The 72,089-nt window shown below is 35.8% G+C and overlaps 4 protein-coding genes and 2 long non-coding RNA genes across 8 annotated transcripts in view; all 6 read right to left on the bottom strand.

Annotated features, from left to right (window-relative positions):
• Positions 1-891, bottom strand: part of LOC113283990 (eukaryotic translation initiation factor 3 subunit H-like) — a 4,707-nt gene extending 3,816 nt beyond the window's left edge. Inside the window, exons 1-3 of the mRNA XM_026533376.1 lie at positions 817-891; positions 638-720; positions 1-24 (exon numbers count right to left, since the gene is read on the bottom strand). The exon at positions 1-24 is cut by the window's left edge and continues 93 nt beyond it. Coding sequence (XP_026389161.1) covers positions 1-24; positions 638-720; positions 817-826 — 117 coding nt within the window. The 5' untranslated portion in view covers positions 827-891. The remainder of the gene's footprint in view (positions 25-637; positions 721-816) is intronic.
• A 288-nt stretch (positions 892-1,179) lies between these two features.
• On the bottom strand, positions 1,180-2,303 carry LOC113280341 (F-box protein CPR1-like). Its single transcript, XM_026528981.1, has 2 exons — positions 1,827-2,303; positions 1,180-1,245 (listed from the first exon to the last, which is right to left on the bottom strand). The coding sequence occupies exons 1-2, from the start codon at positions 2,301-2,303 to the stop codon at positions 1,180-1,182; spliced, it is 543 nt and encodes a 180-aa protein (XP_026384766.1).
• A 1,484-nt stretch (positions 2,304-3,787) lies between these two features.
• LOC113283989 lies at positions 3,788-7,715 on the bottom strand. Its single transcript, XR_003327853.1, has 3 exons — positions 5,270-7,715; positions 5,094-5,172; positions 3,788-4,127 (listed from the first exon to the last, which is right to left on the bottom strand). It is a non-coding gene; the product is annotated as an uncharacterized LOC113283989 (long non-coding RNA).
• A 26,492-nt stretch (positions 7,716-34,207) lies between these two features.
• On the bottom strand, positions 34,208-35,721 carry LOC113283988 (F-box protein CPR1-like). Its single transcript, XM_026533375.1, has 2 exons — positions 35,495-35,721; positions 34,208-35,392 (listed from the first exon to the last, which is right to left on the bottom strand). Exons 1-2 carry the CDS (start codon positions 35,587-35,589, stop codon positions 34,465-34,467), a joined length of 1,023 nt encoding a protein of 340 aa, XP_026389160.1. The 5' UTR covers positions 35,590-35,721; the 3' UTR covers positions 34,208-34,464.
• An 8,213-nt stretch (positions 35,722-43,934) lies between these two features.
• On the bottom strand, positions 43,935-48,895 carry LOC113283987 (F-box protein CPR1-like). Of its 3 annotated transcripts, XM_026533372.1 has the most exons (3): positions 47,722-48,895; positions 45,978-46,178; positions 43,935-44,554 (listed from the first exon to the last, which is right to left on the bottom strand). In XM_026533372.1, the coding sequence occupies exons 1-2, from the start codon at positions 48,677-48,679 to the stop codon at positions 46,174-46,176; spliced, it is 963 nt and encodes a 320-aa protein (XP_026389157.1). In that variant the 5' UTR covers positions 48,680-48,895; the 3' UTR covers positions 43,935-44,554; positions 45,978-46,173. The 3 variants fall into 3 exon arrangements, with proteins under 3 accessions (XP_026389157.1, XP_026389156.1, XP_026389158.1); XM_026533371.1 differs by lacking the exons at positions 43,935-44,554; positions 45,978-46,178 and adding an exon at positions 46,185-46,523; XM_026533373.1 differs by lacking the exons at positions 43,935-44,554; positions 45,978-46,178 and having other exon boundaries at positions 47,335-48,481; positions 48,588-48,895.
• Positions 48,896-65,299: 16,404 nt separating this feature from the next.
• Positions 65,300-70,549, bottom strand: LOC113283986. Its single transcript, XR_003327852.1, has 4 exons — positions 70,328-70,549; positions 68,522-69,874; positions 66,986-67,165; positions 65,300-65,660 (listed from the first exon to the last, which is right to left on the bottom strand). It is a non-coding gene; the product is annotated as an uncharacterized LOC113283986 (long non-coding RNA).
• Positions 70,550-72,089: the final 1,540 nt, after the last annotated feature.

Genomic DNA, 72,089 nt, shown 5'->3' with positions numbered 1-72,089 from the left:
ATGCTTGATTATCTTCAGTACAGCCTGTATGAGACAAATTTTAACATCAAAAAGCCATCCTTGTTGTAACATTCATGTTTCTGTTTCATAATCATCCTCCTAAGTACACAAAAAGAAGCATGACTGCAGAATGATTACGTGCTAATGTGGAGAAAAAAAGACAAACAAAACATAAAGGCTATAGAAAGATAAAGTTAAAACCCAATCCCAAAGAGAAACTCAAAGGTTGAGTCCTTGAGCCATAAAAGCCCATCCGCAACATGAAATTCTGCAGTGGCTGTTCATCAGATGTTTGCAAGCATAACTGAACTAAAAGTAAGCATCACTCGAAATTAGCCACCTATATAGTGTTAGTGAATTTGGTAATGTATTAATCTCCCTCCTCCTCCTTTGATTGCCCATCAACTATTTTGGGTTCCTAAGGTGTATTCTTCTCTAAACTAGTCCAACAAAGTTTAAAGCGGTCAGATTATTTCAAAGAAGAAACCTGAGCACCAAAGATTGTTCAGGCGAATGATTTTTATCAAAACCCTAATTAGAGTGAGTTGGAGACCTGAAAATATCAACAAAGGAGAAACAAATCTAATACATCAAAACAAGAAATTAAGAAAATCTAGTATCCTTATCAAGTGATTACCAGTCCTTCCATCTGAACAACCCTGAGAGGTTGAGCAACTTCTTCTGTAGCCGCAACTTGAAGGAATGACCTAATCATTGGTGCTGCAGCAACCACAAAACAACCAAATATAAGAAAAAAACTCAGAAGATTTATCAATCAGTACGAACGGATAGAGAAGCAAGAAAGAGATTACTCACGATTCGCCATGATTTTACTTGCAAAGAAGAGTGAAGAAGCTTTTTAGGGTTTTATTAAGAGATGCGACGAGAGAGAAAAAACAAAGGTCGAGATTGAAGAAGCGGGGAGATTCTACTTGGCGGTTATCAATTGTTTGTTTTGTATGTTTCCACCCCGTGCAGGTGTAACCGTGTGGCTGCACACGTGTGTTGGTTTGATGTTTACGGCCATGTAATTTTTAGGTGTTGCTTAGAGAACTTGGATACAGGTTAGTGTGTCTTTTAAACATTTTTTCTTATCATTCAAGGTATATTTTTCCCTTCAAATCAAATGTGCACACAGACATAACATGAATCATCGAAATTTCATTAAATTTTTTGGAATCATTTGTCTGCTACTAGGCCAGGCTGAGAAATCTCCTGGGTTGGCACATTATAGTTCCATCTTGGCTGCAGGCACAAACACAGTCACGCTTGCATAATGAAAGCTGGCGAATTATAATAGTACATCAGAAAGAACAAAATCATGAAAGCTTTAAAAAAAACAACTCTGGATACGAATTGCAAAAGTGTAACCTGAAATTCCATACAGAACGATCTTGCTCTAGATTGGAGACAACAACATATTACTAATCTTAAGGAATTCATGACATCCATTACGGGTCTGAAAACTAGAAAAAAAAAACATAAAGAGAAGCATACAACTAATTTTAGAACTACATTGTACTAAAAACTGCAGGAATATAGCAACAACAAGAACCAATAACATACTCAACTTCACCAGTTTCTCTTCCTTCTAAAGCTTATTCTTCATCAGGTTTTCTCTTAATTCCTCCATCCGCGCTTCTCCCCCAACATATGTACCAGATTCGAGAGAAACTATGCTTTCAATATAATTTTACGGTAAGGCAGGTGATGCTGCTAGGCGTACTTAGTTCTCTGGAACTTCCATGTTCTGGGTCATACAAAACTAGGTAACCAAAACTCATGAATAGAATTTTACCATCCTTAAAAGACCACAAAAGACTTACAAATGCAATAAAGCTATTGGTAATGTGCTCGTGAGTAATGATATGGCGTCTAGTCCAAGATTCTTCAACTCCATAATCCAGCATCTCCCATACTTCACAATGAGTCCTATTACCATTAACATATGAGGTGAACAGTACGCAGAGTAACCCTTCCAGCACTCCAAGAATCATATATAAATCCTTACTCTTCTCCAAAAGCTCTTCTGATAGTTGCATTTCTTTGAAACTCTCGTCACTGATATCCAAAGAGAGTAAGAAATACTTAACTTGAGGTGTCACTAACCAATGAAATTTCCCATTAACAAACACTCCATGTTTCTGCATATGAAACTTAAGAGGTACAGTTTGCCCAGGTTTCCATGAATTTGATGCTAATGAATAGACTTGCACCAGAGTATCCTTGCTTTCAGGAGGTTCTACAGTGCCTATTACCAACTTGTAGTCATCAGTACTGTGATCATAACCCAGCGCACTCATTCTAACCCCGTTAATTTTAATTGGTGATTTGGGTATTTTTTATATTCTCTTGTAGCTGAGTTCCAAAGATAAAAAGAATTCTTATCAACCAACCGTATGCAAACCAAACCATTACAAGATCCCATCAATCGAACAGAATAATGTAAAGATTTGAATGGGTAATCCATTTCAATGGCAGCATCTTCAATTTCACACACTGATGATGTTAATGAATCATAACCAATGGAGTTAAGTACCTCACTAGAAGAAGGACCTTCAAGCATGAGAATGGGGTTGTCTTTCTGGGTTGTAAAATAAAGGTGCAATTTAACAAAATTAGAGGTAGAGATTAGGGCATACCAGTTCTTGCAAACAGACTTACATATCAGCAACGACTTATCAGCAACGAATTTCTTCGGAGAGTAACAGTTAGGGTTTATGTTTGTTTTGTGGTAAAAGGAAACCAAGAAAATGATTTATGGAGAACGGAGAATATAATGGAAATAGTGATTCGTTGCTGCAAATTCCCCAAACCAAAATTAATCTTCCATTTCTAGTTTCCGGAGATCGGTTTTCAAAATCTCACACTTAACCCCAGATGGAAAGAGAGACAGAGAGTTCAGTGAGACTTTTGAAGGACAGATGAAATGAACCATTTCTCCCGGCTTTGGCTACATTATAGCATGGATTAAATACCATGGTCACCATGGCATATCTCTTGACTATAATATAGCCATAGGCCAAGACTGTGTTTGTTTTTTTTGCTGATTCGATGTTTAAATTTGACTTTGACTCGAGTCAGATGTCAGATTGTTTTTTCGCGGTTTGACTCAAACCTAATTCTTAACTCGGATCCATTTGAATCAGAGAATAAAATGTGTCTGACTCATGGGACCAAGTCATTGATTTATATTTTTTTTTAATCAGATGAGTCAGATCTGACTCAAAAAACAAACATATTGAGTCGGATTCATAAGAATCAGGTGGTGTCAGATAGATTCAGGCGACCTAGATGAGTCAGGAAAAAACAAGCAAGGTGCAAGTCTTGGCTAGTGAGGGGTAAAGATCGTGGAGCACTCACTTGTCAAGAGATGACTGACGGGAATATTTCTGGTTTATGGATAGCAGACCCAAAAATCTAATTGTAGGAAACTGTTTCCGTCGTGACATAGTGGTTGGTTTTTTTCTTGGCGAACTTTCCTGTTAGAATGTAGACAAAAGCCAACCGCTACAGAGAAATTGGCCACCATAGTGGTTGCTTTTCTCTACATTCTAGACACAGCCAAAAATCAGCCTCCATAGTGCTTGCTATATCAATACACCGTATGTTCTGTGATTCTGTAGTTTAGACTTGCATTGGATACAGACCCAAGGCCAGTTTTGGAATTAGGCTAAGAAGGACGTGCTGGTCGACCAATTACAATGCAGGTCATGATGATACATGTGCTAACAACTGAAAGCTGTAAGAATCAACTAAGAAAATTCTGAAGATATCAGAATATCAGTAGACAAGTTTATAGCAAGCATTACCCCATAGTCATTTACAAAAGTTCAACAGAATCGAGCAGAAATATACAACTACCTGACACAAGAAAACTAAAGTCTCCTTTTTCCATTTTTTTTTTCCTACTGATATTTATCAAGTTCGCCAGTGGACGACCCCCTTTTTCATATTTTTCTTTACGCATCAATTGAACACATTTTAAATCATACTCAAAGAGTACGATCTTTACTTGCAGATGCCAACATGTGAAAGTTCCGGCGATTCCAGCTCACAGTTCACAGCTCCAGAGTACCCAAGTAATAATTTGTGCGCCCAACTGTGCCTCTGTGCAATATATAAACCTGCAGCACATGTTTACTTGTTAAAGCCCCAAAATACAAACAGACTGCTGGCTAAACGGATCATATAAACAACACAGAATGGAAACTAGAAGAGAATGTTTGATGAGGTGAGAAACCTGAAGTTGTGTGCTCTTTAACCGTTCAGGTGTTCATTTTCACACAAATATGTTGCACGGATACGTAAATGACAGCATGGACTAACCATTGGGGTGTTCAGTTTTCATTCAATTCTAATGATGAATAACAAAGGTCTAATAATAGCATGAAAGATGCAACCTTCTTTTGATAGTATTCTGATGTAGTTCTACGTTATAAACCAATTAAAGCATGGAATCATCTGATCCCATGCTACGAATTTAGATATCATAAATCCTTTACCAATCCAGTGTTCGTAAGTATATGTAACATTTGATTACGATGTTATCACTAGCTAGATAGCACTCACTGAGGCAGCAGAGGATACAGGAAATCTGTTGGATAAAAATCTTCCAAATTGAAGAAAAAACTTTTGGGCGAGGCAAAAGGTACTCTGACCCTCCACGCAAGCAAGCACAAGAAAGAAAAGAAAAACTCAGTAGAAATTCTGCCAAAAGAATGACGAGGAAGTGGAGCTATCTCAGAAGCGGGAGCTTACCCTGATCGACTCCACCCTTTTGTCCATGACTAAGAAGGTGGGCGAATTTTCCCCTAATGGAAGTGACTAATGACGATGACTACCAACCTACACTTCTAACGAATAAAATTATACTCCCTCCGTTTCTGGAAAAGAGATACTTTCACTTTTTCAGTTTGGCCTATTTTTAGGCTAAAATGAAAAAGTGAAAGTATCTCTTTTCCAAAAACAGAGGGAGTAAAAGATAGATATCTTCAGTTGAAATTTGGCTAATGGTGGAACACTGGATATCAATAAAAGAAAATAAAAAATCCCCCAACGAAGAACAAACTAAAAGTGTAGGAGAGCATTACCCTTCTCCCGAAGTTACGGGGCTATTTTGCCGAGTTCCTTCTACATGGTTCTCTCAGAAGCATCAGAAGTAAGCAACTCCTTTATTAGCATTGTATACGAGTTATAAGCAAAGTATCAGAATGAAACTCAAGTTTATACACTTAAAAGTAAAGCAACATTGAAACTGAGAACCAACCTAAATTGCCTTCTTGCCAGCATACATGATCAATGAGAGAATATATGCATTAAGCTTTCATGCTTCACTGGCAGCGAGATCGAATGACACCAAGAGAGAGCACTCTTGTAAACAACCATGTCCTTTGTATGAGAGCGGACAAAATTGCTCTCTCCCTTTGTTAAGCGAAGCTTTCAGTCAAGAAAGCTAACTCATCAGCCTGCAAAAAGAAAATAAAATGGAAGCAAAAATAGATTCTGAACCATAAGAGTCATATGACTGATCCATAGCTTAGTAGATTCACATCAAAATCGACGGAAATCCGAAAGAAAACATTATCCTCTTTTAAGTAAGCAATTTCATCCGGTTAAACATTGTCCATAGCTTCCAATTCCCAGTTAACGTCTAAGCCAGTTTGTGCAATCCAATTACTAGAAATAAAATCTTTTTAACCTTTAATGATCTGTCATTAAAGTTCCATGTTGGCTGCAGGCACAAACAAAGTCGCGATCGCATAACTAAAGCAGATAAATTGTAACAATACAGCAGAAAGAACCAAATCATGAAAGCATGAAAAAAATAATATTCGGATATGAATTGCAAAACCTGAAATTGATCTTGCTCTAGATTGGAATCAACAACATATTACTAATTTTAAGGAATCCATGATATACATTAAGGGTCTGAACATTAGAAGAAAACATAAGAGAACCATATTTCTAATTTTATATCTCATTGATAATTTACTAAAAGCTGCAGAAATATGGCAACAACAACAACAAATAACATTTCAATTTCACCGTTTTTTCAACAAAAAAAACTCCGGATACGAATTGCAAAAGAATAACCTGAAATTCCATGTAGAATGATCTTGCTCTAGATTGGAGACAACAACATATTACTAATCTTAAGGAATTCATGACATATTACGGGTCTGAAAATTAGAAGAAAAACATAAAACTCATTGTACTAAAAACTGAAGGAATATAGCAACAACAAGAACCAATAACATATTCAATTTCACCAGTTTTTCTTCCTTCTAAAGCTTATTCTTCTTCTTCAGGTTTCTCTTAATTCCTCTATCCGCCCTTCTCCCCAAACATATGTACCAGACTCGAGAGAAACTAAGCTTTCAATATAATTTACGGTGAGGCAGGTGATATTGCTAGGCTTGCTTAGTTTTCTAGCACTTCCATGTTCTGGGTCATACAAAACTAGGTTACCAGAACTCATGAATAGAATTTCACCGTTCTCAAAAGACCACAAAGGACTTAAAAATATAAGACAGTTCTCCATAATGCTATTCAGGGGAATGATAAAACGTCTAGTCCAAGATTCTTGAACTCCATAATCCCGCATCTGCCATACTTCAAACACATGTACATCATCAACATCTGAGGTGACCAATAAGCAAAGGAACAGGCACCCTTCCAACACTCCAAGTGACATACTAGGTTGCTTATTCTTCTCAAGTACTTCTTTTGGTAGTAGTTGCAATTCTTTGAAATTCTCGTCACTGATATCCAAAGAGAGTAAGAAAAACTTACGTTCAGCTATCACCAGCCAATGAAAGTATCCATTAACAAGCACTCCATGTTTATGTTTTTTGACAATAGCTAGGAAACCTGTAAGGTACAGTTTTCGCAGGTTTCCATGAATTTGATGCTAACAAATAGACTTGCACCAGAGTACCCTTGCTTCCGGGAGGTTCTACAGTGCCTATTACCAACTTGTAGTCATCAGTATTGTGATCATAACCCAACGCACTCATTTGAATCCCCTATCAAATTTAATTGGTGATTTGGGTATTTCTTTATATTCTCTTGTAGCTGGGTTCCAAAGATAAAAATAATTCTTCTCATCACCATTATCATTATCAACAACCAACCCTGTGCAAACCAAACCATTACAAGATCCCATCAATCGAACAAGATAACGTAAAGATTTGAATGGGTGATCCATTTCTTCAAATTCACATACTGATGATGTTAATGAATCATAACCAATGGAGTAAAGTACCTCGGGGTAAAGACCCCCACTAGAAGAACCTTCAAGCATGAGAATAGGGTTGTTCTTCTGGATAGTAAAATGAAGGTGCAATTGAACAAAATCAAAGGTAGAAATTAGGGCATACCAATTCTTGCAAACATACTTCCACATAAGTAATGATTTCACTGGTAACCTCAGAAGAATTTCATGGTAGATCTCTTCCGGCATGCTTGACATTTTCAGCTTCTAATTTCTCCACAGAGTGAAAGCTAGGGTTTATGTTTGTTTTTTGGTAAAATAAACCAAGAAAATGATTTTACGGAGAACAAAATGGAAGTGGTGACTCGGTGTTGCAGATTCCCCAAATCAAAATTAATCTTCCATTTCTAATGGTTTCAGAGATTAGGGTTTTCAGAATTTCTTATCCCCCGAAGGAAAGAGAAAGACGGGGGGAGTTCAGTGAGGCTTCTGGGGCCTATGGAATATGGATTACTTCATATACCAAATGGAAAATAATAAGGGATGTCTAAATTTGTTGGAACTACCAATTTACCTTATGAAAAATATTAATAGTACTAATTTACCCCTCATCAACTCTTAATATTATAATTTAAAACTAAAATCAGATTCATTTTCATCTCTTCTATAAACGGGTTCTTCTTCTCTTCTTTCCTCTTTTTTTTTTTGAACCAAAACTCGTCGATTATCGACGATCCAAAAACGATTAATCGTTTTTTTTCTTCTATAAAATGCCAAAACAAACAAGAGTGAAACGTCTTAATAACGGGAAATTTCCTAGTGATAATAATCCCAGAATTGTTGAAGCAATTCGAACAAAACGAAGAAAATGGTTGAGGAAAATGAAGCATCTTTGATCGAACAAGAGGAGGAAATGGGTCGAATCAGGTACTTTTCTATCAACTCAATCCTCTAAACTAGGTTTTAGTAACATGCAATCGCTTAGAAATCGAAATTTTTGAAATCATAATATTTTGGGTTTCATATAATCGGATTATGTTAATGTTGTTGTGAACCGATTATGTTTAGAAACGGTTGATGTTCTTGGTCACATATACTGATTGTGTTGCATGTGTTTTCTGGTTCGAGAAATTTGAACCAGAATCGGTTAATGTACACATATCCCGATTCAGTTATGTTGGGGATAACCGTTATTTCTGTAACTTTTTTTCGTTAGAATCGGATTACATATGTGCCCATAAAAACCGACCGTGTAGCCTTTGGTTTATAACTGCTTAGCCATAATCATACTTTATATGTACATCGAGTAAGCCGATTATTGTAAGAAGAATTGTCCATCATTTATGTATGTTTTTTTTAGTTAGAATCGGATTACATGAGCACTTAAATAATCCAATTGTTAATCTGTTATGTTAGGAATCAGATTTGTTATGTATATCGAGTAAAACGATTCTTGTAAGAAGAACTTCCCATCCTTTCTGTATGTTTTTTTTGTTAGAGTCGGATTACATGAACACTTAAATAATCCGATTTTATATTTGTTATGTTTGGAATCATATTTCATATGTGTATTGAGTAAACCGATTGTATACCTTGACTTCAGAAAAAATGCATTCAATTCCATTGTTGTTTGTCGCTTAACTTCGTATTCTACAGGCCAAATAAGGAAACCAACAAAAGCAAGCCGAAAATAAATATAAGAGGAAAAATGACTTTGATTCTCCTAAGAGTTTGGGACCTCGTCGAAAAGACGGTCAAAATTTGAAGGTTCATACCGAAGGGCCATTGGGAGTAAATCCAAAGGGATCGACATCAATGACCCACCACCTCAAGCGGAGCAACCAACACAAGAAGAATCTGATTCTTATACACCTACTGTAAAAGAAGGTAGTGATAGAGAAGTTGTTGAAGAAGAAAGTGATGGGGAAGTTAATGAAGAAGAAAATGGTGGCAAGGAGATCAGTGAAGAATAAATTGGTGTCAATGAAGGTGGTGAAGAAGAAAGTGATAATGAAAGTGATTACGAAGAAGGTGAGAATGAAAGTGATGAAGAAGAAAGTGACAATCAAGTTGATGAAGAAGAAAGTGACAATGAAATTGATGAACAGGTGGGAGAAGTTCAAGAACAATTCCAAGGAGAAGAAGTTCAACAACAAGTTAAAGGAAGAGACGATCAAGAACAAGGTAAGACACATGGTAAGAAGATAGATGTTCCAAATAAGAAGAAAGGTGACCACATGCCCCACCCGCTGAAGATGTTTCCTCGCGTCCCTAAGGATTTCGTCTACGGGTTACCCGGTGATGGAGGACAGATGTTATGGGGGTACAAAGACAGTTGGGTCGCGGTCGTCTGCCATACCATATTAACTACCTAAACCTTATGCTATGTAACATAAACCTTATTATCCGTGTAGTTCTTTGATTATTATCCATCGGGTTTGTTTTGTTTTATAGGATCACAAGGATGTAGTTCATTGTATGAATCCAGGAACGTCAATGAGTATGATGAAGAATTATCCACTGGAAGCAATAGAATCAATCACTGGAGAAGTTCAGAAAGTAATTGACCTAGTCAATTCTACACGGTTGGTGCCTGCGGTCAAAAATTTGGTTCTTTGTTACGATAAACCTCTTTGTTCCGCCTTTGCCGAGAGATATTACGGTGAAACGGATACTTTGCATTTCTGTTTGGCGATATAAAGATAACTCCAGATGATGCGAAGTTTATTACCGGGCTAAGGATAGAAGGTAATGTCCTGAAGCACGAAGACTACACGCAAGATCTTGACTGGGACAAGATTTACGCGTTCACCAAGGATGTGTTCCAATGGGATAAGGAGAATACCAAGTCAGAGATGCTAGTAGGCAAGGTAAAGCAGAGGATATTTCATCTTTCGAAGTCGAGGGATAACTTCATGGGAACAAAGAAGCTTCGTGCTGAGGGAAAAGTGGCGACCAGGGAACGTATCTTCGCCACGACCAATGCGTATGTCCTTTACATCCTTGGATCTGTTATATTCCTCGACGTTTAAAGTTCCCATTTGAACGCCAACTTTATTCAGTTGTTGCAATCATTTTACAAGATTCACTAATACTCTTGGGACACTGCCATCCTTGCGCACTCGTTGAACGAGTTGAGAAAGGTTTTTAGGGCTCAAAGGAACCAAATCGGAGGGAATATGGGTTTTTTGCAGGCATGGATATATTTGCACTTCCCAATGTTTGTTGATATGGGTCTTGAGAACAAGGAATGGGACCGCATGTATTATGGAGACATGTACACCTACACAAGTAAGCCGAAGTTCAAAAAAGAGGATTATCTGAAGTTAAGATGCCAGTTAGACAACTTAACGATGAAAGATGTTGTCTTTGGCCCCTACAAGAAGGATTTAGACAAAGGAAAAGGAAAGATGGTTAGGTGCGCCGAGCAACAAAATTATTTTGGGCCTTTGTTTCACCCAAGAGGATATGTAATGTACAACCCGACGAGAGTCGCAAGACAATGCGGTTATGTGCAAAAAATTTTAAAGGAGCACAAGATGTTTAAAATCAATAAGAAAAAAGCGCGTCATTTGATAATGATATTGACGTTTTTCACAAGCCTTTACCATCATGTGAATATTGGGAAGACAAAAGGTTCAACGGACTTAGTATGGATGGTCAATCGAGAAAAAATGATGATGCAATTCCGGGTTACATGCCGTGGTACCTCAATGTTTCTCATACTCGAGTGATACGAGTAGATGAGAGGCTCCAGATAGAGGACAAAGATAAATCTCTCGAATACCTGGTGCATTAATGGTTTCGTTAACGTTTTTTTTATTTAGCACTAAAAAATACGGTTTTGTTAATGGTTTTAGCATTTTTTGTTTAAAATGAAAATGGAGAAGCCTAGTCGAGTCGGGCACTTGATAACCCAAGCAAAGCTAGAAATCAGGGAAGGGGAAAATGTTAATGAAAAGATGATTGATGCATTGAACAGTATCTAAGATGTAGAAGCGGGTGCAAAGTTTGGGGAACTAGCGAAGGAGGAGCCAAAGAAAAAGAGGAAGAGAGTCGACACAAAAATAATTCTGAATATGCATTGACCAGCGCCAAACATGCTAAACAGGGACGAGGTGGACGTGGACATGGTGGGGATGTTTATGAATGAATGGTTTCAAACTTATGTCTTTAACTATGGATAATTATGGAGTCAAAACATATGTCTTAAACTTAAAAGATGCTGGATTCTGGCAGTTTTTCAGTCAGAATCGGTTTACATTTATCTATATGCAATCAGATTCTGACAGTTCTTCAGAGGTACACTTTCAGAATCGGTCTATGTTGTATATCATGTAACCCAATTCCTGTGAGGAAAAGTGACAATTTTTTTGTAACTTTTTTTCTTCCAAGAATCGGATTACATGTGCATTATTAACATCCCGTTAGAGCACTGCCCGGTCGAACTCGCAAGCGTTACTATCTCAAGCTTGTTTGTCAAGTTTAGTTGCCAAAACTACATTTCTTGATTTCTAGTCTACTTATAGATAAGTATAGGACTAGGATAGTTAAGTGTAGCTGAGCTCTAGACTCCACGATGTTCATCATATGAAGATGAATAACTACTCAAGGAACTGGTGGAACTTCATCGACAAAAGTTACGTGGAGACTTGAACTTATCTATCACTCAAAAGTCTATCTATATATACTTCGATTATATACATTTGCTATTTGGTCTCGAGTTTCTCTCGCTTATCTATTTCTCGAAATATGTGTTGGTAAACTTTCGCTTTAGCCAAGTTCATTTTTACTCGTGAAGAAAGTCATGTTGTATTTCAATAACTTGAATATCGCTTTGATGAAAAATAGTTTGTGAATAAAAATTATATAACATCCTCTATGAAAGTTTCAATGATTGAAATGAGAGTTTAGAACATGTAACCATCTTTGGACATAAGCACGGTGTGTTCGCACATTAGTGTATAAGTCCAAAAACCGGGAACCTAAAGTATATATACTTGTATGTGTACAAATGGTTGATGGAGACTGGGCATACTGGCGGAAGTTCGTGTCCGTGAATTTCTGCTGAGTTTGGAAACTTAAAACAAACTCAATCCGGTTACCTAAGTATGCGTACCCGTACGTATACTGGCGGAAAGTTCTCGTCCGTGAATTTCTGCTGAGTTTGGAAACTTAAAAAAACTCAAATCGGGTTACTTAAGTATGCATACCCGTACGCATACTTAAGTAGGTTACTTTCTAAAATCGGTCCGTTCATGAACCTAAACATTTATATAATAAGGAATGCAATATTTGCAAATCGTGGTTGTAAAGTTCATGAATCGATTCAAGTGCATCAAACCGATTTTGTTCAAATGTGTCTTGTATACTTCTATAAGATCTAAACAATTGAACAACTCTCTAACTAGTTCTTTTGAAGTCATTTGAACTAGTTGTGGTGAAGATGAATAAGGTTGATATGAAAGTACTCATACGTCTACCCATTGGTTAACTACTGTTGAACCAACTAAGTGTACACGTTTAGGTATGGTTACTCAAATCTAAATGAAGTTACATTTCATTTGTGTATGACAAGCTAAGTTCGATCTAACGGTTTAAAGATATTAGATTCAATCTAATCAGGTTTCATTTAACGGTGAATATTGAATGTTTTGTTACCAAGGTAACTTAGATTGCAAATCCTAATTTGAAATCTATATAAAGGAGAACTCTAGCAACTGGGAAACATAATCCCTACACCTCCCGTGTGATACTAGTTGCGACTAGAGTCGATTCTCCTTTAGCCTTAGGATTTTCACGTAACCCTGTAGGTTAACAACTTGAAGACTTCATTGGGATTGTGAAACCAGACCCAACTATTTTTCTCTGTAGTTGCATAATCTGATCTTGTTGTTTCCATCGTATAAGTACAATCGTAAGATTGGCTTGAGATTTATATCTCGGGTAGGCAAGATAGAAAAGAAGTCACAAACATCTTCGTCTCATTGTTTGTAATTCGACAATATCTTTTTTCGCTAGTCGATTAAGATTATTATGAGGTGATTGATAATTCTAGGTTGTTCTTCGAGAATACAAGTCAGGGTTATCGATTGGTTCCTGTTCATCTTGATTTATTAAAAGACGGAACAAAACTCGTAGATATTTCCGTGGGAGACAGATTTATCTATTACTGTAGACTTTTCTGTGTGAGATATATTTTTTATTAAAGTCTTCGACTTTAGGTCATAACAACTCTTAGTTGTGGGTGAGATCAGCTAAGGGAATCAAGTGCGTAGTATCCTGCTGGGATCAGAGACGTAAGGAGCGCAACTGTACCTTGAATCAGTGTTAGATTGATTGGGGTTCAATTACAGTCCATTCCGAAGTTAGTTTGTAGTTGTCTAGAGTCTGTAGCGGCTTACTATAGTGTGGTATTCAAAACTGGACTAGGTCTCATGGTTTTTCTGCATTTGCGGTTTCCTCGTTAACAAAACTTATGGTGTTTGTGTTATTTCTTTTCCGCATTATATTTTTTTAACAATTGAAATATCGCAGGTTGTGCGTTGAATCGATCAATTGGTAAATCCAACCTTTGGCTGTTGATTGAAATTGATTGATCCTTGACATTGTTCTTTGGTAGCGTTCAAGTTTTCATCTCTTATATTCAATCGAGCTCGCAGATTTCTATTTGCTGATTGCAGATTGAATTAAGAGATAGAGATATTAACTCTTTGATATATCTTTCTTAAGATTGAGTCTAATTGTTTAGTTGATTCTCTTGAAAGTATATTGGAGTTAGTCCATACATATTTCTAAGCGAAATATTGGGTGAGGTTGTTAGACCCCCGCTTTTTCAATTGGTATCATAGCAGGCAAACACGTTCAAGACCTCATAAGTATGTGTTTGTAGTAATCTGACTCTATGGACAGAAATTCAATCTCTTTAAACACGCCACCAGTCTTCGATGGCTCAAACTACTTGTGGTGGAAAGTCGCTATGCGTGATTTTCTTCAAGCTAGAGATTTTCAAACATGGCTACGTGTTGTTAATGGCTATGATCCTCCAGTTGATACAAAAGGCGATGTATCTATACCTAAGGATATTGGTAGATATAGTCCATAAGAAATCCTTGCTGCAAAGAAAAATTCTGACGGCTAAAATGCTATCATACATGCCATTACCCCATATCTTCAGCATCATGTGACTATGTGCACAAAGTCTAAAGAAGCCTGAGATTTCTTAGAAACCGTATTTGAATGGAACACATGTGAAAAAGAAGCTAGGCTTCAAAACCTAAATTCTGATTGGGAAAACCTTCGTATGGCAGATGAATATTCATTTGATGAGTTTAATCACAAAGTGTTTGAAATTGTTAATGCATCTTTTGCATTGGGTAAGACTATTCCTGAAAAGGACATTATGATGAAAATTCTCAGATCGCTGCCATATAGATATGACTCTAACAAGTATGCCATCGTTGATGAAAATAATCTCGCAACTCTTACCAAAAATACTCTTGTTGGGGAACTAAAGATCTTTGATCATGACCATGCATCCAAATCCGAGAAGGATGTTTCCTTCAAAGCACAAAAGAACACTAAACTACTTGACAAGTAAAAGTGTTTGTATCTCTGAAGATGATCTTTCTGAGACTGATTCATCAGATGAAGATCTTGAAGAGTCAGTGATGAACACGCAAGTGTGACACATTTTCACCCATAAATACACTAGATGGGACTCATTTTATTAGGGGTGTAAATTGGGCCGGGCCGGGAAGCCTGACCTAATTATTAAATGGGACGGGACAGGTCGGGCCTGGAAATATCTTGCCCATCAGAACAAATAGGCCGGGCGGGCAGGACTATACCTGTTAAAAGACTGCCCATGGCCTGCCCAAGCCTGTTTAGTAATTTGGGCCCGGGCGGGCAGGTTCAGGGCGGGCCTTCAATGTATAATATTAAAGTTTCAAAAACTTAATCAATCAAATACTTCCATAAACAAATCAATAAACTCATTGTTCTTCAAAGATCAAAATTTTTCACTCAAAATCAAAGCATTAAAACTTAAAAGAAAACGTCCCCTAATAACTCAATTTAAAAACAAAGACTCATGCGTCATTTTCTACTTGCGCAGCTTAGCAGTCCATGACTCCACACAACTTTATTCTGAAAATACTAAAAGAAACTTTCAAGCCATTCACCTGCACAAAAATAGAAAAAGATCAATACAAAAATTTATGGAAAGAGCGTATTGTTTTCTGTTCACTCTAGATTACAGAAGTATCAAATTGTAATTCACTAACACTTGCATTGTGTGCTATGTTAATATATAGACAGTAAGTCAGTATTCTATTATCTCTATAGAAACCAGCATCGAATTATCATGTAAATGAAAAGTGATCAGAACATAAAAGGATGTGAAGACAGATATTTACCTTATAAAAGAAGCGACTGACGAGATTAAGTGGCCAAACGTTCAAGTTCATCTGCCGGAGTAATATCATCTTCAAAGGATCAATCGGCTTAAAAATATCTTTCATCTCAGCCTTCCACCAATCTTTTAGAACAACTGAACACTCCAACATATCCGGAGTTAAACTACTTCGGTAATCACCTAGTATACGTTTCCCGGGAGAGAAGGCAGACTCGGAGGCAACTGTAGATGCTTGGACTGCTAGAACATCACGAGCGACACAACAAAGTACTGGGTACCTCTTTTCATTGCTTTTCCACCAATCTAACACGTCAAAGTTCTCGATATCAGCCAAAGCAGGTTCAGGCTCAGCATAATACCTCTTTAGTTCTTCTGATGATGCAGCAAGAGGGTCTCTTTTTTGCCGATTGCGAGATGCCCAGAAAGTGCTTCCAGATGAAGTGGAGGATACCTCGGTTGAAGAGCCTGAATGCATTGGACCAGCAGAAGTCTCTGAAGTACCTGTTGAAGTCGGCGGACCACTGGAAACTGTAGTTACCTGTTTATCATGCAAAATATTTGAGTACTCCGCAAACAGACTCTTCAGCTTAGCATCCATTAACCTACTTTGTTCGCCGTGGCATCTAATTGAGAATGCAGAAGTGCCAAAGCATTCTTCAATATCAGAAAGAGTACTTTCCACCCCTCTTAGATTAAGACGAGGATCCAAAATAGACCCTAACCCAAATAATATAGGAGTTTCACCCCAATACTTAACAAACTTTTCCTCCATGGCAGCAATAATATTCTTGAAAAATGGGTTATCTCTGTGATTCTTGAAGACCATACCAATTTCATATAAATATTGAAGAACTGAGTTACTAGTCACATAATGAACTCCTGAAAAATAATTAGTGGCATCATAGAAAGGCTTCAAAAATGCACATAACACTTCAGCGTGTTCCCAATCAGTAGCATCAATAACATGAGGACATGACCTATCATCAAGGAAGGCCGACAGCACTTGACGGTAGGGAATTGCATCTTTCAACATAAGATAAGTGGAGTTCCACCTATGTTTTACATCAAGCTGCAATTTTTTAGGCCTAACACCCATATCATCACACAATAACCGGAACTGTGTACACCTTGTACCAGACACAAAAATATACTTCAAGCTACCCTTAACATGTTCAAGCATCTCAGTAAACCCCTGAACTTTTAATCCATCATGGACTACTAAGTTCAGTATATGACAACAACACCTAACATGGAATAAATCTCCCTTAGAAGGAAGGTTAGGCAATAATTTTTTCAATCTAGAAACTGAGACAGTTAAGCAAAATTAAAAATCAATCGGCAACAATAATGTCCAAATCAATTGAAACAAAAAACAGAAATGAATACCCAAGTTATTATTATCACTTATTAGCACATGCATCAAGTAGAAAAGTAAATCTATCATCACTTAAAATCATTTAAAACAATATTACAAGATCAATCACTAGTAACAATGGAAAAATCAATTGAAATAAAAACATAAAACAAGTGAAAATGAAATTATTGAAACACATACCTTAAGCTTAGCCGCGTAGCAGTACTTCGAAATCAAGCTCTCGTTTGCGGTTCTTCAAAACCCTTATATATAAAATGAATACAAGAGAAAGATAACTTTGATTGTGACCTAATTCAACTAATATATAACAAAATTTCATATATTTACTCCAAGATTGGATCATCTTTCAATAGGAAACCCTAAATTTTCTCACTAAAAATAGCAAAATGAATATATGAATATGCAGAAAAATACTCGGGATAGAATCGAATTCGATAGACTTTGTCACTCTGGTATTCCAAGTATATATATAGATTCTAGATATATAATGAATCAATAAAAGCAGAAAGGAATAATTAGGCCGGGTAAATGGGTAGGCAAACGGGACGGGTTGACAGGACGGGTACCGGGCCGGGCAAGACTTTTTTACTCATGGCCTGTGCCCGTCCTATTATTTAAAATGGCTAGGCCGGGCTAGCCTGTGACGGGCAACGGGTACCCATGGGCTGTTATGGGTAAGGGCGGACGGTACTGGGCTTAGGGCTGCCGGGCAGAATTTACACCCCTACATTTTATCACTAATAAACTTGTTTGTAGGTGTTTTTGGGAAATAAACGTTTTTAGAAGAATCAACACGAAAAACTGTTAAAGGCACCTCCGGAAGACAGTTGCTATTCGTACTTTCATTGTTGGCTAAGGGGTACTCAATTACTAAGGGGCGCCCTAATTGCTATTCACACCCCAGGGCAGCCCATCTACTAAAGGCACCCACGTTTTGGTTAGAGGCAGCCTTTTCTTCCCCGTTTGAATTTGTTTTTGGCGGGAAAATTATTTGATGAACAGCGAACTCGGAGTTATTCACTGGATTAAAACCGGAGAGTGATGATTGGACCTTTCTTGATTATTTTGATTGTTATGGGCCTATCACGGGTAAACAGGGCCGGTAAGAGTTTCACTGTCAAAGAAAAAAGGAAATTCACGTGGATTTGGATTGATACATGGAAGTCAATATTAGGGATTCTGTTGGAAATATTTTTGGTACTTACGTGAGTTCTACTTCTGCTGAAACAAATATTAAACGTGAAGGGAGTGTGCAGGTTTCCATCCTACGCGTGAGAAGATAAACAGGAAAGAAAATATTCACCAAGTTCTTCACAAGGCTGAGAGATCTCTGGAAAAGATTTGGAAGATATTCTATAAGATTTGTTCACAAGATTTAATTAGGATTCACCTGTTTCCACTAAACAGGGGTGGTAATTGCGTTGAAATCAAAAAGGGAAGGATATTTTATCGTTTGGAACAAAACAGGACAAGGAAGATATTCACGGGTTTCTGTTATCTATCTTTGGAAGATTTTGCGCATTAATGGGAGAAGATATTCTGTCAGATTTGGTTTTATTCTCACGGGAAGTTTGGAAAGTTTAACAACCAACAAAAGACGCGTGAAGGAGGCAAGAAAGGGAAGAAAATATCTCGAAGATATACTCTTTTACTGCCGAGTAATGGAAGAATTTTTGGAGTGATTTAGCGATATTTCTTGGTTCTGCTGGCTATATAAAGAGTGTTGTTGTTTCATAGAAGGGTATCGAGAGTTGGGAGAGTTTGTAACGCCTGTGTAGCGGTTTATGTTATTTTTCTCCTTTTCTTCATTGTAAACACCATTTGAGCTATATAAAAAAATATTTTGAGAGTGTCTACATCATGAGTAGCTAAACCCCAACACTAGGACGACGGAGGAAGCCGAATTTCATACATGGGTAAAATTATTTTATTCTCTATATGACATTTGAACTAATTAAAATAGAATTATGATTTTGATTAATTAGTTGTCATTTCATTTGATGGGTCATGCTTTCTTAGATGTTTTGATGTCCCATACTTAGGATTTACAACTAATATTTTGAGAATCTATCTTGGCAAAAATAAGAGTCCATGTTTTTATTTATTGAGCTAGAATTGTTGAAGAATAAATAACTGAACTTGATGATATGAATTCGGTGAAATCCTAGTCCCAGTAACTCTCGCTTTTATTTATTATTTTCATTAAATCTTTAAATTTAATCTTGACAAGTCTTAGAGTTCGAATCTTTATTACTACAACAACAATTAAAAATCACACCAGTCAGTCTCCTTGATCACAAGACAGTTTAGAGATCTTCTTTTGAAGAGAAGTAAACGGTTCTCCAGAGATAAGCCCAAGTCATCAGTTAAACCCCATAGTTTAGGGTTTTCAAAATAGTTTGTGAATAACAACTATATAACATCCTCTATGAAAGTTTCAATGATTGAAATGAGAGTTTAGAACATGTAACCATCTTCGGATATAAGCATAGTGTGTTCGCACATTGGTGTATAAGTCCAAAAACCGGGAACCTAATGTATGCATACTTGTATGTGTACAAATGGTTGATGGAGACTGGGTAAGTATGTGTACCCGTACACATACTGGAGGAAGTTTATGTCCGTGAATTTCTGCTGAGTTTGGAAACTTAAAACAAACTCAATCCGGTAACCTAAGTATGCGTACCCGTACGCATACTGGCAAAAATTTCACGTCCGTGAATTTCTGCTGAGTTTGGAAACTTAAACAAACTCAAATCCGGTTACTTAAGTATGCATACCCGTACGCATACTTAAGTAGGTTACTTTATAAAATCGGTATGTTCATGAACTTAAACATTTATATAATAAGGAATCAATCTTTGCAATTCGTGGCTATAAAGTTAATGAGTCGATTCAAGTGAATCAAACACATTTTGCTTCGAATGTGTCTTATATACTTCTATAATATGTAAGAAATTGAACAACTCGCTAACTAGTTCTTTTGAAGTCATTTGAACTAGTTGTGGTGAAGATGAATAAGGTTGACATGAAAGTGCTCATACGGCTAACCATTGGTTAACTACTGTTGCACCAACTAAGTGTACACGTTTAGGTACGGTTACTCAAACCTAAATGAAGTTACATTTCATTTGTGTATGACAAGCTAAGTTCGGTCTACCGGTTGAAAGATATTAGCTTGAATTTAATCATATTTTCATTTAACGGTGAATATTGAATGATTTGTTACCAAGGTAACTTAGATTGCAAAACCTGATTTGAAATTTATATAAAGGAGAACTCTACCAATTGGGAAACCTAATCCTCACACCTTTTGTGTGATACTAGTTGTGGCTAGAGTAGATTCTCCTTTAACTTTAGAAACCCTGTAGGTTAACGACTTGAAGACTTCATTGGGATTGTAAAGCCAGACCCAACTATTTTTCTATGTAGTTGCATGATATGATCTTGTTGTTTCTATCGTGTAAGTACAATCGTAAGATTGGATTGAGATTTATATCTATGATAGGCAAGATAGAAAAGAAGTCACAAACATCTTCGTCTCATCGTTTGTGATTCTGGAATATATTGTTTCGCTAGTTGATTAAGATTATTGTGAGGTGATTGATAATTCTAGGTTGTTCTTCGGGAATATAAGTCTGGGTTATCAATTGGTTCTTGTTGACCTTGATGGATCAAAACTCGTAGTATTTCTGTGAGAGACAGATTTATCTATTACTGTAGACTTTTCTGTATGAGACGGATTTGTTTATTAAAATCTTCGATTTTGGTTCGTAGCAACTCTTAGTTGTGGGTGAGATCAGCTAAGGGAATCAAGTGCGTAGTATCCTGCTAGGATCAGAGACGTAAGGAGAGCAACTGTACCTTGAATCAGTGTGAGATATATTGGGGTTCAACTACAGTCCATACCGAAGTTAGTTTGTAGTATGCTTGAGTCTGTACCGGCTTAACACAGTGTAGTGTTCAAAACTGGACTAGGTCCCGGGGTTTTTCTGCATTTGCAGTTTCCTCGTTAACAAAACTTCTGGTGTCTGTGTTATTTCTTTTCCGCATTATATTTTGTTATATAATTGAAATATCACAGGTTGTGCGTTTAATCGATCAATTGGTAATTAAATCCAACCTTTGGTTGTTGATTGAAATTGATTGATCCTTGAAAATTGGTCTTTGGTATCGTTTAAGTTTTCATATCTTATATTCAATCGAGCTCGAAGATTTCTATTTGCTGATTGCAGATTGAATTGAGAGATAGAGATATTAACTCTTTGATATATCTTTCTTAAGATTGTGTCTAACTATCTAATTGATTCTCTTGAAAGTATATTGGAGTTAGTCCATACAGATTGCTAAGCGAAATATTAGGTGAGGTTGTTAGACCCCGCTTTTTCACATCCGATTGTTGAGAGGAATATTTTAACAACCTTCATAATCGGTCTATGTGGACACTCCATGTAATCAGATTTTGTTAAGGAAAAATGACGATTCTCCTGTATATTTTTTTTGCCAAGAATCGAATTACATGTACAGTATTAAAATCCGATTATTGAGAGGCATATTGTATACGATTTTGCAAGGACACAATCGGTCTATGTGGACATCCCTAAAATCCGATTATGTGAACTGAATTCGAAAAAAATTGCTCTTGAGACTTCATCTATATAAGGACAACCTCTTTAAGACACTCCCACATCACACACTTAGCCTAGAAAATGGAATGGGAACAGTACGAGGATTTGTGTCTCGCTAAAACGTTTGCTAATACGTTCCGCGAACGTCCGAATGAAATTTATTTAATGTTTTAGAAGAGAGTTAAAGAGTTCTTTTTACAGGCGTACCGGGAATCCCAATAACTGCAAATGGAGAGACTTGGCATTTCGATTCAACTACATAAAAAGTGGAATGCGAGAGTACGAAAAATTTAGAAATATGGTGTACGACTATCATCCACGAGCTCCTCTTAGAAAAAAAGTGAGTAATCCGATCATTTTTATACCTATGTCACCGTCAAAAGTTCGCATACTAACATTTAAGAATTCATTGAATTTCAGATGGAACGTTTGAATGGGCTACGGAGAATTGTAATGGGGAAACTAAATTCATTCACCACAAAGAATATACGACGTTGTGCCGACGTGCTCGGAGATTCATTGACGAACATTTGATGTATCAAATTCTAGAATTCCCATATTGAATCCTATATATGTAATGCGCTAATTACACAAACTATGTAAAGAAGATTTTGTTTCTGAAATTAAGGTACAATTGGATTATGTGGACATCCTTAAACACCGATTTTAGGAATCGGTTTATGTGTGTATTGACAACAATCTGATTCTGGATTTACTTACTTATTCGAAATAACTCTACCCAAAATCGGTCTACTACTGCACTAACATAAACCGATTATGGGTCGAGATTCTTCAAAAAAATCAGATTTTTTTCAAGTTTTAATGGTAGTTGATTTCAGGATTAACTTGATTACATATCATATAATCACCCAAATTAGCATTAACTAATTAGGGATAGTTTTGCCATTAAGTTAAATAGTTGGATGAGAGGTTATCCCATTTTACTTCATAATGTTCATTTTTATCTTGTAGTCACAGGCCCAAAATAATCACACTAGGCCACAAACTAGTTTTATTTTCTGGATATGGTATATCACTATATCAGTAGACAAGTTTATAAGCAGGCACCATATCACTATATCAGTAGACAAGTTTATAAGCAGGCATTACCCCATAGTCATTTACAAAGTTCGGTATGGTATATCACTATATCAGTAGACAAGTTTATAAGCAGGCATTACCCCATAGTCATTTACAAAGTTCCAACAGAGTCGAGCAAAAATATACAACTACCTGACACAAGAAAATAAACGCCTTTTTTTTTTTCCTATTGATATATATCAAGTTCGCCAGTGGACAACCCCCTTTTTCATATTTTTCTTTACGCATCAATTGAACACATTTTAAATCATACTCAAAGAGTACGATCTTTACTTGCAGATGCCAACATGTGAAAGTTAGGCAATTCCAGTTCACAGCTCCATAGTACCAAAGTAATATTTTGCGCGCCAAACTGTGTCTCTGTGCAATATATAAACCTGCAGCACATGTTTACTTGTTAAACCCCAAAATACAAACAGCCTGCTGTCTATACGAATCACATTAAAACACAGAAAGGAAACTAGAAAAGAATGTAGGATGAGCTGACAGCATGGACTAACTGTTGGGATGTTGATTTTTCGTTCCATTTTAATGATGAATAACAACATAATAATGTTCTAATAATAGCATGAAAGATGCAACCTTCATTTGATAGTATTCTGATGTAGTTCTATGTTACAATCCAATTAAAACATGAAATCATCTGATCCCATGCTAAAAATTTAGATATCATAAATCCTTCACCAATCCAGTGTTTGTAAGTATATCTAACATGTAATTACGATGTTGTCACTAGGTAGATAGCACTCACTGAGGCAGCCGAGGATACAGAAAATCTGTTGGATAAAATCTTCCAAATTGAAGAAAAAGCAGGCAAAAGGTACTCTAACCCTCCATGCAGGCAAGCACAAAAAAAAAAGGAAAAAAAAAAAGCCTAGTAGAAATTCTGCCAAAAGCAGGACGAGGAAGTGGAGCTATCTCAGAAGCGGGAGCTTACCCTTAGTCCATAATCATCGTCAACCACCTGTATGCAAACCAAACCATTACATGATCCCACCAATTTAACAGAATACTGTAAAGATTTGAATGGGTAATCCATTTTAATACCAGCATCTTCAAATTCACACACTGATAATGCCAATGAATCATAGCCTATGAAGTTAAGTACCTTGTCAGAAGGAGAACATTCAAGCGTGAGAATAGGGTTGTTTCTCTGGGTACTAAAATGTAGGTGCAATTGAACAAAATCAGAGGTAGAGATTAGGGCATACCAATTCTTGCAAACAGACTTAACGATTTACCTCAAAAGAATTTCATGGTATATCTCTTCCGGAATACATTTCCAGCTTCTAATTTCTTCAGAGAGTAAAAGTTAGGGTTTATGTTTGTTTTGTGGTAAAAGAAACCAAGAAATGATTTTATAGATAGCGGAGAATATAGTGGAAGTGATGAATCTCTTCAAGCCTCCATTTCTAATTTTCGGAGATTAGGGTTTTTCTCTAGTGGAAAGAGAGAGACGGAGAGAGAAAGTTTAGTGAGGCATGAGAGGGCATTGGCATTTGATTTATGGATAGTGAAAAATACGGTTTAGTCCAAAATCACATCAAAATATACTAGTTAGTCCTCACCCATTCAATTAGGTATAATTTAGTCCAAAAGTTATTTAAAATATGAAAAATAATCTTGATGATTTACAATTTAGTTCAAAATGATTTATGATGATGTCAACCATTTTAAATAATATAAAAAAACAATTTATTTTTTGAACCATTTGTCCAAAATTCGCAAATTTTATATATTCGGAAAGCTCTTTCTGAGAGCTATAAAAAGAGTATCCATATGACTATATAATTCTCATCTTTTTCAAATCTTAGTTTTCACTGGTGTACAAATATGTACATATCTACAAAAATCCAAAAAAGCCAAAGACAAGACAAAGACCACAAGGTACACCAGTTTGTACAACACATACAACTAAAATCGTCCACCTAAGCACCACTAACGCTTTTTCTGAGACCTGCAAAAAAGAGTACCCATATGACTACAATTTTCATTTATAAAAAAATTATTTTCTTTATCCTATCTAATGTGCACAAAAAAGTAATCATTCACAAAATTTACATAAGCTTATGGAGTCATTTTTTCGCATGCACTACTTTGTACACACCTACAAAAAAAAATGCATGAAATCATTCATTCATTATAAACCCACAAAAACCTACTTTTTCATGAAAATTACATTAGTGCACCAATATGTTCACCCATGCGAAACATGCCTAAAATCGATCCTCCATAACCACACAAGAACCGACTTTTACATGGAGAATACACTGGTGCACCAATGTGCACACCCCCTGCAAAACATGCATAAAACTGACCATTCATAACCACACACAAGCCTACTTATTCATGAGAATTCCACTGGTGCACCAATATGTACACCCTTGTAAAACATGCAGCAAAACTATCATTCTACTTTTTGTAAATGACCTACAAGGATCCTTAAGTAGAGTTAAAAATTGATGTATCTTCTTATTAGACAGTAGGAAACATTTAATACACCTACAATGGTGTGCCTTCACTTCCTTCCAGAGTATAATCTGAAGGGAAGAAAAAAGTCAAAAGTAGAAGTAATAAGCATAAAACAACAAGAACATGAAGAAAAAAAAGGAAGAAAAAAAAGAAGAAATAAAAGAAGAAAAGTAAATCCATACGGTCGGAAAGTAGGAATACACAGTCAATTCATACAAAGTGTACTGCTGCCAAATAGGGTACACGTGACATTTCTCAGTTTTTCCTAGACTAACTAATTAACTCAACTCCATATCCAAAATGGTGTACAACTATGTACACATGAGAATGGTGTACACCTATGTACATATCTACAAGAATCTAACATCCACCATACAAAACATGCCATATATTGTTGAGTTATCACAATGGTGTACAACTATGTACACACCTATAAACGTAGGGATCCATTCATCACCGAGCATACTAGTGTACAAAAATGTACACATCTATAAAAACCTAACGAAATCTACCATTCATAATCCATAATGAAGATTATAATTTGCTTTCTCCATTCATCACCAAGTGAAATTGCGGTGTATAATAATGTGCACATCCTATATGAATGAACAAGTCATTTCCTCTCTTAAGTCATCACCATGAACAAATGTACAATCAAGTACACCTTGTTGTGTCCTAACAACTTATTAGTCTTATACCTCCTAAATTAACATCTAGCATTCAAATTTTCAAATGCTTCTTCTCCGGACAGTATATTACTAATACATGGTTACCTATTACATGATCATTCATTCACAATCTAAATTTCATAACGTAAAATGTTGCTACTAAAATATTAATGAAAATGTAAAAGAGACAAGGAAAATGCCAAGATGAAACTTACGTGCAACATATCATCTTGTCCTACTTGTACTTTTAGCTAAGTCCTACTATGTAGATTCAAAACAAGATGTAAAGTCCATTCTTCATCCACAAGACACAAAAACTGGTAAGAATCAATACTTTCAAATAAACAAACGAAAATTTGAAATCAATAACAATATTTGTATAGTTACCTTTCTGAATAATTGGAGATTGAATTTGGACTTACTGTTTGGAGCTTGATTTTGGACTTACTCAAAAATAATTTGAGTGTGAGCATAAACAACATACACGCACCACCAAATATAACATAGTCCAATTTGGTACCCGGTGGGTGTAAAAAAATAGCTCAAACTGTAAGAACAAGATGGAATGGTTCATTAGAATGACCAATATCTAGTTTCCCAAAATCTTGACTAAATGGAAATGTAATTTTTTTTATCCAAGGGAGGATAGAAACCCTCACAGCCTTTTCTTATCCTTTGCGATACAAAATGACATTTTATATCTAAGTACAGTTAACAACAGATTGTACAAGAAAATACACTTATATTTTAGAAACTTCCAGCTCACCAACAAGTTTACACCAGTTAGCCCTCCCATAATGAACATCAAGCTTACCAGTTAGCCCTCCTCCAATGATTAAGCATTGAAACTGCAGACTTTATCTTGTTGTAGTCTGTCATAAAAAAAAGAGATTTATCGACACTTAAATTTTTGAAATCATCTCTTCAAGTATAAGTTTGCACCAGTTTGTACACCCAAGTTAATTATAAGTTTATGGATTCATTTTTTCACATGTGCACTAGTTTATACACCCTAGTTTCCATGTAATGCTTTTCATTGGAACCGAATGCGATCCTTGGATAAAAACCACAAAGTAAATAAGATATAGTGTATTGCATATAACTGGTGTACAAGCATATACACTGCATATAACAAGCACAATAAAAACAGTGCACTTTTACGTGCACCGCATACAAATAGTATACAAGAAATACGCCTATATTTTAAAAGTGCAATCTCACCAACAAGTCTACACCAGCTGGCGCTCCCCCAATGAAAATATACCAGTAGGCGGATAGCCTAGCTAAGCCTAATATAAAATTTGAAAACCTTACTATCAACTATAAGAATACGGATTCTATGCAAAACTAAATGTGGATAGACAAATTCCACAGACCTGCAACATGCAAATACAAAATCTTATATACAGAAAAGTAATATTAACAAGAGTCTAGCCCATTAAACGAACACAAACACTATCTCAAGTGTTTTTCAAATTGTTCAACTACTTTCAATTGACATACTGTTTATATTAGTAATTGCTAGAATAATCATTAATATAAAGCATATATAGCATATAGTATATGACATATTGTCTATAAAGTATTGTGTATAGAAATGAAAAGTTTGCTGGAATTTTGGTTTATCATCGTTGATAATATATGACAAAACTATGGAGCAAGATCATATAGAGTATCAGCCTGGCAGAACCGCTAACCTCAACGGGAGACTTTATGTTCATTTTGTAAGTGATAAGACAACACTGTCAACTACAGAAGCTACGCTTTCGTTTCCAAATCTCAGGTGGGATGCCTTGATGGTAAGATATATTTCTAAGTCATGTAAACGTATAATGGGGTAGTGATTTCCTAAGTTTTTCGTAAGTATGCTGCAAAGAGACATAAACTAAATAATTGGATGCATAATCCACCTAATCTAATCCTTTATAGCGGTTCTGTATGTGTGGAATGATATAATAAATAACGATAAATTGAATTGTTCACAAACATGCTTAATTATATGTTTACAGAAATATTAGGCAAACACAAGAATAGAGGTTTGGAGCAGGCAAAGGAAAATTTTACCATCTATACTTCCATGTGCTGTTTCTGGAGCAACGCCAATATACTTATCCTCTTCCTCCTATGTATGCATTAACCAGAATCGAATGACCCGTACTAAACTGTAGCAACAACGAAATTTTAATTAATAAGGTATAGATGTCTATTAATGAGGTATATTAGTAATGAATTTCAATTGATTAATTTCCCACAACCAAGTCTTATCACAATATAAGAAAATTGACGTTCTATAATTATTAGATCATTCCATGGTTAAACAATAATAAAAATTTCATCATCGAAAACATTAGGCTACAATGACGGAAACAAACTACAGGGAAGTGATACTCTACTAAACTGCATCCATATTTTCTAGCACAAGGGGAAAAGAATACACTTAAGAAATAGAATCAACATTTACATAAACTACAGTTACAACAAAAGAAACACAATGAAGCAAAACAAAATTGAAAGCTAGGTTTCGTTTATAGAGATGATCTCTAGGAAATTTCGTATGTCGAGATTGTTATCTCAAATCAAAGATTAAAATGAGATGATTATAGATTTAAACCCTGATCATGAATCGATAAGAAAATCGAACTTAAATGGAAGTAATTAGGTTTTTGAAATCAGAGTTTTGTTTTCTAAAATTGATTTCAAAATCAATAAAGTGACAGTTCCGATCAAATTAAATGATAATAATATACTACACCTATCTTTAAAATCGTTATCGACGATGAAATCTTCAAACAAATTGGATAACAATTGAATCCGTCAGTTTTTTCCCTAAATCTTCAAGACAAGGTACTGATGATGACGATTAAGGTTTCTCAAATTGAATCAAGTGTTTGTTTGATTATCAGAGTTACATTTGGGGATTGAATATTCACTAAGACGGGATTAGCTTTTCGAATCTCTTCTTCGGGAGAGTTGTTTCCAGATACAGGAAAAACAAATGAATGAACAGAAACTAAATTATGATGAAAAATGAATATCACCTTTTGACGATGGGTGATTTTGTCATTATAAAAAGACGTTTTGGATGGAATCGTTTGGAAATGGATTAACTCGTTCTAAAATGTGCAAATTTGGATCTCCTAGTAAGAGGCTTTGGGGGACAGGACTAGAACGTCCAAAGCCCACAAACTTTGGGACTAAACGTCAATTTCTACATGTTCAATGTTTAATCATTGGAGGAGGGCCAACTGGTAAGCTTGATGTTCATTATGGGAGGGCCAACTGGTGTAGACTTGTTGGTGAGCTGGAAGTTTCTAAAATATAAGTGTATTTTCTTGTACAATCTGTTGTTAACTGTACTTAGATATAAAATGTCATTTTGTATCGCAAAAGATAGGAAAAGGCTGTGAGGGTTTCTATCCTCCCTTGGATAAAAAAAAATTACATTTCCATTTAGTCAAGCTTTTGGGAAACTAGATATTGGTCGTTCTAATGAACCATTCCATCTTGTTCTTATAGTTTGATCTATTTTTTTACACCCACCAGGTACCAAAATGGACTATGTTATATTTGGTGGTGCGTGTATGTTGTTGATGCTCACACTCAAATTATTTTTGAGTAAGTCCAAATTCAAGCTCCAAACAGTAAGTCCAAATTCAATCTCCAATTATTCAGAAAGGTAACTATACAAATATTGTTATTGATTTCGGATTTTCGTTTGTTTATTTGAAAGTATTGATTCTTACCAGTTTTTGTGTCTTGTGGATGAAGAATGGACTTTACATCTTGTTTTGAAGCTACACAGTAGGACTTAGCTAAAAGTACAAGTAGGACAAGATGATATGTTGCACGTAAGTTTCATCTTGGCATTTTCCTTGTCTCTTTTACATTTTCATTAATATTTTAGTAGCAACATTTTACGTTATGAAATTTAGATTGTGAATGAATGATCATGTAATAGGTAACCATGTATTAGTAATATACTGTTCAGAGAAGAAGCATTTGAAAATTTGAATGCTAGATGTTAATTTAGGAGGTATAAGACTAATAAGTTGTTAGGAAACAACAAGGTGTACTTGATTGTACATTTGTTCATGGTGATGACTTAAGAGAGGAAATGACTTGTTCATTCATATAGGATGTGCACATTATTATACACCGCAATTTCACTTGGTGATTAATGGAGAAAGCAAATTATAATCTTCATTATGGATTATGAATGGTAGATTTCGTAGGTTTTTATAGATGTGTACATTTTTGTACACTAGTATGCTCTGTGATGAATGGATCCCTACGTTTATAGGTGTGTACATAGTTGTACACCATTGTGATAACTCAACAATATATGGCATGTTTTGTATGGTGGATGTTAGATTCTTGTAGATATGTACATAGGTGTACACCATTCTCATGTGTACATAGTTGTACACCATTTTGGATATGGAGTTGAGTTAATTAGTTAGTCTAGGAAAACCTGAGAAATGTCACGTGTACCCTATTTGGCAGCAGTACACTTTGTACGAATTGACTGTGTATTCCTAGTTTCCAACCGTATGGATTTACTTTTCTTCTTTTTTTTCTTCTTTTTTTTCTTCCTTTTTTTCTTCATGTTCTTGTTGTTTTATGCTTATTACTTCTACTTTTGACTTTTTTCTTCCCTTCAGATTATACTCTGGAAGGAAGTGAAGGCACACCATTATAGGTGTATTAAATGTTTCCTACTGTGTAATAAGAAGATACATCAATTTTTAACTCTACTTAAGGATCCTTGTAGGTCATTTACAAAAAATAGAATGATAGTTTTGCTACATGTTTTACAAGGGTGTACATATTGGTGCACCAGTGGAATTCTCATGAATAAGTAGGCTTGTGTGTGGTTATGAATGGTTAGTTTTATGCATGTGTTTGCAGGGGGTGTGCACATTGGTGCACCAGTGTATTTTCCATGTAAAAGTCGGTTCTTGTGTGGTTATGGAGGATCGATTTTAAGCATGTTTTGCATGGGTGAACATATTGGTGCACCAGTGGAATTCTCATGAATAAGTAGGCTTGTGTGTGGTTATGAATGGTTAGTTTTATGCATGTGTTTGCAGGGGGTGTGCACATTGGTGCACCAGTGTATTTTCCATGTAAAAGTCGGTTCTTGTGTGGTTATGGAGGATCGATTTTAAGCATGTTTTGCATGGGTGAACATATTGGTGCACTAATGTAATTCTCATGAAAAGTAGGTTTCTGTGAGTTTATAATGAATGATTGATTTCATGCATTTTTTTTTGTAGGTGTGTACAATGTAGTGCATGCGAAAAAATGACTCCATAAGCTTAAGTAAATTTTGTGAATGATTACTTTTTTGTGCACGTTAGATAGGATAAAGAAAATTATTTTTTTATAAATGAAAATTTTAGTCATATGGGTACTCTTTTTTGCAGGTCTCAGAAAAAGCGTTAGTGGTGCTTAGGTGGACGATTTTAGTTGTATGTGTTGTAGGTGTACCTTGTGGTCTTTGTCTTGTCTTTGGATTTTTTGGATTTTTGTAGATATGTACATGTTTGTACACCAGTGAAAACTAAGATTTGAAAAAGATGAGAATTATATAGTCTTATGGGTACTCTTTTTATAGCTCTCGGAAAGAACTTTCCAAATATATAAAATTTGCGAATTTTGGACAAATGGTTCAAAAGATAAATTGTTTTTTTTATATTGTTTAAAATGGCTGACATCATTATAAGTCATTTTGGACTAAATTGTAAATCATCAAGGTTATATGTGTATTTTCCATATTTTAAATAACTTTTGGACTAAATTGTACCTAATTGAATGGGTGTGGACTAACTAGTATATTTTGATGTGATTTTGGACTAAACCGTATTTTTCCCATTAGACATAGGATACGGAACCAAGGCCAGTTTTGGAAGCAGGCAAGGAAGACGAATCATGATATACATGCTAACAAAGAAGAGCTAGAAGAATCAATCAATAAAAAAAAAATATTTATATTTTTTTTAAAGAAATGGTATATCACATTAGCCACAGTTACATTGTTCCAACAGAGTCGAAGACGAATATCAAAATTACATGAATCAAGAAAATTAACATCTCTTTTTTCCTTTTTCTTTCTTATAAAGTTCACCATTGCAATAGTGGACAAACCCCTTTTCCATTTATCTTTTTTCTTTGGGCATCAAGTTAACAATTTAAACCATATTTCTAATGGTACAATCATTGATGCACATGCCAACAGGTGAAGATTCCTGGGATTCCAGCTTACAGAGTTCACAGCTCCATAATACACCATGAATAATGAATCTAGTGGCTCACCTGTGCCTCTGTGCAATATATAGACCTGCAGCAAATGTTTACCTGTTAAAACCCCAAAATACAAAAGCACCTTCTACCTGAAGAAATCATAAATCCAACATACAAGGGGAAACTACAAAAGAATGTAGAACAAGGCGAGAAACCAGAAACTGTATGCCCTTCAACCACTAGTGTGTTCATTTTCAAACAAATATATTGCACAAATAGGTAAATGACAGCATAGACAACCACTGGGGTGTTCATTTGCATCCAATATTAATGCATGAATAACAGCAAAGACGGAGTTCGGATTTAGCATGACAAATGCAACCTTCTATTGAAAATACTAATCCCCATCCTATTTTGAGTACGAACACTATAGACTTTCTAGATAATGGTGACTGGTGAGAAGAGGTTCCTTCAAACTTGTGACTGGTGAATTAATATTGAATCACAGTAATAAAGAAACTGGTTTGTGACCATAATGACCCTCCATAAGAATAACCAATCCGTGACTCCCTATTTACCCTTGGATCCCAACACAAATTAGTTCATAGCAAAACAATGTAAATTTCGCCATTAACTTCCAACCAAATTCGTTGGGATACAATTGGTAGATACTGGTATAAGCAGTACCTTAAACAAACATTTCCCACGGCTTAGGGAGTTGCCAAAACCCAGTCAATTAGACAAGTCACCCTACTCCGGTATTTTCTTCATCAGCTGATAGTTCTCTGATGTAGTTCTATGTTACAAAGCAAAGCATGTAAACAGATGATTCCATGCAACAAATTCAGATATCATAAAGGTGCCAGCTTCCCCTGACTGTCGCATCCTTTATCAATCCAGTTTTTGTATATATATCTAACATGTGATTATGATGTTGTCACTACCGACAACAAATAGAGAAAAATGTTGAAGCCTAGGACAGGAATTGATCAAAAATCTCTCATCCAAAAACCATGATAATAACTCTCGCTGAGGCAACTCTAGACATGGAAAATGTCTTGGGTAAGATCTCCTGAATAGAAGAAAAAGCTTTAGGACTAGGTAAAAGGTGCTCTAATCATCCACGCAAGCAAGCACAAGAAAAAGAAGCTAAGTAGAAGCTGACGAAAAGCAAGACGAGGAAGCGGGAGCTTACCCTGATCGACTCCGCCCTTTTGTACATGACTAAGAAGGTGGACTAATGTTCCCCTAATAATGACTATCTCTGAACGGGAGTGACTAATGATGATGACGGACACCTACACTGCTAATGAATAAAACTATAAAAGATTTCATCATTTGCTGTTTGGCTAATGGTGGAGCCCTTCCTTCCAATTCATGAGTAGGATATCAATAAAAAAAATCCCTGAATGAAGAACTAACTAAAAGTATATGAGAGCATTAAAGCATCAGAAGTAAGCAACTCCTCATTAGCATGATATACGAGTTGTAAGCGAAGTATCAGAATGAAACTCAAGTTTATACACTTAAAAGTCAAGCAACATTGGAACAGAGAACAAACCTCAATCACCTTCTAGCCAGCATTTCATGATCAATGAGGGAAGATATGCATTAAGCTTTCCATGCTTCACTGGTATCGAGATCGAATGACACCAAGAGAGAGTACTCTTGCACATGACCATGTACCTTGTATGAGTGTGGACAAAAGTGCTCTAGTTCATCAGCCTGCAAAAATAAACAAAAACGGAAGCAAAGATAGATTTGGAATCATATGAGTCATATGAACTGGTCTATAGCCGACTAGATTCACATCAAAATCCAAGGAAATCAGAAGAAAACTTTATCCTCTTTTGAGTTGGCAATTTCATCCGGTTCTATGACGTCTAGCTCCAATTCCAAGCTAATGTCTATCTAAGTTTGTGCCATCCACTTATAGTAGAAATAAAATCTTTTTAACCTCTTTATAATATGCCATTAAAGTTCCACCTTGGCTGCAGGCACAAACATAGTCGCAATCGCATAACGAAAGCTGATGAATTATAATACAACAGAAAGAACAAAAGCATGAAAGCATATAAAAAATCTACGGAACGGCAAAAAGAATAACCTGAAAGTCTATTAAGAATGATCTTACTCTAAATTGGAGACAACATATTACTAATTTTAAGGAATCCATGGTATACATTAAGGGTCTGAAAATAAAAGACAAACATATTACAGTAATAATTTTATAACTCACTGGTAATTTACTTAATTGCAGGAATATAGCAACATCAAGAACCTATAACATATTCAATTTCCCCACTTTTTCTTTCTTCTGAGACTTAATCTTCTTCGGGTTCTCTTTATTCCTCTATTCGCGCTTCTCCCCCAACATAAGTACGAGACTGAAGAGAAACTAAACTTTCAAAATAATTAACGGCAAGCCTGGTGAAATTACTATGTTTATTTAGCTCTCTAGCACTTCTATGTTCTGGGTCATACAAAACTAGCTTACCATAGCTCTTGAATAGAATCTTACCATTCTCTAAAGACCATAAAGGACTTAAAAATAAAATATGGTCCGAGATGATGCTCTCACGAGTAATGATATAGCGTCTAGTCCAAGATTCTTGAACTCCATAATCCAGCATCTTCCATACTTCACAATGAATCCAAATACCATTAGCATATGAGTTGACAAGTATGCAAAGGCACCCTTCCAACACTCCCAGAATCATACATGTATTCTTATTCTTCTCCAAAAGTTCTTTCGGTGGTAGTTGTAGTTCTTTGAAACTCTCATCACTGATATCAAAAGAGAGTAAGCAAAACTTATCTTGAGCTACAGCCAACCAGTGAAGGTCTCCATTAAAAAGCACACCATGTCTTTGCATAAAATTAGGAAACCCATAAGGTACAGTTTGCCCAGGTTTCCATGAATTTGATGCCAATGTGTAGACTTGGACTAGAGTAGTATCCGTGGTTCTCTGAAGCACACCTATAGCCAATTTGTAATCATCATTCTTGTGATCATACCCCAAAGCACAGATGCTATTCATTACAATTGGTGATTCAGGTATTTCTTTGTATTCTCTTGTGGTTGGGTTCCAAAAACAAAGAAAATCTCCATCAGAATCAACCACCCGTATGCAAACCAAACCATTACATGATCCCACCAATCGAACATCGTAATGTAAAGAAGATTTGAATGGGTAATCCATTTCAATAACAGCATCTTCAAAATCACATACTGATGATGTTAATGAATCATAATCAATGGAGTAAAAGTCCCTATCAGAAGAAGGACCTTGAAGCATGAGAATAGGGTTGTTTCTCTGGGTAGTAAAATGAAGGTGCAATTTAACAAAATCAGAGGTAGAGATCAGGGCATACCAATTCTTGCAGACAGACTTGCATTTTAGTAATGATTTCACTGGTAACCTCAATAGAATTTCATTGTAGATGATCTCCTCCGGCAAGCTCGACATTTTCAACTTCGAATTTCTTCGCTGGGTGAAAGTTAGGGTTTCTGTTTGTTTTGTGATCAAGGAAACCAAAGAAATGATTTTACGGATTACGGAGAATATAGTGGAAGTGATGAATCGTTTTGATTTTTGTTAAAGGGAGAGCAAAAACAGATCCGAGGAGAGGGAAAATTGTAGTCGACTCGCTGCTAAACAGGTCGATTTGTAAACTGAGTCAATTTTTAATTTCCTTCTGCCCAAAATATCCTTTATCGTAATCGCACTTATTAACCTAACTTATGTAATTTAACCTAACGTGTAACTATTGAAACTGATAATCAAGGGTCAAACACCGTGAAACCTAGCCTAACTTATGTAATTTAACCTAACGTATAACTATTGAAACTGATAATCAAGGGTCAAACACCGTGAAACCTAGCCCCAAATCATGACTTAATAGGAAACCAGAAATCAAGCCAAGAATCATTGTCTTCAAATATAAAGTGATTTTACAGGGAACCAAGAATCATTGTCTTCAAATATAAAGTGAGTTTACAAACCAAGAATCCCAAGTACTAGGTTTAAGAGTCCGTCTCTTTCTTTTTTATACGGCAGGGGACAAAAGAAACAAAAAGGGTCCGTCTTGATGAAGATTAGTGCATAAGATGAATAAAGATTTTTCTCTTATGTAGTTATGTTTACCTTCGCTGACACAAGGATTTCTCTTATGTTTACACAGACGTGAACATAGAAAAATCCATGGACACTAATTAAGAATCATGATAACTTTTAGGAACATCATAGTGAAATATAGAATTTCACTGTATAGATGAAGAAATAAGAAAAAAAAGCGATTTGACTGGTTATTGTACTTGATTTGTTTGGTTGAGTTTGGTTTGGTCCGTAAGCATGTAAGCCGCGCGTGTCCGAGTCAAAATTTATTATAGGAATCGGTTTGGTTAGCAAGTCAACTACCGCTTTTGCTCTTCTCAAATTCGTTTTTGCTTTCCCTTTAACAAAAATCATCGTTTTTGCAAATAACTCCAATCAAATTCCATTTCTGATTTTCGGAGATTGGGGTTTCAAAATTTCCTTGGGGACAGAGAGTCAAAATTTACTTGGGGACAGAGAGTCAAAGAGAGAGAGTGAGAGAGAGAGAGAGAGAGAGCGCGCGAAGCTTTTGAAGGAGGACCGTGCTGAGCCTATGGGGTTTAGGGCAATTCCTCTGGGAATGAACAAACCCATGTTTTTGTTGAGCCAGGTGGATGACCAAACTGGTTTTTCCACTATGGAAGCCACTTGGCGTTAGATAACTAAGCGTGCGAGCGAAAAACAAACACTGGAGTTTCTAGGTAAAGCACCAGCGTTGGAAGGACAAGCGTTGGCGACCAAAGCTTCAACGCGGCGCTTGAACGTATGTCGTTGGTGTTTGTAGCAAAAACGCCAACGGGTAGTTTTTTAAAATTCAAAATTCACTTTTTACCTCTATAAATTATCATCAATTTCAAATAATTCACTCACACCAAAATTCACTTCTCCTGAATTTTCTCTTCTAAAATCTATTTCTCAATGGCTAAAAGGCGATCACACTTTTTTCCGATGCAAAACTTGAAGCTGCGCTGTTTCTAAGATATGTGGGAGTTTTAAAAAGATTGAAAATTGTAAGAGGGAAGTGCAAGTTTTTGAAGTTGCTCCAAGAAAATGTTCCGCTAAAAGGAAAAAAAGAGCTCCAGTTTTGAAAGTTAACAACAAAAAATTCAAAAACAAAGGCGAAACTGTCAAAGAGCGCGTTGAATGGAAGATACGTTAAATGAAGATAAACAGGAGGTCAAAAATTGTACTTGATTTTTATTGAAGTTGTCAGTACTTTTTATTATTGCCTAAGTTTATATCTTGTAAAAGAATTGGCATCAATGAACGAAAATATTTAGATTTTAAAATAGAGATTTCCACTTCAGATTAAGCGAAATTTATTACAATTTGAACTTGCAAATAATATCAAATCCATAACAAAAACATCAAACTACATCAAATCCAGCGACATTCTCTCAGTAGAGTCCATAGCATTCAAAATGCTTAAGCTCTCTTCCGCTTTCTTCAGTAAACTTGGTCTGAGCGATGGTTTTCTGTAAAAAAGATAAACAACAAGTTCAGATATTTATGATGCAGTTGATTAATGAGGAAAAAGGTAAGATACTCACCAGTTCTTCGTTGGATAATCCAGAATAGCTACGGTGAACCATCCACAAAACTTTCGTATAATGTTTGACTTCCTTAGTGATGAATGCAATTCTTAGTTCTAGGCTCTTACTGTTTCTTATGGCTTCGTTCCGCGATGCTACAAAATTTCCCAATACTCTTTCCCAGAAATTGTCATTGTTCATTGGTCTCATCATACGATGTAACCAACATCGAACAAGAGAAACATCTTCTTCCATTGTAAAGACCGGCAGCGGCATTCGAGTGCAGTAACAATGTGCTTGAGATGGATCATCTTTTAGAATTCTGAAACACGTTTCGTAATGAAAAGGTTTACCGTGAGTTTCCTCCCAATTATCAAGAGTTGTTTGGATCACTTCATCTTCAGTTACACCGTTGAACTTTTCTTGATCAATTTCCATTACCAGAACAAGAAATGGCTGGACTGCAAGCCTAATAGATTGAAAACAAACACGCAATCGACGAGCATCTCGGTATCCCGGGTTTCCCGTCAGTGAGACGAACAATGAAAAAATGTTCTCCCAAAAAGAACCGTCATAAGAAATAACAACACCAGTGATTACCCTATGAGAAAAATATGCTTTGCATATTGTTATATCCTCTTCTTCAGTAATGTAAAGACCCTCAAGCTCGTCAACGCCATTAGACCGGTCAAGTGTTGATTTAGCCAAAAATAACTCGATTAGTTTAACACGAACGTTAATTAATAGAAATTAACTTAACAATGATTTAGATGTGAAACTAGTACCGTTGGATAGATCTCGAATAGTTATGCAGAATAGACTAATCGAACGTGTCCATAGGATACCAGATGAAGAAGATATCATCGGATGTGTATAAAGGGAGGATTAGTCTTTTCTCAGACCGACCGACCTGGGATCCCCATATCATTTGAGTGAGTGTGAGTATTATTTGTCCTTGGACTTATCAAAACCAACCGAGAAGATAAGCTCATTTTAGTCTTCTTCTTTCTCTTTCTTCCTCGTTCTTTTTCTTTTTTCTTCTATTTTCTTTCTTCTCTTGTTCTTGTTCTCAGGCGAATTTGAGAGAATCAAATGGAAGTTCCGCGTTCGACAGAAGTGGGAGAAGATCTTTTAGCATCCAGTAGTGATGATAGTGGTGTTTATTGTTGATTCAAATTCGAATCTGTGATTTGAATTTAGAGTTTCTCTTTAAATCGATGAAGGTGAAGAAGATAGTAAGGTTAAGATCGAGAGATGAATAATAGAACCGCGGGGAGATGAAGAAGCGAGGGTTGAGGTTTAATTTCAGTTTGAAGAGGATGGAGTTGCTGCTGTAGATCGAGCATAGTAGTTCCGAAGTTAGGGTTTGTTAGGAGATTGAGAAGCGAATCGAGATGTTGATGGATGAAACAGAGAAGGGTCGTTGTTGAATCAGTGAAATAAAGTTTTGGTAACTATGAATTAAGGGTTAGGGTTTCTCAGAGATTGAATAAGGGTTTCAGAAGAATTGCATAAGAGAATTCAAAGACAAAATTAATACTCTAGAAGATCACTCGAAGATGGGTTTTGTGTATTGAATGTAAAGGAGATGGAGGAGTATTGATTTGTTGGAAACATAAGAAAGAAGGGTTTGATTTCAATTTGGTTGAGACAAGCTGTTTGAGGTAATTATTCTTCTTAGTGAACTTCGTAATGTTTATGTACATTCATTACATGGTATGAGTTTGTTAATTGATCTAAGTTATGATATGATTGTATGTGTATGGAACTGGAGGGGGAATTATTACACTGAGATGGTGATTGAGACTGTGAAGATATGGAGATGGTGGATATGAAATTGAGTTACAGTTGTAGCTTGTGGAACTGGTGATGATTGTGTTAGTTAGGATATGTGGACTGAAGGTGGTGGCAGCTGATGATGGGTATTGCCTGCGAGTATGTATGTCAATGGAGGAGGATATATGTGTTATGAATTGATCTCAGTGAATGAGATGTTGCAGATTTCGTGTTGTGTGTGTTAAATTGTGTTGAATTACAAAGAGTTGGTTAAGTTGATAACTTGTAGGTGTTGATTAATTGGTGATAGTGGTGGTGGTTCCGTAGTTGTAGGTTATTTGGGAATAAATATTATAGGTATCGAGGTTGGTTCCGTGGACTTTGATGGTGATTGATGGTACTGAAATATAAATGATTGAGTTGAGCTAGTGTGCTGGTGGTGTTGAACATGAGGTTGTGGTAGTGCTATTGAACTTGCACATAACTTGGAAGAATGATTTAGTGATGGTGGTGTTTGGGATTTGACTTCATGACTTGGGAAGAGATGGAATGTATATAAGATTATAGTCTAGGTTTGTTTGATTGGACTGAAATTGCAGATGGAATTGGAATTAATGTGGTTGTGTAGATAGAGCTGAATGGTGTTGTTGATCTGAGCCGTTGAGTTGTTCTGAGATACAGTCATAGTGGAATTGTTTGTGTGTTTGAGAGTTTTAGAGATGAAGTGGCAGTTTAGTTGTGCTGGTTTGTTTGAGTTGAGAATATAGTTACTACAGCTACTGCAATTTGTATTTGTAATTTGATTATGAAATTTTCTTAAGAATTTATAAGTTGAAGTTGTATTTGAGTTATGATTTGTACTAGAATCTTAGCATGAGTTCTTTAGCTTAGCTGACTCGACCTAGTCTATCTGACTCAGTTAAATGTGTAGTTGAATTACCTGAATCACTTCTGACTTGACTTGGACTTTGACATTGACTGTTAGTTGACTTCATATGACCAGACGTTGACTATTAGTGACCGTTAGTTGACCCATTTGGACCAGGTCTTGAGTTAATGGTCTGGTTTAGTGGACTTAGTCTTTAGACTAGTTTTCCTAGTTTGATGTTTGGATCCCTTATCGTCCGAATTAGCATTCGGTTCCTTATACAAAGTTGTAGATAGTCATAAGACTTCGTTAATGGATTATAGAAATCAACCTAATTGGATTAGTAAACTCTTAGTTATGCTAAAGATAGATAATAAAAAGGTGTAGAACCATCAGATAGAATTATATGATTCTTGTTTGAGCCATTTTGGCTAGATTCTTAGAGTTCTTATGTGATTAACAGTTAGTCCATATTAACAACGATCGATTCAAAGGATGAACCAGTGGATCGTGGATCTCGAGGTAGGCGTGGCTTGTCATCAAAAGAGGTGGGAATACTTTTGACTCTCTTGTAACCATTGATGTTTTCTTTTACAAAAGTTTATGTTTATCAAATTCATGCATTGTCTAGTTATGCATTCCATGCTTTGTTTAAATTGCATTACGATGATTATGTTGTTTATTTTAATCTTTCCATGGTTTGGAAAAGACTTGTAATGTTTGTTGGTCATATGAATTGTTATGGGAAATGAGAATTTCCACCTGTGGTATATAGGATACGCTCCTTCACATTTATATCTACATGAATTCATCTTGTATGCTTATTATGGGTCAACATGGGTGATATCAATAACTATTAGGTGTGTAACTGGTTGACACCGTATTATACATTGTTTGAAGAAGGAGTTCGTCCATATACATGTTTTGTTATTTCAGTGATTTGGTCACTCTTTAATGTTTGGGAAAAACATGTATTGTTTTTCAACTCTTGCTTATGATTACTTGAAAGTTAAATGTTATTCCTGCTGGGCACCCCTTTTAGGGATGATGTGCTCACCCATTCCCACTTTCAGTTTCAGAGACGGATCAGAGTTTCGCAACGAAAGATTCAAGGGTTGAGTTCGCTAGTTGATTAAGTTCGACTATGTTTATTATGTTGTATATTTTATTTGTAAACCAGATGATAATTGTTATGTATCATTTGAGAGGAGTTCTTGTATATATATTTCTGAGCGGGGGTAGTTTTGGGGTTAAGTTTTGTAGCAGATTTCTTATTGGATGCTTAAGTTTATGATTTGGATTCTTAGTGCCTCTGTATTCAGTTAATCTCTTGGATTAGTCAGCTGCTAGCTTTGTGGGCGCTACAAGTAAACTTGGGACCACGATTTCTAACAGACATTTCTGCACAGTGGGAGAGATTAAGAGTTTTAGAAAAAAAAAAAAAAAAGATGTGATTTTGGAGATGAGAGGAATGGAATTTATAGGTCGAGAAAGAAGATCGTGTCGTTGGGAATTTAGCCGTTGGCGTTGGTAATACAACCGCACGTGACTTTCCTTTAAACGCCCGTTTGAATAACCAACACCTATTTTCTTGTTATAAATACAACACTAGGGGTGGCCTCTCAACCAAACCAACAGATTTCTTTCTCAACATCCACCATGTTTTCTAAAGGCAAAGCGAAGCAAATATTATGTGTCGAAGCAAAAGAGGTTTGTCAATTATGTTTCATGGATAACCACAGTCTTAAGCAATGCCCTTGGATGTATTCAAAGTGTCCACGGGAAGGTTGTTCACGCATCATAATGGTGATTGAATCACAACCAGAAAAGCTCAGGTATTTGCAATATCAAGATCCCAACTGTCCATAGGAACCACATATGCTAGATGATGCTATGAATATTAAAAAAGAAGAAGAAGAAAAGATTGCAACACTCTGCAGAAACTTCAAACTTAAATCCAAATTGAAGGAGTTATTACACTGCAAGCATTGTGGATATGGAGATCACGAATACAAACATTGTCCACAGAGGATCAGTGGATGCTCAAAGCCCGGTTGCAAGGCTTTTATGCATTTGCGGACTTCTTCTGATGAAGACACATATGGAAGGCATTTATGGGAATGTCCTGGGTGTTTTTTGGTGGAGTGGGCTGATTGAAGTTGAAGGACAATTCGATTCACTATGGTATTGTGTTATTTAGTTTGCTGTTTATTTTGTGTTATTACGATTATCATAAGTAATTTAAAATTTTCCTGGATTAAACATTTGCACCATCAATCTCATATATAAAAACATACTTCATTGAACAACCACACCATACATGAGAATAAAAGAAATACATCAGATGAAAACAACTACTACATAGGCGGCGTCAGTTCTCGGCGGGTGGTGGAATTCCTAGGGCAATGTAGGAATCGTATTTATTGAGCACCCTAAGAATGTTGAAACAAGCATGGAAGTCAAAAGGACGATCGCGGTGAGATGCTGGCCACGTCGGTAAATTTCTGGGCATGTTCGCCTTCACCGTTGAGCTTATTTTTTGTGATTCTCCATTAGTTGAGCGACAAATTCTAATACATTACGCGAAATTTTACACTAAAACGATGCGCCAATCCATGACAATCACGCCCATAAATGTTCATCGTTTCAGCTTGGAACATTTGATATTTTCTCCCAGAAGGTCGATCGGGATACATTGATACCGGTATCGACAACATCTTGTGTGTGAAAAACGTAGGCTCTGCAAATAGCTAATCCTCTTGTTGAGTGTATCTAACACCACGAACTTTGGGAAGCATTTTTGTAGATGATTTGAGAGTGAAGAATGTGTAGAATGTGTGAATCTGGAGTTGAAATGAGGAGTATTTACAAAATTCAAAAATTATACCCGTTAGATCACAAGAGTTTTCAGGCATCCAGATTCAGCGTTGGCGCTTCTATGAAAAACGCGGCGCTGAAAGGACAAGCTCTTACGCTCTAATCAAGAACGCATGCTGGAAAGACAAGTGCCAGCATTGTTCGCTTACACGCTGGCGTTTGTGGCAAGATCGCCCGGCCTATCATCAAACGCTCGCTACATCCTCCAACTCAATGAACAAACCAACAAATTTATTGGTTTGACATCTATTTTTCATGTTTGTTGAGTCCATAGTGGGAGCAAAATGAACAAACCGCTCTTAGTTTGGTTGAAGAATGATAGTTTGTTCATTCCATATAAACTGCTCTTAGTTTGGTTGATGTACACCATAGGACTGGACTGAGCCTATGGGACATTGGAAATGAATGTAGCAAAATTTGCAAGCTGAAGAGTGTTAAAATGGATTAATTTGTGACATTTGCTGCAAGGACCAGTTAGCATTTTCCTTCGACAAAACTTCTGAAAAGATAATTCTCAGAATCATATTATCACTCTGAAAACATTAGCAAAAACGCATGGGGACTTGGAAAGAAGAGACAAAAATCTCGCAAGTCGCTCGTTTTCATGATGCACATGCTTCCAACATTACACCGAAATAAACGAAACTAGCAGAAAGTTGAAAGAATTAACTAAAAATGAATATTTATTTTTGAAGAAATGGTAATCAGACCATCAGTAGACGAGTTTATCGGCAGACAGTGGCCATAGGCCCATAGTCATTTACATATTTCCAAGTTCCAACAGGGTTGAATAGAAATATCAAATTACTTGAATCAAGAATTTTTCCTTTTTCTTTCTTTTTCTCCTATTGATATTATCAAGTTCAGTTCTCCATTACAATGGCATACGACCCCATTTTCTTATTTTACTTTGGGCATCAAGTTAACACAATTCAAACCGTATTGGAATGGTACAATCATTACTTGCAGATGCCAACATGTGAAGATTCCTGGGAATCCAGCTCTCACAGTTCACAGCTCCACACAAGTAAGGATTCCAGCGGCTCACCTGTGACTCCATGCAATATAAATGGAAACTCTAGCTTGACCTAGGTTGCGTCCAGCCGATTATCCCATGTGACACAACCCTGTGGGACTTGTGGGCTCAAAACCCACCCCCTGCTAACTCACCCACCATAGTCTTTCACTAAGTCAGGAAAGACTATGGTTGTAGCTTTTGATAAGGCTTGGCTTGCTTGGATAACCTGCGGGACTCGGCCAACATAGCAGCGTTGATATATAAAACCTGCAGCAAATGTTTACCTCATAAACCCCAAAATACAAAAAACCCCTCTGCCTAAATAAATCATAAAACAACATACAAGGGGAAACTACAAAAGAATGTAAAAAAAGGTGAGAAACCTAAAATTGTATGCTCTTGAACCATTCATGTGTTCATCATTTTCACACAAATATAAATCGATAAAAGTGGCACAAAACACACCCATAAATAGTGCGTGAAAAAAAGAATTCCCTCCCTCAAATCAAAAATATATTGTTAAAAAAGGGAAAGTAACACTTGAACCCTGGGTAAAATAGTGATGTGGGAAAAGAGAAAAAAACTGGTTTGCGACCATAATGACCCTCCATAAGCATAATCGACCCGTGACTCCCTATTTACCCTTGGATCTCACCACCAACTAGTTCATAGCAAAACAATGTAAATTTCGCCATTAACTTCCAACTAAATTTTTTGGGATACAATTGGTAGATTCTGGTGAAAGCAGTATCTTTAACAAACATTTCACACCGCTTAGGGACTTGCCGAAACCTAGTCAAATAGACAAGTCACCCTAATTTTGTATTTTCTGCATCCGCTGATAGTTTTCTGATGTAGTTCTATGTTACAAACAAACGAAAGCATGCAAGCAGATGATTCCATGCTACAAATTCAGATACCATAAAGGTGCCAGCTTCCCCTGACAGACGCATTCTTTGTCAATCCAGTGTTTGTAAATATATCTAACATGTGATTACAATGTTGTCACTAACTAGATAGCGCCAACAAATAGAGAAAAATGTTGAAAACTAGGACAGGAATTGATCAAAAATCTCTTAACCAAAAACCATGATAACAACTCTCGCTGAGGCAACTGAAGACACGGAAAATGTGTTGGATAAGATCTTCTGAATTGAAGAAAAAGCTTTTTGACTAGGCAAAAGGTACTCTAATCCTCCACGCAAGCAAGCACAAGAAAAACAAGTGAAGTAGAAGCTCTGCCAAAAGCAAGACAAGGAAATGGAGTTATCACAGAAGTAGGAGCTTACCCTGATCGACTCCAGCTTTCTGTCCATCACTAAGAAGGTGGAAAAATATTTCCCTAATGACTATCTCTGAGTGGGAGCGACTAATAATGATGACTGACACCTACGCTTCTAATGAATAAAACTATAAAAGATATTATCATTTGACATTTGGCTCATGTTGGAGCCCTTCATCCTCCCAGATTATGAGTTATCAATAAAAGTAAAATAAAAATTCCCTTCATCCTCCCAGATTATGAGTTATCAATAAAAGTAAAATAAAACGAAGAACAAGCTAAAAGTATATGAGAGCATTAAAGCATCAGAAGCAAGCAACTCCTCAATTAACATTATTATATACAAGTTATAAGCGAAGTATCAGAATGGAACTTAAAAGTAAAGCAACATTGGAACTGAGAACCAACCTAAATTGCCTTCTTGCCAGCATTTCATGATCAATGAGAGAAGATATGCATTAAGCTTCCCATGCTTCACTGGTATCCAGATCGAATGACACCTAGAGAGAGCACTCTTGTACACAACCACGTCCTTTGTACGAGTGTGGAACAAAGTGCTCTCTCCCTTTGTCCAGCGAAGCTTTCAGTCAACAAAGTTAACTCATCAGCCTGCAAAAAGAAATAAAAACGGAAGCAAAAATAGATTTGACATCATATGAGTGGTCTATAACCGACTAGAATCACATCAAAATTGAAGGAAATCAGAAGAAAACTGTATCTTCTTTTGAGCAAGCAATTCTCATCGGGTTCCATGATACCTAGCTCCAGTTCCAAGTTAATGTCTATGCAAGTTTTCTCGTGCAATTATTAGAAATAAAATCTCTATAACCTCTTTTTTCGTCCCCACTCAATCACCAGGGTTTACACATAAGCAACAGTGACACCACATATCGCGATCGAGCAATCAAAAATTTCCAAGAATCCGTCAATAATCAATATACTTGTTCCATATATCTGGTAAAAAAGAAATATATTTAATTGAGAGGCAGAGGTCTCCCATAAAAAACAATTGTGTGAAGTCTCTGAATCAATGCACAGATAGTCCTCGATCTATGTATAGCCCGGAGGATAAATTACAAAGGAAATACTAAGAACAATAGCACATGCTGCACAGTGTCGACTATGTAACATTAGAAGGTGCACAGGTTTCATAACAGTAACTGATTTTTAAGGCACTTTGTGTCTAGGTAGGCAGATCTAGTCAAACCTTTTGTACCAGCACCAAATACTGCAAGGTTATTACTGTAGCCTCTAATCATGCCAGGAATCCGAAGACAATAATCAAGCTGATCTTATATAATTAGTAGTACAATGCATGGTTAAGGATGTCTACTTTTTATCAGGAAGATAGGTTGTTCTGCAGTTAATTGTTAGATATGTTAATATTGAAGAGGAATTAAGAAGTACTACAAGTAGAGCAACAGTAAGAATTTGTTAAATGGTTTTTAAAGCTCAAGCAAGTTCAGGTAGGTAAACTTAACATTTAACCATCTAGGGAGAAACTCCTTCACAACAATGTTAGAGGAACTCTGATCACTACCATACACGCAACTAATTGTGTATGAAGCTCAAATAAAGTCAAAACAAAGAATGAGGTATAATAACAAGAACTTGTAGAAAACCAAGCAATGAACATAAAATATATGAACCATGAGCAAACTATATCAAACATATGCCGTACTAAATAACAAGTCTTGGCTGCAGGCACAAACAAAGTCGTGAACGCATAACGAACGCTGTTGAATTATAACAGTGCAGCAGAAAGAACAAAGCAAAAATATAACTTGGAATTGATCTGCTCTAGATTGGAGACAAACATATTACTAATTCTAAGAAATTCAGGATATACATTAGGATTGGAAAATAAAAAAAATACATAAGAGAAACATATCATTAATTATACAACTCATTGGTAATTTACTAAAAACTGCAGGAATATAGCAACAACAAGAACCTATAAGATATTCAGGTTCTGGTAATTCCTATATTTTCCCTTCTCCTCCAACATAAGTACCAGACTTAAGAGAAACTAAGCTTTCAAAATAATTAATGGCAAGCCTGGTGAAATTATTATGTTTATTTAGTTCTGTAGCACTTCCATGTTCTGGGTCATACAAAACTAGACTACCATACTTCATGAATAGAATCTTACCATTCCCAAAAGACCACAACGGACTTAAGGATAAAATATGATTGACGATGATGCTCTCACGAGTAATGATATAGCGTCTAGTCCAAGATTCTCGAACTCCATAATCCAGCATCTTCCATACTTCACAATGAATCCTAATACCATTAGCGTATGAGTTGACAAGTATGCAAAGGCACCCTTCCAGCAATCCCAGAATCATACATGGATTCTTATTCTTCTCCAAAAGTTCTTTTGGTAGTAGTTGCAATTCTTTGAAAGTCTCATCACTGAAATTCAAAGAGAGTAAGAAAAACTTATCTTGAGCCACGGCTAACCAGTGAAGGTCTCCATTAATGAGCACTCCCCGTCTTTGCATAAACATATAATTAGGAAACCGATAAGGTACAGTTTGCCCAGGTTTCCATGAATTCGATGCTAACGAATAGACTTGGACTAGAGTAGTATCCGTGGTTTCCTGAGTTACACCTACTGCCAACTTGTAATCATCATTCTTGTGATCATACCCAAACGCACAGATGCTATTCACTTTAATCGGTGAATCGGGTAATTCTTTGTATTCTCTTGTGGCTGGGTTCCAAAGACAAAGAAAATCCCTTTTACCATCAGAATCAACCACCCGTATCCAAAACAAACCGTTACATGATCCCACCAATCGAACACCATAGTTATTAGATTTGAATGGGTAATCCATTTCAATGGCAGCATCTTCAATTTCACACACTGATGATTCTAATGAATCATAACCAATGGATTTAAGTACCTTATCAGAATAAGCACCTTCAAGCATGAGAATAGGGTTGTTTTTCTGGGTAGTAATAAAACGAAGGTGCAATTTGATAAAATCAGAGGTAGAGATTAGGGCATACCAATTTTCGCAAACACATTTACATTTAAGTAATGATTTGACTGGTAACCTTAAAAGAATTTCATGGTAGATCTCTTCCGGAATGCTTGACATTTCTCACCTTCTAATTTCTTCACAGAGTGAAAGTTAGGGTTTATGTTTGTTTTCTGGTAAAATGAACCCAAGGAAATGATTTTTGGAGAACAAAGAATGTAGCGAAAGTGATGAATCCTTGTTGCAAATAGCCCAATCAAACTAATCTTCCATTTCTAATTTTCGGAGATCTGGGTTTCAGAATTCCCTAGAGGAAAAAGGGAGCTTTTTTTTTTCTTTTTTCTGGAAGGCAAAATTAGGGGTGAGCATTTTACCCGCGGATTCAACCGGGACCAACCGTATTTTTGCGGATGGATGTCCGGACCGTTCGTTAATGGGTTGGATGCGGATGAGATTTTTGAAATCAAACGAATAATGGATTGAGTCCGGATGCAACCTTAAAAATCCGTTGGACATTCATATTTGTTAGATTAAGCGCATTTATATAGTTTCTAAAAAATATCTAGATAGTTTTGGAATTTTAGGGTGTTTGCTTGGAGTGTTCTCCATGGCACTTCTATATTTATATACATGTATAAAATGTGTAGGTTCTATATGAAGTCATCTACATATGATTTATTTTTTTATTATAAATTTTAACTTACACAAATCCATTGGATTATCCGCACCCAATCTGTTCATCCGTGCATCCATTGGATGCAAATCCGTTGGATGTGGATTGGATGCGGATGCCAAATTTGAAATCCGTAGTAAATTGGATTGGATGCGGATGAGGTAAAAACCGGTCCATACCGGCCCATGCTCACTTCTAGGAAAAATGAAGAAGGCATTGGGTTTTGGGTTATTTTGAAACATTTGTCACATCAAGGACCAGTGGAGTGGGTTAGTTAGCTATTTCCTTGTGAGGAAGTTGCCCCCTCTTTGGCTCTTGGTTCACTTTTCACGCTTCATTTAAGCGATTTTTTTTCCGAAAAAGAGACTAACCTCATAATATATAATGATAAAGCCGATTAAGAAAATCGGAAACTTTACGGAGATTTTTCAAGATCATAAGAAATTCATATAAGTTGTAATAGCTCCACCAATTCTTTCCTATCAAATTTATCCTTTCATAACTAACAACAGTTTCAGAGGACCTTCTTCTCTCCCCCAAAGAAGAGAACCGAACATTTCGGGCCAAACTGATTTTGATAATAAAACCAATATGTATCAAAGCACAAAGCAATGACTAGATCGAGTCCAACCCAATGTTCCTTAGAACATGTAAATAACATGAACCGTAGTTTTTTAAGTTTAGATTGCCTAAAGCAATCAGGGTAGCAATGACCCAACTAACAATAATATTAGCCAAATAGTATCCAAAGTGTACAAATTAGCAATGGCATCCTAGGTGTCTCAAGTAACAGCGGTAATCTGAATAGGTCTTTAAGTGTCTGAAGCGGAACGAATCGGGTTGTCTCGGCTTTGAAGCTATAGTAACAATTGTAGAAGCTGATCCTAATCTAATTGTGTCTGTCTTTGATTTTATTTCATGGGTTGGTGTTGTTCTCGTTTCTTACTTTGATTCCGCAACTTGGATATTTGATGCAACTTGGATTGTTGATGTTGGTATTCGTATTGTTGTGGGTGATATTCCTCCGAAGATAAATAAAAAAAAGCTAAAATACAAAATGTGATCAGTTTCATGAGCTACTAAACACAAAACTAGCCGGAATAAATGTCGGATGTCTAGAAATTGCCGGAAATTATTATCACCGATCTTGTAGCAAACATTAATCAAATCTAAACCCAATTTGAAGAACACCGTTACATAATCAATCCCAATCCAAATATGAAAAAATCACAGCAAACCATAACCCCATGAGATTATAACCTAACAGATTAAAAAGAACTGAAACTAAAACTAAACCTAAGCTATGTAAATCAGTTGCATAAAAACAGACATGAGGAGAGAAAAACCCCAAGATCTAGAGCATAGACGGAGGAGATGCCGAAGGTAACACCGATTTAGTTGTTTCCTCATTTTGCTTGCAGATTCGCACCGAAGAAGAAGGTAACACAGTATGAATTATTTCTTGTGGTGTGTCATAAACCATATATGATCTACCAGGCACAAATCCAAGAAGAAAAATCATGAAGATAAGCAACAAAATCAGGATCGAAAAAACCCCGAAATGGTGACTAAAACTAAATTAACAATATATAACAGATCGATCAAGAGATATTAGAGAGAATAGAGGTGTTTGGTCTGCTCAGATCAGCTCCATAGGAGAGCAAAAAAAGATTCAGGCATGGTTTTTAAGAGAATGTTAGTGCTTCTCTCAAGAAAATCTTGGAAAAGAATCCTGTTAATGGGATGATGATCCCATTGGAGGGACTTCATCATGATAGTAATGTTTACCAAATTGGTTGGGGGTGTTTTACTGTCAAGTTAAAAGGTCTAGGTTACCCTTCCATTTTTGAAAGGACTAAGTCACCCTCCTATCTATTCGAACCTAATATTAAAAATAACGAAATCAAAATCATTTTTTTTTATAATCATCATCAAATATACTTAAATCTTAAAAAAAAAAACTAAAATCAAAAAACTGAAATGGTTGCAATGACGATAATCAACAAAATCCACCAATCCTTCAACATCCTAAAACTGTTGAAGAACACCAATTTCAATTTCACCCTAGGCCGTCAGAAAGATCAAGTGGCATATGACTTACGTTAGGATTGCAGATGTAGCTACGATTGGTAATTCTTAGTTAACCAACCGTAACTATGATTTCTGAAGGTGTTACGGTTGGTGATTGAAGAACTACCAACCGTAAATCCTAAAAAACTATTTGGAATATCCAATTATGGTTCATTTTGTAACCGTAAAAATATTTACGGTTGGTCTCGATTTTAACAATACCAACCGTAAAAATCCTGAACGGAAATAATTTAAGTTTTTGAGTTTGACATGGGCTATGGATAATCTCCAAATGGAGACTAACTCTCTCATATGAAAGAGTACTCGTCCAATAGAAAGGGTGAAGCTACTATGGCCAAAAATGAAAGGAGACACTAAACGGGTAATCATCCCCCGTTTATACAAAAATTTCAAAAATAGTAAAATAATAATTAGAGGGAAAATTTATCCTTTTAAAAATTGAAGTCGAGCATATACGGGGGACAATCCCCCGTAAGACAGCAAAAAACAATACAGACAGGGGACCGTCCCCCGGCCAACGCAAAAAAGTTTTATTTTTTCAAACGGGGGACAGTCCCCCGTCTAATGTTGCACTACCAACCGCTCGTTCACATGAACGAGTGTATGAACGTGTTGAGGGTGGAAGTTGGGTAAAAACTACCCATAGCAGCATTTACTTAGACCAAATTGGTAGTTCACTCCTTCAAATCAAAGAGTGACACTACCCATAGCCCTTGCTCTTACGGTTGGCTTTGACTTAAATGTTATCAACCATAAATAGTTACGCTTGGATACTAGCCACCGACAAACAAACCGTAACTTATTTATGGTTCATCTCGTAAGATAACAACCCCGCTGTAACTGGTTTATGATTGGATTTTTCCCAATTTTAACCAATTACGGTTGGATGTTCATCAGATACTAACCGTAAATTTCCCCTACTGTTGGTTTTTGTGGTTAATTTCAACGGTAAATGGATCCTACGGTTGGCTTCTATAGTTAATTCCGACCATAAATTACCATGAAATGGACATTGGAGCTAAGAGATCATCCATAATAGGATCTCCTTCGCGGGATATCTGTAAAATATGGTTTTTTTTATCATATAGAGATTCACCCGCCTCCAATTTTCCACTGAAATCATTCATTTTGGTTTAGTAAATCAAAATCTAGGTTTTTGAAATAAATCATTAAAGTTTTTATTTTTCTCCTGTCCACTTTTTTCCCTCTAAAATAAAATAATCCAATTTAACCTGATTTTGCTTTTTTATAAATATAATAAAAATTAATGAATCATCATTAGTTAATTTGAATTAGATTATACACACTAACTATATAAAGGTTGATTAGTCATTATAAAAAATTTAAGATAAGGGGTTTTTGAAATTAACATATAATGACCCATTTTATCGTATTGTAGCAGCCCCTCTAATAAATTCAACAGCCCCTATAACATGATTCTTGGAAAATGCTACCTTTACCTATGACTTCTCCCGATAAATAATCCGAACTGAAAGAATAGAGGGACCCACCATAACACCAGTTATAATCCCAATGTAGAGAAGAATTTCCAGAATCACACGATTCTCTATCTGGATTTTACTTGGGAGAAATGTCGGTGGGTGTATCACTTTCCGCAAAATCTTATTCCATACGAGGTCCCAAGACTCCCAACTTGAGTGAGAAGATTAGCGTGTACAAGCCAATTTTTTTTACTTTTTCCACATATTCTTTTTTTTTTAATAAAAATTTAGACAATCCTTAGGTAAGTACAAACTGGGATTAGTGGTAGGCACCAGTCATATGATTATTGTTCTTAATGATTCTGAGTTCTGCGGATAGTATTGAGATTAAATAAAACAAAAGTTAGGGTTTCAAGCAAAAATTATTTTCTTGCTGATTTCCTTTATTTGTGGGTTGATCTATCTTTTTGCTGGTTCGAATATCTGATTTCAAGCAAAAATTTAGGGTTTTAGTCTTTTCTTAGATTTGGGTTTTAGTTTAGGTTAGTTGATTTCAGCACCTGCTTTCTGTCATTAGCTTTTTGGATTCTTAATTTTCGTTGTTGCAAATTCAAATCTTCTGAGATTCTTTTGGTCTTAAGTGGATTCCAGTTAGGTTGAGATATTTTTCGATTTCCTTCTTAGGGTTTTGTAGATTTTTCAATCAAACAGCTAAAGTTCTTCACATCTAAAGAGTCTACTACAACCTCAAGTTTCTTAATAGCAACATTAAGAAACATGAGTCTGATTCGTGCTTACACTTCGACAACAACAAGACACCCAAAGACACTGCTAAAAGTTTTTACCAAGGTACTAAATACATTGATACAAAATTTTACAAAGGCACCCAAGACACCAAGACCGATTTCGACACCGATCCACACCGATCTAGACCAATTCATCTAGTTGTTAACCGATTTAGGTTATACTTATTACTTATGTTACTGTTACTATGAAATTAATGGTGTTTGGTTGGATTTATGGATCCTCTTTTACCAATGTCACCTATTTTGTTGTGATTTAGAAAAAACTCTTGAGAAATGATTGGATTTATTCCTAACATCTTTATTTATGTTAGATTTGTTATATGGTTTGGATGTGCTACTTTTACATCCAATACCATTTAAACTTGTATTTTTAGTTTGGAATTGGTCAGGAATGGTAGGATTATGTTGTCGGATTGGGTATTGGGACTATGGTGTTAGAGATAGCACTATGGTGCACTCTATCCCTTCCTTATCCCTCAAAACGATCAAAAACCATCTACTATGGTCTCCCGAATCCCTACATGAGTAGGGATATCACCCCCTTTCCCTACATGGAGGATCACATCTGATCCCACTAGTAGGGAAGGGAAATCACACGGCTACTCAGTAGCCGTTTAAATTTACGCTTTATGGATACTGAGTAGCCGTATTACCATTGATACGGCTACTCAGTAACCGTATATTTTTACACGGCTATTGAGTTTCCGTATCTGGTTTTTAAAGTTTTACCCTAAAATTTTCCTTTTTCACTCTTTTTTTTTTACTAAAACTGTTTTTATTACCTACTATATCTTCTTTTTACCTATTATATATCGATTTTTACTCTAAAATATCTTTTTTACCTAAACAAATATATTCTTATTGGAAAAAAAACTGGGGAAAAAAATACGGCAACTCAGTAGCCGTTTGGCACTATTCACACGGCTACTCAGTAGCCGTTTCGTGTAGGGAAGGGATGAAAGGGCATCATAGTGAGCTTGACTTCCTTGTGCTATCCCTTCCATACATATGAGGGATAGGGAAGGGATGTGGCTCTCCTTAGTTCTAGCCCTTTAAGTGGTTTGATTTTCTTTGTAACCCGTTTGAATCTTTGGAAAATCTTGTAACTGTTGGAATCCTAGAGTCAGTCCTGTAATAGCTTGTGATCAATATATTTGAGGTGTGCCTCTTTTTCAAAGTAAAAAAAACAAAAAACAAAAGTGATGATATTGTTTTTGTTTTCTCCGTCTTCATTATCTCTTCTACTTCTTTGATGGTAACTGGAGCGAAATCTCCCCATAGATAACATTTTGATATAGCATAGTAAATCTGACAAGGATCTTCATAGATTCAGCTTGAATTACATACATCATTAGTATGCTACAGTTCTTTAACCCAGTTGAACGCTAGATTTTCTCCTCTTATTTCTATTCATTCTTCATGGTGTTCTGGATGTCCTCTAGTCTCAATGGTGTTGCCTACAAAATTTGTACCAGTTAGAGAAGTGTAATGATAAAGTGTCTCTGGATCTTGTAGACTGCAGATTTTCCTGACAATTCCAAAGTCCCCTCTCTGGTCAGCAAAGATGGAAGGTTAAATATTAACATTATCCTCAATATGGTAAAACATATTGTTGAGGATGTGATCCTGAATATGTTGAGTTCTTTTACGAGAGAAAAGATGTTGTTTACTGCACTGAGTTGTGTTCCTAGCATTTGGTATGATGTGATTTATTGGTATTCGTTTGAGGAGAATTCTTTGCCAGAAATTGATTCAGAGCCACAAATCTATTGGTATCCGTTTGAACATGCTATTCAGAGATTTTCGTATTAAATTGCTTTCCCACAAAGGTGTGAATCTCCTGATTATAATTACAATGTTTTAAGAATCGTAACGGGCGTCCAGTAAAATTAGTGGGTTAGGGTTAACTGGTTTAACCAGCGGTTTAACTGGGGTTCACTGGGTCAAACTATATAGTAGAAGCTAGATTAGCTAATCCTATTCTTAAATACGGTGTAAGATAAAACTGAGAAAAAAAAAGGATAAGAAAATCATTACTCCCCTTGGTCCTTTCCTCTTCTCTAAAAACTTATTTCTTATTTTCTTTCATAGAGTCTGTCTTATACAACTTCATACATACGGTTTATGATTAGTGATTTTTTAAATACAAATATGTAAAATTAATGTGGGGATTCAAATTATAGTAATTGAATCAAATATAGGTCTGATTATATTAAATGGATTGTTCTACAATGATTACTCTTTTCTAATTTTGCAATTTATGTGAGTTATGAATTAAAATTTTAGAAGAGATTCACAATCCTCCGATCTGATTGATGCCGCAATTTTACAATAGATATTCTTTTCCTTTTTTATTTGCTATTTCCAATACTATCGGTAGTAATAATAATGATATTAGAGCATCATAAGAATTTTTTTTATAATTTTTGTTTTGAAACTACATCATTTGATCATGTTAAACCTCATCTATTTATTTATTTATTTTTGTTTCTTCTTCTTCTTCACAGTGGTTTCCCATTGTCCTTCAAATAAACCATCTTTCTTGTAAAGGTTATAAATCAACCATGTTTGCAAAACTGAAATATATTTTCCAACAAAAAATATTAAAAATTAAAATTTTGATAAGGAAGCAACCGGGTGAACCGGATAAAAACCTAGATGAGTTATATGGTTCACTGGGTGGACCATCCGGTTCATATGGGTTAGCGATTTTTATGTAATTTATTGGGTCAGCAGTGAACCAGCCCACTTTTTCTACTGGGTCGTCGGTTTGCCTGTTAGACCGGTCCGGTTCTTAAAACATCGAGTACAACTTCAATTGGCATGCGGAGGATCTTCAACATAATTTTGTTGTAAACATTGAGATGATTACAAGACGGGAAGGTTCATTCGGAGTTTCTCATCTTTTCTAAATAGCAATCCGATTGAAACTCTACCAGAGGTAATTAATCTACATGTTCATGTAGTTTATGATACAAGTAATTAATCCATTTGAGATTCAGTGCATGTACTATTAGGTTGAAAGTGGTAGCGAAAATGGTGATGATGACAGTAGTGGTAGTGTTGATGGTCATTGTTGTGGTGATAGCGATGGTAGTGATTGTGATGGTGGTCCTGAAAATGAAAGGAAACCAAAGGATCTCGATGGGCATGCGATGATAAAGGAAAGGCACCCATAGGATAAAATGAGGAAAAACGTCCCCAGAAACCTCTAACTAAGCGGATAAAAGATCTGACGATGACATATGGAGATTGTATGCAGTGCATCCCATATTTGGGCGGTTCGAGGTGCATGAGGGGGTTGTAGGGGTTGCAGATCGCTTTGTTGTTTCTGGAGTTGGAAGGGTTGTGTTAAAGCATTGTTGGGTCGAACTCGCAAGTGTTGTTATCTCAAGATTAATTGTCAAGTTTCGTTGATCAAAATTATAAGTCTTGATTTCTAGTCTACTTATAGCTATGTCTCGGATTACGATAGAATGTGTAGTTGAGCTTTAGACTTCACGGTGTTCATCGATTGAAGACGAAGATATACTGAGTAGAGCTTGGAGGAACTTCATCAACAAAAGGTATATGGAGATAAAAACTTATCTACCACTCAGAAGTCTATTATATTCATACTCCTAATGAGACTAAGTCGTATAGCTATATAAACTTTTATATTATACACATTTGGTATTTCGAGTTGAGTTTAACTCGGTTATCTATTTCTCGAAATATGTGTTAGAAGCTTTTTGCTTTATCTATGTTCATCATATTCTTGACGGGTTTAGTTGGAAACAGTTTATTTGTTGGAAACTAAACAATAAGTCAAAAGATGATCATGTGAAAATCGCCTTGAAACATCTTACATGGTTTGTATGAGAGAATCATTTGATGTCGACTCGGAAAGTTTCGTATTAATCATTCAATCACTTTAAAATTACTTATAAGCTAATAGTTTGTGTGAGACAGCTATTTTCGTCTTCTAAGGATGTTTCAATGATTGAAATGGGAATTTAGAACAAATTAACCTTTGTCTGGATACAACACAGTATGCATACCAGTATGCAAACTGTTGTGGTATGATTCAGGTCCAGAAACCTTGTTACCAGTATGCGAAAGGTTTTAACTGTTTAAGTCCGAGAACCAAGTTTGCATACCATTATGCGAACGGTTCTACCTGAGTTAAGGTCTGGGACAACAATATGCATACCGGTTTGCAAACTGCTGGACAAGACCAAAGTCCGACGCTATAGTCTGTGTACCCGTTTGCAAACTTAGTGGTTAAAGTTCTCAAATCGGTTAAATATGTTTTCATACTCATGAACAAATACATTTATAAGTTAAGAAATGCAATCTTTGTAAACCGTGGCTTAATGTTCATGAATTAATCCGATTTTGATTCAATTGGTTCATTTATATTTCTGTGACATAGTGAAAAATTGAACAACTCTATTTGAAACACAATTAGATTCATTTGATTATCTTTCATGTTTGATTGATCATCATAGTTGATCTAGAAGTGTTAGATGAATGTGGTTAAGACAAATGTGTTCATATGGATAACTTCGGTTAACTACTATTAAGTCAACTCAATATACACATTTAGGTACGGTTACCCATATCTAAATGAAAGGATATTTCATTTGTGTGTACAAGCTAAGACCATCTAATGGTGGAGAGATATTTCTTTGGTTTTAAGCAGACTTAGCTTGAATCTTAAATCAGGTTTTCATATAATGGTGAATATTTAATGCTTTATTACTATCTATCTTAGCTTTAATTGAAAGAACACTCTGATTTGAAAGATTATATAAGGGAGAACTCTAGCAACTGGAAAACCTAATCCTGATACTTTCACGTGTCCTAGTTGCGACTAGACTCGATTCTCCTTTAACCTAGGTTTTTCCAAAACCATTATAAGTTGAAGACTTCATTTAGAATTCGTGAAGCCAGACCGAACCATTTTATCTGTAGTTGCATGATCTGATCTTCCTAGTTTTATCGTATTGAGTACTATCTTCTCTAAGATTAACTCGAGATTTATTTCCGATAGGTAAGATATAAAAAGTAATCACAAAGTTATTCGTATCATTCTTTGTGATTCCACAATAACTTCTTTTACTACCATATAGTTAAGTTATTGTGAGGTGATTGATATTTCTAGGCTGTTCTTTGGGAATATAAGACCGAATTATCAATTAGTTCATGTTCACCTTGATTTATCAAAATACGGAACAAAAACTTCATAGATACTTCTGTGGGAGACAGAATTATCTATCAGAATAGACTTATCTACAGGAGACAGATTTGTTTATAAGTATTCGACTTTGTATCATACCAACTCTTAGTTGTGGGTGAGATCAGCTAAGGGAATCAAGTGCGTAGAGTCCTGCTGGGATCCAGAGGGCGTAAGGAATACCACTGTACCTTAATTTGTGTGATACTTGGTTAGGGATCGACTACATTCCAGTCTGAAGTTAACTTGTAGTAGGCTAGTGTCTGTAGCGGCTTAATACAGTGTGGTGTTCAAATATGGACTAGGTCCCAAGGTTTTTCTGCATTTGTGGTTTTCTCGTTAACAAAACTTCTAGTATCTGTGTTATTTCTTTTCCACATTATATTTGTTTATATAATTGAAATATCACAGGTTGTGCGTAGTTCAATCAATTGGTAAATCCGACATTTGGTTGTTAATATAAATTGAATGACACTTGGGCATCGGTATTTGGTACCGTCCAAGTTATTTCTCACATCAATCGGGCTCAAAGATTTCTATCTGTTCGATTGCAGATTGTATTGAAAAATTGAGATATAACTCTTTGATATATTTCTTGATTGAGCTCACTTTATAAGTTGGTGCTCTTGAAATTATATTGGAGTTAGTCCATACAGATTGTCGAACGAATTATTGGGTGTGGTTATTATACCCCCGCTTTTTCAATTGGTATCAGAGCAGGCAAACACATTAAAGACCTCATAAGTTTGTATTTGTAGCAATCTGACTCTATGGACAGAAATGCTATAACTATAAACGTACCGCCAGTCTTCGATGGCTCGAATTACTTATGGTGGAAAATTGTTATGCGTTCCTTTCTCCAAGCGCGTGATTTTCAATCATGGGTTCGTGTTGTTAATGGGTATAATCCTCCAATGGTTATAGTAAACTATGTAACTGTTTCAAAGGATATTGGTGAGTATGAGCCTGTTGAGATTCTTGTTGCAAAGCAAAATTCTGACGGCTTGAATGCTATCATCCATGTCATTACACTAGATCTTCAGCACCATGTGACTACGTGAACCCGGTCTAAAGATGCTTGGGATATCTTAAAAACAGTATTTAAAGGGAATACCTCTGAAAAGGAAGCTAGGCTTCAAAACCTAAATTCTGATTAGGAGACCTTTGTATGGCTGATGAAGATTCATTTGATTGGTTTAATCACAAAGTGTTTGAAGTTGTTAATGCTTCTTTTGCATTGGGTAAGACTATTCCTGAAAGGACATTGTGATGAAAATTCTCAGGTCTCTTACAGCTAGATACGATCCTAAGAAACATGCCAACGTTGATGGGAATAACCTTGATACACTTTCCAGAAATACTTTTGTTGGGAAGTTAAAGATCTTTGATCATGAGCATACATTCAAGTGTGGAAAGGATATTGCTTTCAAAGCACAAAAGATTACTAAATTACTTGATAAAAGTAAAAGTATTGGCAACTCTGTGGATGATCCTATAGAGACTGATTCTTCATATGAGGATCCTGACAATTCAGTCTGTTTGATCACAAAAAAGTTTGGAGATATTCTTTTGAAGAGAAGTAAACGGTTCACCAGAGATAAACCCAGATCATCAGTTAAACCTCATGATCGTTCCCCTCCTAAAAAAAGGACACTGCCGACACTGATGATGGAGATATGCCACAATGTTTCAAGTGTAAAGGTTTTCGGTCATTTTGCTGATGAGTGTCCAAATCATAGAATATACACTGGTAACAAAGGTCTTGCAACAACTCTTGATGAAATATATGATCACTATGATTCAAATGAAGATGAAAAATGAAGTGTTGCACTCCTTGGAGAAAATATTAATTTTGATAATTGTAGCAATGCGTACATCAATCTTGATATTCTTCCTACAGAAACCTCTTCGACGACTTTGGAGGATAAAATGGATTTTACTCTATCTACTGAAATTTTTATCTCACATGTTTCAGGTACTTCTATTTGTTTAGCAGCATGATCAGCTATGGTACCTGAACTGTCCTCCACATTGACATGTTCTTATTGTACTTTTAAGGGCCATGAACTCTCAAATTGTTTCAAGTACAAACATAAAATAAGATATGTCAACAAACTTCAAAGGAGAGCAAGTCGATTAGCAAACAAACTTAAAATTATTCTGGAGTCGAATCCATCTGAGGTATGTAAACTCAACTCATCTCTGAAGAAGTTAATTTCAAAAGAAAAAGTTAGACCTTACATAAAGGAACTAGGTCTAAATGCTCTATGAAAAAGGGAACTGAGAATTCCATATAAAAATCACATGCGAACAGATTATTGTTCACCCCAACACAGCCTAATTGTGTTGAAAGTGCATCTTGTCTCGTACTCGAATTCAAAGAGACATGAGTCATGCATAATCGGGTTTTTAGGAAAATATTTTTTTTTTCTTTTTTTGTTTTCTTTTTGGAATTATGTTGATCTTTTCATGGTATTGAAAAGGTTTACCCTGTTGGTTTACTAAAAGAGGGTTAAGATCGATAATTCTACCTTTATTAGGGTTGAGAGTTGTGCGTACATGAATCCTACTTACTATGTATATAGGTTCCGTAACCCTACATTCTTTTTTCCTTCTTTGAAAACTCTTTTTGTCAAAAGATTGTGAAGCTAGTTTTGTGTAATTTCTCTCACAATCCCGTATTTGAATGGAGACTCCAAGCATCATATCATCTGATGGAAAAGATGATTGTTAAGCCATCAATCATGGAGGAAAAAGGTAAATCTCATTACTCTACAAATTTGAAAAGAAAAGGGAAGAATATGAAGAAACCAAGGGCTAACCCCTCAAATCTTCATAAGTTTTCTGGTGTTCTTGAAGAGTTGAAAGAGACAAGGATGGAAATGCAGCAAATAAAGGCTATTGTTCTAAGATCTCTTGAAATTCAGAAGGCCCTGGTTCGGCATCAATCAAGAAGGTTTATTGGAATTGACTCCTTTCTTCATGAACCTTATGTTCCAATGTTTGTTGACGACAAGGAGTTCGGGGACGATAAAGAATTTTTCAAGAATCTTAATGTCTAGGAAACTTCTTATGAGAATTAATTCTTGTGTTCAAGGAGGATAACTAGGGTTTTGAATAGCAAATATTGTGATTACACATAGCTATTGCCAACGATTTTCATCTTGCAATATTTTAGATTTATTTATTTAAGTTCTAATTTATTTGGAAGATGATTTTGCAGTATTAATCTTTATTGGTTTTATATATTGCAAAAAAATATATTATGGGATATGTGTGTTTACGTCCGTGAACTATGATTATCTCATATATGTCAAAAGTTAAGTCTATTATGTCTTTATGCAAATATTGATATAAAATATAGAATGAACTTTTGAATATTCCGCAGTATTGATCTTTCCCTGATCCACTTCTATGTGAACTGTATGGCTCTGTAAGTTTTCTTATATTGAGCATTTACAACTAAATTAATCTATAAGGACTTCTTGTGATTAATTTATTCGAGTTTTCTGGATACAAATTCATGCTTCATGTAATTTGTTAATGTCCAAAGAAATCTTTTTTTCTTGTTAAAAGTAAGGTCGCTCTTGTTGTTCTTTCGGGAATGAAATTTTATGGGGGAGAGTTCTTAATTGAACTTGTTCTTAATTTCCAAATCTTTGTGGGGAGTGCGGTTGTGGAATATTGTACGGGTTATCTTGTATCTTTATAAACTCCTTGATGAATACACTAAGTTTCGACTATGTGAAATTATCGAAACAAAATTGATATGTTCTCTTTTAGTCATGAATTATTTCTTTGAGAATTTCAGTATGATCCCGCAATTTTCGTACCTTTGCCAATTTATATTAACAAAAAGGGGGAGAATTATTTGGTAGTTCACACTACATACGTATGGTTTACGGATCATTATGTAAGGGGGAGTGGTTTTCATTGTGAGATGGAAATATTGACTAAGGGGGAGTGATACATATCACCATAGTATTATCTTCAAAGTTGTGATACAATTGGACTTTGATGATGTATAATAATACTATGACACTGTATAACAATGATTGAGATCAGATGTTTTTCATATGTTTTCTTATTGTTATAGCTACGGATCTTCAACAACAATGATGCTGAGTTAAACATGTTTAGAGGAGTACTTGGAGCGACGAAGAATTCAAGAAATGTTGAAGAACCAAGGAAATCAAGCATGATAGATGAGAAGCTACAAAGTTTATTTATTTTGGAACTCATATGTATTGATAGTTTTGTCACTAAAATTGACAAAGGAGGAGATTGTTAGAGCATTGCTCGGTCGAACTCGCAAGAATTTCTATCTCAAGCTTGTTTGTGAAGTTTAGTTGATTAAAACTATAAGTATTGATTTCTAGTATACTTATAGTTATGTCTCGGATTAGGATAAGATGTGTAGTTGAGCTTTAGACTTCACGACGTTCATCGATTGAAGACGAAAATCTACTGAGGAGACCTTGGAGGAACTTCATCAATAAAAGGTATGTGGAGACTAAAAATTACCAATCACTCAGAAATCTATTCTATTTTATATCCTAATGAGACTAAGTCGTATAGCTATATAGACTTTTATATTATACACGTTTGATATTTCGAGCTGAGTTTAACTCGATTATCTATTTCTCGAAATATGTGTTGGAAGCTTTTTTCTTTAGCTACGTTCATCAAATTCTTGACGAGTTTAGTTGGAAATAATTTATTTGTTGGAAACTAAATAATAAGTCAAAAGATGATCATGTGAAAATCGCCTTGAAACATCTTACATGATTTGTGTGAGACAATCATTTGATGTCGACTCGAGAAGTTTCGTATTGATCATTCTATCACTTGAAAATTACTTATAAGCTAATAGTTTGTGTGAGACAGCTATTGTCGTCTTTTAAGGATGTTTCAATGATTGAAATGGGAGTTTTGTCTGTATGCATACAAGTATGCAAACTGTTGTGGTATGATTCAGGTCCGGAAACCTTGGTTGCATACCAGTATGCGAACGGTTTTAACTGTTAAAGTCCGGGAACCAAGTTTGCATATCAGTATGCGAACGGTTCTACCTGATTTAAGGTCTGGGACAACAGTATGCATACCGATTTGCAAACTGCTGGACATGACCAAAGTCCGGATGCTATAGTTTGTGTACCCGTTTGCAAACTTAGTAGTTAAAGTTCTAAAATCGGTTAAGTATATCTTCATATTGATGAACAAATATATTTTTGAATTAAGGAATGCAATCTTTGCGAACCGTGGCTTAATGTTCATGAATTGATTCTCATGAATTAATCCGATTTTGATTCAATTGGTTCATATATATTTCTGTGACATAGTGAACTATGAACAACTCTGTTTGAAACAAAATTAGATTCATTTGTTTTTTATTTATTTTTAAACACAATTAGATTCATTTGTTTATCTTTCATGTTTGATTGATCATCATAGTTGATTTAGAAGTGTTAGATGAATGTGGTTAAGACAAAAGTATCCATATGGCTAACTTCGGTTAACTACTATTGAGCCAACTCAATATACACGTTTAGGATTCATGTAAATTCCTCATGTGTTTGGTAACTCATTTAAAATTCCTAGGATTCATAGAATTATCTTGTTTTAAAGTCCATATATTGTTTTGGTATTACCCTCAGAATCTTAAAATTGTATATATATATATATATATATATATATATATATATATGAGATTTAAAGTTAAAAAAAGCGGGTCCATAAATCCCTTGATAAGTTCCCCAGCAAACCTTGGGGGGGGGGGGGGGGGGTCGGACTCCACATGGAGGATTTGCTGAAAAAATGATTCCCATGGGAGACGTGATTCCAGAGACTTGGACAACCAAACATACCGAAGGAAATGTAATTCCACCAAATCCCATGGACCCATAAATCCCACCTTTAAAATTCTACATCCAAACCCACCGTATCTGTCTTAATTATGTCCATGTGCAATATTTTTCCCTAGAAAACTTTCTCGGAGAGGTCTTATTAGGGTGATATCTTGTGTTTGTGACAAAACAATAACATAATATTGTGGTGCTTAAGCATATATTGGCTAATTATCCGTTCTGAAATGACCTAGGTGTTCTTCTTTTACAGATGTGGAATGTCAATGTCATCTTTTTTTCTTTTTCTTTTTTGCCTTTATTTGTCAAATCCATCAGATTATCCGAATCAAATCCATCCATTCACGCGTCCACTGGATGCAAACCCGTCCGATAATGGACTGGATGCGGATGGCAGCCCATGCTCACCCCAAAATTTACTAGGGAGGTGTATTTGGGTTAGTAGGCTTTGGGCCTTGTTTTTGTTTTCTGTTATTTAGAGTTTCCTTAGCCCAGCTGGTTGAACTACGCATCTCATTCTAAAAATCATATGAATTCCGACTTGTCTTCTTCTATCATCCTGTTTTCTCTTACAACCAAGACAATGATAAAAAAAACCTTGTAAGTTGCACTTCCTCACAACATTCCACAGAGAAAAAGGAAACTAGGAAATAATTTTGAAGAAATGTTGTGTATTGTATCAGACTATCAGTAGACGAGTTTTACTGGCAAATATTGGCCAGGCCATGTCTTTACACAGTTCCAACAGAGTCCAAGAGAAATGTCAAATTACATGAATCAAGAAAATTAAACCCCCTTTGTTCCTTTTTCGTTCTTTTTTCCCACTGATCATATCAAGTTCGCTATTCTTTTTTCCCACAATCTAAACCATATTCAAATAGTACGAATATGACTTCCAAGTTCCAACATCTGCAAGTTTCTGGGAATCCAGCTCTCACAGTTCACAGCACCAGAATACCAAGTAATGATTCTAGCAGCCCAACTGTGCCGCTGTGCAATATATAAACCTGCAGCAAAATTTTACCTGTTAAACCCCAAAACTACAAACAGCCTTCTGCCAAAAAAATCATAAAAACAACAAAGAAGTGGAAACTAGAAAAGAAAGTAGAATGAGGTGATGAATAACAGCATAACAATGTTCTGATAATAGCATGAAAGATGCATAACCTTCTTTTGATGATACTAATCCCCATCCTATTTTGATTACGGATACACACTTTATACTTTCAAGATACTGGTGAGAAGAGGTTCACTAGATTTAATATTGAATTACAGTAAGAAGAGAAAAAAATTGGTCTGCGACCATAATGAACCACCATAAGAACAATCAACCCATGACTCCCTATTTACCCTTGGATCTCATCATAAGCTAGTTCATAGCAAAACAATGTATACTTGGCCATTAACTTCCGACCAAATTCTCTGGGATTCAATTGGTAGATACTGGTGAAAGTAGTATCTTTAAGTTCGACAAACATTTCCCATCCCTTGGGGAGTTGCTGAAACCTAGTGAATTAGACGAGTAACCCTACTTTTGTCTTGTCTGCATCAGCTGATAGTTTCTTGATGTAGATCAACGTCAGAAATCAATTAAAACTTGTAAACAGATGATTCCATGTTACAATTACAGATATCATAAAGGCGGCAGCGTCCCTGACTGTCGCATCATTTATCAATCCAGTGTTTCTAAGTATATCTAACATGTGATTACGATGTTGTCACTAACTATATATATATATATATTTATATATAGCGCCAAATACAAATTAGAGAAACAAGTTGAAAATTAGGACATGAATTGATCAAAAATCCCTCAACTCAAAACCATGATAACAATAACTCTCGCTGAGACAGCTGATGATACGGAAAATATGTTGGATCAGATCTTCCGAACTGAAGAAAGCTTTTGGACTAGGAAAGATGTACACTAACCCTCCAAGCAAGCACAAGAACAACAAGTGAAGTAAAAAAAATTCCAAAAGCAAGACCAGGAAGTGGAGCTATCACAGAAGCGGACCGACTCCACCCTTTTGTCCATGACTAAGGAGGTGGATGAATGTTCCCTTAATGACTATCTCTGAATCGGAGTGACTAATGATGATGACTGACACCAACACTGCTGATGTATACAACTATATATATAAAAGATATTGTCATTTGATATTTGGCTCATGGTGGAGCCCATTATTCATCCAATCTATATAAGTAGGATATCAATAAAAGAAAAAGAAATCCCCAAATAGAAAACAACCTTATCGATTGTAAGAAGTGAGCGAAGTATTAGAAACTCAATTTACTTAAAAGTAAACCAACATCGGAACTGAGAACTAACCTAATCCGCCTTCTTGCCAGCACTTCATGATCAATGAGAGAAGACTTCACTGGTATCGAGATCGAATGACACCAAGGGAGAGCACTCTTGTACACAACCATGGCCTATGTATGAGTGCGGACAAAAGTGCTCTCTCTCGTTGTCAAGCAAAGTGTTAATCAACAAAGCTAACTCATCACCCTGCAAAAAGAGACAAAAATGGAACCAAAATAAACTTAGAATCATACGAGTGGTATATAACCGACTAGATTCACATAAAAAACGAAGGAAATTAGAAGAAAACTTTATCCTCTTTTGAATAGGCATTTAATCCGGTTCTATGATACCTAGCTTCAATTCCAATTTAATGTCTATGCAAGTTTGTCTCATGCATTTACTAGAAATAAAATCTCTTTACCCTCTTATTCCCCCCACTCAAGCACTAGGGTAGGGTTTACACATCAGTAACAGTGATACTACATATAGCAATCAACAATTTCTAAGACTCCGTCAATACTCAAGTTACTTTTTCTAAATATATCTAGTTAAAAAGAAAGATCAATTACAAGGCAGAGGCCTCCATACAAAACAATTTCATGAAGTCTCTGAATCAATGCAAAGATAGCCCTCCAAGCTAAGTTTTAGCTAGAAGGATGATATGAAAAACGAAATACTAAGTGCATGCTTCATAGTGTGACTATCTGACATTAGAAGGTGCACAATATTCACGACGACGTGACTGATTTTTTTATGGTACTTTGTGTCTGGGTATGCAGATCTAGTAAAACCTTCTGTACCAACACCAAATACTACATAGTTATTACTGTAGCCTCCTAATCATGTCAGAAACACAAAAACTGATCTTATTTAATCAGTAGTACGATGCACGGTCAAGGAATATACTGTCTACTTTTCATCAACCAGATAGGTATAGTTAACCATTAGATATGTTAATATTGAAGAGGGATTCAAAATTACCACATGTAGGGCAACAGTAAATATTTGCCAAACGATTTTCAAGGCTCGGGACAAGTTTAGGACTTTATGTAGGTAAACTAAACATTAAATTTTCTAGGGAAAAAAGAGTTCTCATCAATGCTTAGAGGAAGAACTGAAAAGCCATGGGCATAACTCCCTCTGATCACTACCATACATGTAACTAATTATGCATGATGTTTGAACAAAGTCAAAACAGATGATTGACAAAAATTGAGCAGTAAGTGGTAACCAAGCGATGAACATAACATATATGAGCCATTAGCATCAAATACATGCCCTACACTATAAATAACAGGTCATAAGTTGAGGATAAACTTAGATCTCGATCCCCACCATTGTCCAATATTTCATGCTCGTCAGTGAGGGCAGGCAGACTTGCATAAGGATTGCATGCTTTGCAGATTACAAGATCATATGACACCGAGAGAGAACACTCTTGTATACAATCATGTCCCTTTCATGAGCGCCGACAAGCGTGCTCTCCCTCATTGTCATGCAAAGATGCAGTGCACAGAACTATCATATCAGAACTTATCTAAATCGGAACTGACAACCAACCTAACTTCTTGCCAGCATTTCATTATCAATAAGAGAAGATATGCATTAAGCATTCCATGCTTCACTTGTATCGAGATCGAATGACACTAAGAGAGAGCACTCCTGTATGGAACCACGTCCTTTGTATGATTGCAGACAAAAGTGCTCTCTCTCATTGTCAATCATAGCTTTAGTCAACAAAGCTAACTCATCAGCCTGCAAAAAGAAACAAAAAAAAATTGACTCTAATTTTAGAATCATATGAGTGCTCCATAACTGACCAGATTTAGATCAAAATTGAAAGAAATCAGAAGAAAACTTTATCCACTTTTGGGTGGGCAATTACATCCTGTTCTATGATACCTAGCTCCAATTTCAAGTAAATGTCTATGCAAGTTTGTCTCGTGCAATTCCAAGATATATAAGCACTCTATTTATTTATTTTATCTACTCAATCACCGGGGTTTACACATAAGACAGACATGAGCACATTTCACAATCAAGACCTTCCAAGACTCCATCAATGCTCAAGTTATCAATTCAGTACTTTTGGTTCAAAGAAAATAATTAAACATGATGCCAGGCCTCCATCACAAAACAGTTTCGCACAAAATCGTAATGTATGACTATCCAACATCAGAAGGAGCAAAATATTCATCACACTGACTTCTTTTCATGACACTCCATCTCTGGATATGCAGATCTAGTTAAACCTTTTGTGCCAGCACCAAAGACTACAAGGTTATTAGTGTAGCCTCTTTATCACATCAGGAACACAGAGACAGTAACCAAGATGACTTCTTTAAATTAGCTCATGGCAAGCTTAGATAGGTAAACGGAACACTTCATTTTTCTTGGGAGAAACTCTTATCACATCAATGCTTAGAGGATATATAGCAAAGATATGGGCGAAGCTCCCTCCAATTCTCCCATATAAGCAATTAACTGTGCATGAAGTTTGAACAAGTAATAACAAATGACATGATTGACAAAAAATGGGCGGTAAATAAAAATAACTTATAGTAAGTGGGAACCAAGTGATGAACGTAAAATATATGAAGTGCATATGCAAACCATCAAACACATGCGGTACACTTCAAACACAGGCGGTACACTAAATAACAAGTCGAAAGTTGAGTAACAAACTCAGAACTTCCCTCCATTAATTGTCCATTATTTCATGCTCATCACTGACAGCAGGAAGACTTGCATAAAGATTGCATTCTCTGCAGATTACAAGATCATATGACACCGAGAGAAAGCACTCTTGTACACAATCATGTCCATTTCATGAGTGCAGACAGGCGTGCTCTCTCTCGTTGTCATGCAAAGCTTCAGTCCACAGAACTATCCTATCCGAATTACATCAAATCTCTGCAAAAAAAAATAAAAACAAGAAAATGCTTCATGAATATGTCACACAAACACTATTAAGTAACCAGATCCACATCAAAATCAACACTAAACACAAAAAACTTCTTGATTAGAATTATCATATACACCTTCATCTACACTTTGTTTGTGAGTGCTTTCAAGAGTTCATCATTTTAACCTTTGTGTTTAGGGTTTACTTCTATTCCTCTAAATGTTCAGTACCTTATTTCACTGTTTGTACTTTGAAAAACCAAGGCAAATTACATAAAATCACATATATACTGCTTATTATCATATCACCTCTCTAAAATTTTCATCTCTAAAAGATAAATGAAACCCTAATCCACATGATAACTACAAGAAAAAAAATTCAAACACATAAAATTCAATCAAATTAAGATCTTACAAGAAGCTGAAACACACCACACAATAAAATCCTTTCAAAAGACTTACCCAAAGAAAGATTCCATCTACATGCATGTTCATGTGACAAACAGCAACAAACCCTAAAATAAACAAACAATAAGCTAAATCAAAATCAACAAAAATGAAAACACATCAAAAAGATGAGAGAAAACACCAAATCATGAGAAACAGAAAAGGAGGAAAAATCATAAAAATAATATCATTGAGATCTCCCTCAAGAACTGAGAGATCCCATTGAAGAAGATGAGTTTGGAGTGAGAGTGAGTGTGAGACCATGTGTGTTCTTCAGGTCCTTAAATTCTGGAAATCTTTCCTCTTCTTCATTTTTACAGCTGAGGTTAATAAGGAATTAAGGATAAGAAATGAAAAAACTACACTGCTAAAAGATATACCAAGATGATATACACCGTTGATAAGCCGATACCTTTTAATAACAGCAGTAACAATTTTTGATCAACGGTTGATGATTCATACGGACCCATTGATGTAAGATATTTTGAAAAGACTGAACTGGTGATTACAAAATGGATGGAGATGATATTATCTTGCAAAAGTACTGTTTTTTCTTGGTAATATGCATTTGTACCGCACAGATGGTGGGTACATCCGCCACGTGTAAACATCGACGATTGTGGTTCATTCACGTTGTATAATGTATGTGGTCGGGTAATTAAAACGGTACTATTTACGGTTACTGGGTACGGACCCTGACCGCCTTATCTCTAAACGTAATTCCCAATTATACCCCTGGTCACAGTGTACCCCTGGTACTACTAGGCTAGTAGTTATCGTGGCAAGTGTTTACTAGGTGGTGGATACGTGATTTACGGAATTGCAGTATTTTTCCATTGACTAACTAAACCCGGAGTGAGAAGATAAAGACTAGACAGGTTATAAAATGTATGGTCAGAAGCTAAAGGTGATGGTGTCCTAGGGTTGGTTAGATGTCTTGAAAAGGGTGGTATTATCCCAGCGGTGACTTTTACCAGTTTTGGGTCCATATATGTACATAAAACCTTTTGGATAGTTTCTACAAGGGCCAAGGCTCCCGGAAAAGACACGAGGCTTTACTTTTTCCAGCTGAATTTCACACCGTAAATTTCAAGATTGCTAATAGAAGGTACCAAATGGCTTTGGGATGTACCACATTACATATAAGACCAAATAACTATTTATCTTTGGATTGGTACATCCCAAGCAAATTGGCACCCCCCATTAACAGCCTTGGTAAATTCTCCCCGTCGCGGTTATGGGTCTGGGACTGTTAATTTTAGTCTCATCATGGGAAGAGATATGCTAAAAAATGTCTAGATTATCCTGATCCCTAGGATTGTGATATGTGTTATTTCATTTAAATATCTATTTTGATTATTTTATTTATTAATTAATTAAAATATAATAATTTTTTATTCATTTAATCTCTTTTATTTAAAAAAAGAGATTCAATTTTTTTTTGACCTTTTTCATAAAAAAAAAGTCGTAATCAACATTTTTCTTTTGAAGCATATTCACAATCAACGTAGTCCATCCATCATGACCATGACGTCAAAAATAATAATAATAACTCGTCGTGGTGTTAAATTTTAACCATGATAATTCTTATCAATTTTGAAGCAGAAATTGGCTAGTATGATATCCATCATAGTCTTCCAAATTTTAACCTTAATGACCCTTTTAAATTTTAAAAACTAAAATTAACCATGAAAACTCTTCAGGGTTCAAACTTATAGACGATAACGACTTTTTTATGTCTTCATGATGGTATAAGTTCATCGACCATGACTACTCT

The sequence above is a fragment of the Papaver somniferum genome, chromosome 5 (assembly GCF_003573695.1).
Source record: "Papaver somniferum cultivar HN1 chromosome 5, ASM357369v1, whole genome shotgun sequence".
NCBI classification, from domain to species: Eukaryota; Viridiplantae; Streptophyta; class Magnoliopsida; order Ranunculales; family Papaveraceae; genus Papaver; species Papaver somniferum.
Note: the sequence above shows the minus strand (reverse complement) of the source record. Positions and strands in the feature narration are given on the sequence as shown.

Coding starts and splice junctions, on each gene's coding strand:
- LOC113283987 (XM_026533371.1), bottom strand. CDS start 48,679: ATGTCAAGCATTCCGGAAGAGATCTACCATGAAATTCTTTTAAGGTTA. Junction 46,524..47,721: donor GTTGTGGTCTTTTGGGAATG/GTAAGATTCTAT, acceptor CTTTTTTACCAG/ATATATGGAACAAGTATATT.
- LOC113283988 (XM_026533375.1), bottom strand. CDS start 35,589: ATGTCGAGCTTGCCGGAGGAGATCATCTACAATGAAATTCTATTGAGG. Junction 35,393..35,494: donor AAGTCTGTCTGCAAGAATTG/GTATGCCCTGAT, acceptor TTCTTCTGATAG/GGACTTTTACTCCATTGATT.
- LOC113280341 (XM_026528981.1), bottom strand. CDS start 2,303: ATGAGTGCGCTGGGTTATGATCACAGTACTGATGACTACAAGTTGGTA. Junction 1,246..1,826: donor CCAATAGCTTTATTGCATTT/GTAAGTCTTTTG, acceptor TTGTGCCTGCAG/CCAAGATGGAACTATAATGT.